Source organism: Setaria viridis, chromosome 3, assembly GCF_005286985.2.
Source record: "Setaria viridis chromosome 3, Setaria_viridis_v4.0, whole genome shotgun sequence".
Lineage (NCBI taxonomy): Eukaryota > Viridiplantae > Streptophyta > Magnoliopsida > Poales > Poaceae > Setaria > Setaria viridis.
The window spans coordinates 48,925,672-48,985,366 of record NC_048265.2 but is presented as its reverse complement, the minus strand read 5'-3'; the positions used below and the strand labels follow the sequence as shown (position 1 = coordinate 48,985,366).

Here is a 59,695-nt window from a genome sequence, read left to right as displayed (position 1 = left end):
GAACCTGTAGCCTCCTCTCGGTCTCCCATTTCTCCTTCACCTCCAGAAATTGAAATCCCATCAGTTGAGGCAAGAATTGGGGAATACATGGCATCCGGATACTTTGATCAGTATGGCAGCATGCTCTTTCCGGATATGAGAGGCTCATCCTCGGTTCCTCCACCCTCACAGCCACCCGTTGGAGGTTTTGATGCCTTCGTGTCAGATGTTGGACCAAGAATTCATGGTGGTGCATATCCCTTCTATCCAGGATTAGCTTTTATGCCCTTCACATGTGCTTCTTCTTTAGCAGGAGCTAGTGGCATGCCCCCAGCACATCCTCATGCAACAGCTCCTACACGTTCTTCGGATATAGCTGATGTTGCAGCACTAGCTATCTTTGGTGCTCCTCCATTTCCTCCTCCACCTTCTTCCACCATGGTATGTCTTATAGCACTCTTGCCCCTCTTGAGGATATTACAATGCCAAATTCCATTTATCTTATGTCTCCTATGCCTTGGTTGGATGATTGAAGGACTTCATTGGTCGGAGGACTCACCTGAGGATTAGTGATCAGCTACACCTTCTCCAGGCCCCTTTTATGGATGATTGATGACAAAGGGGGAGAAAAATTGGATTAAAGCTTCATCTTCAGGATGTAGTGTAGCTAGGCTGTTGTGACCGGTCTAACCAGTCAGAGGGACCGGTCTGAGTACGGTAGTGATCCAAGTCTATAATAAATGTTTAAATTCTATGGTTTGAGAGAGACAGAGTCAAAGTCTGTAAAACTTGATCTCATTTCCTATTTATGGACTTGATACCTTGTAATGTGTGCTACTTTATGTAGAACCTTATTTATGCACTTAAGTAACTTTGTGTTAGTTTGTTTTGCATGATATGATTGGTGATTGTCCTATGTGTGTGCTGACTGGGCAGACCGATCTGACCCCTGACAGCACACACACTTGTTTTCCTTGTCCCATATCATATGCATCACGTGTTATTTGTTCACACACTTTTTGCACTGCACGGATGCAAAGATTTAGGGGGAGCTCCAAGTTTATCTTGAAAATGTGCAAGTTGGCATTTTAGGGTAAAGTTGATAAAAATGAAACCTATGCACATGCTAAGGGGGAGCTCTATCTAAATTTCAGCATTCAAAAGCTTTATTGATATATCTTATGTAAGTTTTAATCGGATTGTCATCAATCACCAAAAAGGGGGAGATTGAAAGTGCATCTAGACCCTTAAGTGGGTTTTGGTGAATTGAATGACAAAACGATTAAAGGATTAACTTGTTTGTCTAAGACTATGAGCAGATTTTTATTCTTATACTCATGTTGTAATATTGACTGATGTTGTGAATGAGTATCATATGGCTCACAATGAAGGTAGCAAGCAAGTGTGTGATCCCATGATACAAATAAAAGAACAATAACAAGCAAGAGTAGAGTGAAGATTGGGGATGTGCTCTTTGATGATTGATCTATAATTCTCCAAGTCATATGATAGCTTGTTTGACAAAGAGAAAAGGGGTCATTAAGAAAAGAATGGAAATATTCATAAGAAGGTAGTTGCAAGACTTCATGTGCATATAGTAAAAGGGACATGTGTTTTTGAAGTTATCTATTGTATTGTTATTGAAAGCTTGCAACTCATAAGAAATTCTTCATCAATCAAGAAAAAGCATTTGAAGCGGATTTCAAATGGGATCTTATTGTTGATGTCAAAAGCAAAGCTAAACTCATAATGGCTTGAATGGTTGAAGTGATCAAGCAAGGGATTTGCAACGAGGTACTAAGTAAGGTTTGGTCAAGTGGTGACTTGAGCCATGAACGATGCTAAGGTGAAGTGGCTATCTCTTGGGAATTTCGAGGTATCAAGTCAAGCCTTATGGAGAGAAGCAATGCAATGCATCTAATCCATTTTGGTTGCTAAGATGGAGTGGCTTAAGGATTCAAGTATGTCTTTCATAAACAAAGGAGAATCCTAACTCACTAGCTCAAGATGGATGCGCTCAAGATGATGGCTATGTTAAAAGCCCTCAAAATAACTATTGATCAAAGTATGGCATGGATGAAGACTTTCAAGCTCAAGCGGATGATATAGTGTTCATATTTATTCTTGAGTATAGGTTTGCCGTACTATCAAGAGGGATGCAACTAGCTAATTGACAACACCAAAAGTGCTTTTAGTTGACCCATGAGAGTTTTGTCTTGAGAGGAACCCCTGAGTGAGCTAATTGTTCCATATCAGCTAACAATGGTTGGCTCATCTTTTGGGCCGAACAAGGGTGAGTGTTAAAAGCTTTGGGGCTGACACAGCCAGGCCGGTCTGGGAGACCGGTCTGACCAGTCCAGGTGTCCTGGTGATGCTAACTGAGAGATCCAGATTATTCAGAAGTTTCGGAGTTTTTCGAAGAAACTTGCGGAAATTTTCGGATTGGTGACCCAACGGTTAGTTTTCAAACTAGACCGGTCTAGCCAGTGTGTATAACGGCTAGTTTTTAGGCTATGGGGTATTTATACCCCACGACCTCCTCTTTTGGAGGTTGCTATTCCTGTGGTTGAAATAGGGTCCCTTATTCATTCTAAGGCAAGCCAAAGCCAAGAAAAGCTCTCCCCAACCCCTCGCTTTTCTCACCAACCCCTCTTTGTGAGGTTGTGTGATTCTTGTGACATCTAGTGAGTTGGGTGGTAGAGAGAAGTCAATTGAGAGCTTGTGTGAGCTGAGAAGAGCAATCCATAGCTTGAGCACTTGTGGTTGACGTCAAGAAATCATTGAAGCATTTGTTACTCTTGGAGGAGTGCCTCCTAGACGGCCGTCGCCGGCTAGCCCCCAAGGTGTGGTGAGCAGCGGCAAGTTTGTGAGGGCTGCGATCTTGCCTCCGCAAGGAAAAAGATCAACTAGTGGAAACGAGGGAAGTGATCCAAAGGGACCCAGCTTGTTGGAAGAGAGTTGAAATAGACATTATTTCAATAGGCATCTCAACGGAGACGTAGGATTCACAGGGGTGAATCTGAACTTTGAAGAAACAAATCCTCGTGTCTCCCTTTGGTTTGCCTCACTCGTTCAATTCTAGCATAATATTTGTGCTTCTGCTTCGATCTACTTGGGTGTTCTTTTCATGTGTGCAGGAACTGTTATCCTGCAGGAAATTACCCACAAGCTACACTCCAAGTCTTGTTGGTGCTACAAGTTGAAGAGGGGATTGAGCTGCACATTGGTGTGTATCACTGCACCTGACCGGTCTGACCGGTCAGCCCAGGCAGCAGGATTTAATTGGGTTGAAATTTGTATAAGTTGTCATTCGCTATTCACCCGCCCTCTATGTGACATCAAGATCCTTTCATCCCCTCCTGGCAGTATGAAAAGGGCCATGTTGACACTGATGTTGTCGCCCAAGATCTCCTATTCATTCTGCTCTGTTGGCTGCTGATCTTATGCAGGATTAACTAACATCATGACTTGATCTTCTTCAGGCTCCTGAACTGGAAGCTCCTGGACGTGGAGGTCCAGTTCATCTTGTTGAACTTCTTCTTTCTGGTTCTTCTCCTGAACTGCTACGTCATCAACTTCTAGCCATGGGTGTGCTTCAAGCATGGCCTCATCGAGATTTGCATTCAGGTCAGGCAATGCTAAATTGATGTTGAATTTTAGGGGCCCAGGAGGGTGAAAAGGAGGCAACAGTTCATTGGGGCCTAGGAAGCTAGGGACTATAAAGTCATCCACAAAACCTCTAGAGGGAATGTCTTCATCCATCAAAAGGCCACCCATCATGCTGTGTTGAATGACCTCACACTGAACTGTCAGGGATACTCCCTCGAGGTCATCTCCTTCAGACATTATTAGATAATATGGAATATCCACCAAATCAGTAGTTCTTACTTTGATAATGACTCTAGAAAGTACATTATCCCTCTGCCACAAGATGAGCCTTCCAAAGGACTTGATGGTGTCCTCAATCTCTGTTATTGAGCGATTATCCACTGGATATCCTATCAACATGAGCCAGCATTCTCTATTGAAAAACACCCTTCTAGCACTGGCCCCCCTGTTGTGATCGACAAACTCGAAATCTAGCCCTTCATGAAAGTACGAACTATGGTGAACCAAAGCATCCCTGTCCGAGGGTCGGTCTAGACGCACAAATGCCTGGCCTCTACCAAATGGGCATCGCTGAACTTCCCAGACCACCAGACCATATTCATCTACCAGAAATTCCAAAATGCGGTGACGGAGTTCACCGAAGGGAATCCTCACCCGGGGGGGAGGGGGGGATTGGAGACCGTGACGATGGCAAGGTCCTCATTATGCAAACTGTTGTCGTCCCTGGATCAGGACCCTCTTGAACCCCGCAGCATCATTCCTCGCTTTCTGGGTCTGTCCAGGTCTTGTTGTTGAATCCTAGGTCCTTCATTCCTCGCTTTCCGGATGAACCAAAGGGTGGTGAAGACCCTTTGTTATGCACAGCTGTGATTATACACCCAGTCAAGATGATCATGCCATAAATTTTGCGCATCTGAACTATACACTCAGTAGGTTTACATTGCGACACACAGAATTTACAAACTCATTAACACAAATCCTAAATACACAATCCATCTGGGCAAGAGAACCTTCGGTTACTAGGATGTGTCTCTTTTGGAGCTAGAAGAAGGCAGCATGTGGATGACAGCATTGCCCCATTGTCATTGTTTTCTCCATAGAGTAAAACACTGATTATTCTTAAACAACAATAAGAATAAAATCATTATCACAACCATGTCAAAGCCAGCCTTAACTGAAAAAAAGGAAAGGTGAACACACTATGATACTCCACTGAGAGCCTGAAACAAAAAAACGTGGACAAGATCTGCAAAATTGAATCACATTCATAGCTAATCCTGTAAATGTAAAGCGTACGTAGTATCTACCAATAGCATTTCTGTACCAATTTAAAAGTAGTCAAGCCTGGGAATGCTTTTAGCTGATCGATCCTAGCTAAATAATACAAAATAGTTGATCAGACTGTACCCAGGTGCTATTAACAAAAGCAAAAGGCCTCTAAAAAGTCCAACAGTTTAAATAGATTTGCTGCTGCCAAAACAATATAGTATAACAGAAGCTCAAGAACAAGGAGGAATGGTATTCGATAAAGGATACTAACTTTTGGATGTTAATTATATAGGCAAACGTAAAAGTAACTGGAACTAAGCATTGGGTTTCCAGGAGAAAATTAGAAGCCTAGTTTCAGACATGAAGTTACTTTATGCTGAATTTTTTTGGTTCAGGTCATTACTGGAGATGCATTTCTAGGGAAATATGGAGATCACAGCGATACAATAACAGTAAATTATCAAAAAAGATCACACCCTGCGACTTCAACTGCGAGCTGACACGCTCAATAAGCAAAGCAACTTATTCAGTACAAACCATGGATTGTCAATTTTGCATCAGAACTCCCTAACTCCCTCCTGGACTGCACGTAGCTCCTGAGCGTAACGCCAGGGTGTTCAACAGGTCGCCGGCCAAGCTATATGGACAGTTGATCCAAGAGATTTCTGAGCAAGCTCAATTGTGGTGCACTGCGTGCGCCAAGCATCTGTCCCTCCTTGGGTGGCCGGCGGCAGTAGGCCTACTAGGCGCTTAATTTCTCTCCTCTCCTTGCTTGCTGTTGGTTGTCGTGTGTTTGCCCCTAAGTACAACCTTTACATAAGATGATCCATATGCATGCGTCCGGTTGACTCGCGTTGTAATTTAACGTTCTATCGTTATTCCTTCTTAATACAAAGATACGCAGCTCTCCTGCGTATTCTCGTAAAAATAAACCTCAGTTAATCAAAATTAACTTCATTGACTAAAAATTTAGCTAGATTGCCACTGGAATTGACTACAGTTAAAAGGATGGTGGGTCAGTCAGATCTCCCAAGCGCATAAACAAAACAGATGTGACTGCTATGGCCCACATTATAGCATCCACCTGCGTAAGGGGCCTAGGGCAAGGGGGAAAGAAGGGCAGCCGTGCTCGTGCAGGGAGGTGGTGAGTGGCGGGCGGCCGATGAGAGGCCCGCACGGAACCCACCTCCAATCCTGAAGATGCACTCGCACCGCAGCGGAAAGGATAAGTTGAAGAGCAGGATTAGAGGTAGATATTGCAACTATGCAAGTTTAATTTGTTATATATTTCGTATTTACCTCAAACTTATTTGTGATCCGTTTCTTAGTTTCCTTGCAATGGGAGAGGTCCCCCACCTGTATTTGTTTTGTTAAGACTTGTATATGTATTCTTTTAGAAATTGGTGGATCTAGCCGTCTATGTGAGGTAAAATGTTTTAGGAATTTGACTGAGATGGAGATAGGAAGAAAAAAAAGGAATTTTGCATAACCAATCCCATTTCTTTTTACATATAGTATAAAGCAACCAAATTAATGGAACAAACATTTACATGTTCTTTTTACAAGTAAGGTACAATACCATAGTTTACATGCTCGGCATAATAGGCATAATATTTACAGGTTTCAGTGGTACAACAAGCACAACAAACAGCAGCAGAAGCTGAGGCAGTAGAAGAGAGCAAGCAGTCGAGACGCAATGTGTCGGTATCAGAACAGAAGTTGAAATGGGCCATGGGCATGAAGCAGTCCGTGGTTGAGCTGTCACAAGCATATAATGCTCCATCTTCTCCAATACCTTAGCGGAGGAAAATATTGAATCGCAAAGCAAACGGATCAATGGAGCAAATGATGTATGATTGTCAAAAAAAAAGAATCCTCAAGTTGTATACCAGTAGAAGCTTCACCTTGTTTGTTTCTCCTCAGGGATCCAAAGAGCAATTCAATTGATGTCCCTCCAAGGGATATGGGCGATCTTTGGCCAGCTTATTCCGTCAGGTTCTCGGCAGTTCTTTGACAAGAGTTTGCAATTGTATATGGTTATTTGCTTGAGGGAACTTGGCAGATCTGGTAAGGATAATATGTTTGGGCACCCCAAAATTTCAAGCTTCTCCATACAGGAGAGGTCCTTCATATTTTTTGGCAGTGCCTGAATTCTGCATTCAAAAATTACCAGCTCCTTGACAGACGTAAAATTTGCAGATGCCTCAAAGAAAATAGATGTCTCGTTGCAACTTTGGATTTGGACCTGCTCTAGACCTGTACAGCCTTCAGCTGAGAGCAAGTGGTTGAAGATATCAGATCTGCTAACACAGAGTGATTTCTGGACACAGCACTGCGAGATGGATCCCGCAGACAGCTTCGGGACATCTACCAACCCTACATCCTGAAGTTGCAGCGAAGACAATCCTTCAAGCATGCATAAATCCGGAACATTATGTAACTGCAATGATTCGAGGGAGGTTATATGGCCAATTGACAAGGATGCAGAGCTTCTACACCCATACATGTACAGATGTTTCAGATGTGTCAATCCATTGCTTAAGAAATCAGCTGCAAGCACACAGCCATCTATGCTAAGCGTCTCAAGAGACAACGGCATAGATTCTGCTCCGCATGTCAGCTCTAAGGAAGGGCAGCAATCAATAGAAACTTTGGTAACAAAGGTAGCCGCTCGCAATCCCCCTAATGATCTGAGACACCAGCAAGAATCAATCCGCAAGAAGTCAAGTGCTGTCAAATGTTGGAAGACCTCTTCTGATGGAAGTGCAGTTAAAGACATTATCCTTGTTAGTGACAGTTCTCTTAGTAAAGTGAGGCTGCCTAGGCAAACTCCTAAAGCGCCATTTGTAATACTGCATGAAGAAAGACTAAGGTCATCCAGAGTTGATGGCAGAAGCAACTGTTGCCCAATATTAGTCCCATACAAGAGTTTTATTCTCTGCTCGTGGCAACATAACCATGCCTTGATGATTGTTTCTTTATCATATAATTCATCTTTTTCTTGTTCAAGGGTCCCGCTGATGGTCTGAAGATGTTGGGATATATCAGCATCCACCAATGGCGTCAGTTGCTTCAAAGATGAATGTTCTTTATGAAGGTTCCTCTTAATCACTGGATATGATCCTGAATCCAACTCCCAGATTAAAAAAACCTGAGACACCAATTGCTCTGGAATCACAATATTTTCTCTCTTATCATGTTCTCTCATCTCGTTGCTGGAGATAAACATAAGCAGCGGGCATCCTTCAATTGATACAAATGCCATGCCTTCTGGCAGACAAGGTAATGTCTTCAGGTTTGGTACGTCCGAGATCACCAGTCTGGAGCAATGCCTAAAGACCTCGGTGTTGAGTGGTAGACCTTCTAACGCAGTGCAATCATGAAGTCGAAAGAAGTCCAAATTGTCAAAATATGAACCCTCTAGTAACCAGCTTGGGTATCTGTCAGATTCGTAACCCTCGATTGCAAGGCCCTCCAATTGAGCCGGTGGCCTTAGACCTTCTAGAATGTCCAGATGTAAACTATCCTCAGCATGCGAGTCACTCTCATTGCTCCAGATAAGTTCCAAATGTTCAAGATATCTTTTCTTATGCAGCATCATCTCTGCAGCTTCATCCTTTCTAGTGACATTCTCGAGATGTGTAATAGATAACCTGCCACCAAGCCCATTCATGTCCCTCAGCTGTCGCGGCTCATATCCTTTCTGCTTTTGCACACGGAATTCATCAAGATTTTGCAGCGAAGTTAGCTTGCCTATGTAAGGAATTTGAGGCAGCTCTGCATAAGGTCTCTTCCCGTAGAATGCTTCACCATATGGTTCAAAACTTAGTAACTTACTTAAATTGCATAGTTTCTTAGGCAAACTCTGAACTCTGTAACTGAACAGAAGGATCTGCAAGTGGTAAAGAGTGCACAAAGATGCAGGAAATTCTGATATTGTGGTTTGAATGACGTTCAAATACCGAAGGTGCTTCAACTCACCAACAGATTCAGGTAATTTTTCTTTGTTGTAAAAGCACATATAGAGAACACGTAGCCTCTTCAGATTCTGCAGTACCTGATGGAAAACATCATCTGCATCATCCACCAGACGACCAATATAGATAACAGTGCGCAGATGGCGTAGCTTGCAGATACTTTGCTTATGCTGCTTCATGCTCTTAACATGGACTGAGAGATGCCGAACGGTGCAGGGTATTTCTGCCATATCATCATCTTCTAATCTGAAGCAATCATCTCTGGAGAGTTTTTCTGCCAAATCATGTAAGAGGTCATGCATGATATAACATCCAAAACCAAATCTATCAGAACCTGGTTGCAAGAATGAACAAGCGATCAACTCATTCAGGTAATTGCTGCCAATATCTTCCATTCTTCTGCACTGGCTACTCAAATCGATAAAACCCTCTGCTGTCCAGAGGTGAACCAACTCCTGATCATTATACTTGTGCCCTTTTGGAAATAAGCTGCAATACAGGAAGCACCGCTGCAGACGAGGATCTAACTTCTCGTAACTCCATAGCAGAGCTGTCATAGGCTCACTTAAGTTGTCACTCCTTAGAGCAGCTGTCCATGTAGTAACATCCTTTTTCCTACTCAACTGTGAACCCACAGTTTTTGCTGCCAAGGGAGATTGTCCAAGCCTTCTAGCTATCTTCTTTGCAATCTCTTCGAGGTTCATACGCAACTGCGCATCTCTGATTTCAGCACCAGAGAAGGCATGTTCTCTGAGGAGTGTCAAGAATGCAGAATCTTCCATGTCTTGTAAATCTAACACCTCTTGGCAGCAAAGAGCAGCTGGAAATACATTGCGCCGAGAAGTCACCAGAATTTTGCTTCCCCTCTGCTTAGAAGCTAGGGGAGCTAGAAGTTGCTCCCAGTCCCTTTCCACGTTGGATTCATCAAACCACACATCATCCAATACAAGCAGGAATCTCTCTGATTTCTGCAGAATGTCCCTTAACTTGTACTGGAGAGTATCAAGGTTATCCACAATTGGGCACTCCCCCTTTTCTGCGGACTCGATAATCTCCCGTGTATGGCGACGGACATCGAGTTTGCGTGAGATGCAAATCCACATCCTTTTACCAAAGTATTCCTCTACCCTCTTGTCATTGTAAACATATTGTGCCAAGGTGGATACACTACCTGTTGCCTTCTTCGTTACCGCATCGGCTGTCCTGTCTTCTCTTGACGCTGACTCCGACATGTGTTAAAAACCGGCGTCAACAGACCTATAGCACATGATTTCATGGTCGAAAACACGTCTGAACGCCATTTTCACGTCTTCGGTCCATCCCCCATGATTTCGAACCCGATGGCTGGTGTGGCCGTTTTTGAGCTCCCATGACCTATAGCACACGATTCCATGGCTGAAAACGCGTCCACATGCCGCTTTCACATCTTTGGTCCATCCCCACGTTTTCGACCACGGTGGCATGTATCGCTGTTTTCGGGCTAACCGTGACCTATAGCACACGATTTCATGGTTCAAAACGCGTCTGGAGGATATTTTTCACATTTTCGGTTCATCCCCCACGTTTTCTGTCACAGTGGCTGGTATTGCTGTTTTCGCGCTAACCGTGACCTATAGCACATGATTTTATGGCCGAAAACGCGTCCGGAGGCCATTTTCACGTGTTCGGACCATCCCCCAAGTTTTCGACACCCGTGTCCGATGTGGCCCTTTTTGGGCTACTATGACCTATAGCACACGATTTCATTGCCGAAAACGCGTCTGGAGGCCATTTTCACGTCTTCGGTCCATCCCCCACATTTTCGGCTCCGGTGGACGGTGTGGCCGTTTTCGGGCTCCCATGACCTATAACACACGTTTTCATGGCCGAAAACACGTTCGGAGGCCATTTTCACGTTTCCAACCCCGGAGGTAGGTGTGGCCATTTTCGAGCTCCCGTGACCAATAGCACATGTTTTCATGACCGAAAATGGGTCCGGAGGTCTTTTTCATGTCTTCGGTCCATCCCCCACGTTTTCGACCCCGGTGGCCGACATCGCTGTTTTCAGGCTAACCGTGACCTATATATCACAAGCTTTCATGGCTGAAAACGGATCCAGATGTTATTTTCACGTCTTCGGTCTATCCCCCAACTTTTTGAACCCCATGTCCGGTGTGGCCGTTTTCGGGCTACCATGACCTATAGCACACGATTGCATGGCCGAAAACGTGTCCGGACGCCATTTTGACGTCTTCGGTCCATCCGCCACGATTTCGACCATGGTGGCCGGTATAGTTGTTTTTGGGCTAACCGGCACACGATTTCATGGCCGAAAATGCGTTCGGAGACCATTTTCACGTCTTCGGTCCGTCCCCCACATTTTTGACCCCCGTGTCCGATGTGGCCGTTTTCAAGCTACCATGACCAATAGCACACGATTTCATGGCCGAAAACAAGTCCGGAGGCCATTTTCATATCTTAGGTCCATCCCCCTTGTTTTCGTCCCCCGTATCCGATATGGCCTTTTTCAGGCTCCCGTGACCTATAGCACACGTTTTCATGACCAAAAACGGGTTCGGAGGTTATTTTCACGTCTTCGGTCCATCCCCAGGTTTTCGACCCCTGTGGCCGGTATCACCGTTTTTGGGCTAACTGTGATCTATAGCACACGATTTCATGGCTCAAAACGCGTCCAGAGACCATTTTCACGTGTTCGGTCCATCCCCACAATTTTGACCACAGTGGCCGGTATTGCTGTCTTCGGGCTAACCGTAACCTATTGCACATGATTTCATGGCCGAAAATGCGTCAGGAGGACATTTTCACGTCTTCGGTCCATCCCCCATGTTTTCGACCCCCGTGTCCGGTGTGGCCGTTTTTGAGCTCCCGTGACCTATTGCACATGTTTTCATGGCCAAAACGGATCCGGAGGTTATTTTCACGTCTTCGGTCCATCCCCCACGTTTTCGACCCCGGTGGAAGGTGTGGCCGTTTTGGGCTCCCGTGACCTATAGCACACGTTTTCATGACCAAAAACGCGTCCGGAGGTGTTTTTCACGTTTTCGGTCCATCCCCCACGTTTTTGACCCCGATGGCCGGTGTGGCCGTTTTCGTGCTCCCGTGACCTATAGCGCACGTTTTCATGACTGAAAATGTATTTGGAGGTTATTTTCACGTCTTCGGTCCAGTCCCACGTTTTCAACCCCGGTGGCCGGTGTTGCAGTTTTCGCGCTCCCGTGACTTATAGCACACGTTATCATTGCCGAAAATGCGTCCGTGGGCCATTTTCACGTCTTGGGCTCCATCCCCCACTTTTTTGACCCCGGTGGCCGGTATCGTTGTTTTCGGGCTAACCGTGGCCTACAGCTCACGTTTCCAAGAGCGAAAATGAGTCCGAAGGTTATTTTCATGTTATCAGTCCATCCACCACGTTTTTGACCCCCTTGTCCGGTGTGGCCGTTTTCAGGCTCCCGTGACCTCTAGCACAAGATTTCATGGCCGAAAACGCATCCGGAGGCCATTTTCACGTCTTCGGTCCATCCCCCGGATTTTCGACCCTGGTGGCCGGTATCGCTGTTTTTAGGCTAACCGTGACCTATAGCACACGATTTCATGGCTGAAAACGTGTTCAGAGGCCATTTTTATGTCTTCGGTCCATTGCCCACGTTTTTTACCATGGTGGCCAGTATCGCCGTTTTCGGGCTAACCGTGACTTATAGCACACGATTTCATGGCCGAAAACGCGTCCGGAGGACATTTTCACATCTTCGATCCTTCCCCCACGTTTTCGACCATGATGGCCGGTGTTACCATTTTCTTGCTAAACGTGACCTATAGCACATGATTTCATGGCCGAAAACACATCCGGAGGGTATTTTCACAACTTCGGTCCATCCCCTATTTTTTCATGTCTTCGGTCCGTCCCCCACGTTTTTTACCACGGTGGCTGATATAACTTTTTTTGGGCTAACCGTGACCTATAACACACGTTTTCATGGACCAAAACGGGTCTGGAGGGTATTTTCACGTCTTCGGTCCGTCCCCCATGTTTTCGAGCCCGGCGGCCGGTCTCGTTATTTTTGGGCTCCCGTGACCTATAGCACACGTTTTCATGGCTGAAAACGGGTCCAGAGGTTATCTTCACATCTTCGGTCCATCTTGGACCCCAGTGTCCGGTGTGGACGTCTTCGGGCTCCCGTGACCTATAGCACAGGATTTCATGCCAAAAAATGCGTCCGGAGGCCATTTTCACGTCTTCGGTCCATCCCTAACGTTTTCAACCATGGTGGGCGGTATCGCTATTTTCGGGCTAACCGTGACCTATAGCACACATTTTCATGGACCAAAACGGGTCTGGAGGGTATTTTCACGTCTTCGGTCTGTCCCTCATGTTTCGACCCCAGTGGCCGGTTTCGTTATTTTCGGGCTCCCGTGACCTATAGCACACGTTTTCATGGCTGAAAACGGGTCCGGAGGTTATTTTCACGTCTTCGGTCCATCCTGGACCCCGGTGACCAGTGTGGCCATTTTCGGGCTCCCCTGACCTATAGCACACGATTTCATGGACAAAAACGCGTCCGGAGGCCATTTTCACGTCTTCAGTCCATCCCTACGTTTTCAACCACGGTGGCCGGTATCGCCAATTTTGGGCTAACTATGACCTATAGCCCACGATTTCATGGCCAAAAATGCGTCGAAAGGCCATTTTCACGTCTTCGATCCATCCCCCATGATTTCGACCCTGGTGGCCGGTGTTGCCATTTTTGGGCTCCCGTGACATTGCACACGATTTCATGGCTGAAAACGCGTCCGGAGGCCATTTTCACGTCTTCCGTCCATCCCTACATCTTCAACCACAGTGCTAGTATCGCTGTTTTCGGGCTAACCGTGACCTATAGCACACGATTTCATGGCTGAAAATGTGTCTGGAGGACATTTTCACGTCTTCGGTCCATCCCCCACGTTTCGGCTACGGTGGTCAGTATCGCTGTTTTTGGGCTAACCGTGACCTATAGCACATGATTTCATAGCCAAAAACATGTCTGGAGGCCATTTTCACGTCTTCGGACTATCCCCAGGTTTTCAGGCTAATGTGACCTATAGCACACGATTTCATGGCTGAAAACGTGTCCGGAGGCCATTTTCACATCTTCAATCCATACCCCACATTTTCGACCTCGGTAGTCGTTGTGGCCCTTTTCGGTCTCCCGTGACCTATAGCACAAGTTTTCATTGCCGAGGACGCGTCCGGAGGCCATTTTCACGTTTTTTGACCCTGGTGGTCGGTGTGGCCGTTTTCGAGCTCCCGTGACCTATAGCACACGTTTTCATGACCAAAAATGGGTCCAGAGGCCTTTTTCACGTCTTCGATCCATCCCCACGTTTTCAACCCCGGTGGCCGGTATCGCTGTTTTCGGGCTAACCGTGACCTATAACACACGTTTTCATGGCCGAAAACGGGTTTGGATGTTATTTTCACCTCTTCGGTCCATTCCCCACGTTTTTTACCCCCGTGTCCGGTGTGACCGTTTTCGGGCTACCGTGACCTATAGCACATGATTTCATGGCTGAAAACGTGTTCGGAGGCTTTTTCATGTCTTTGATCCATCTTCGACCCCGGTGTCCGGTGTGGCCGTTTTTGGGCTCCTGTAACCTATAGCACACGTTTTCATTACTGAAAACATGTCTGGAGGCCATTTTTCACGGCTTCGGTCCAACCCCACGTTTTTGACCCCGGTAGGCGGTATCACTGTTTTCAGGCTAACCGAGACCTTTAACACACATTTTCATGACCAAAACGGGTCCGGAGGGTATTTTCTTGTCTTCGGTCCATCCCCCACGTTTTCAAGCCTGGTGGGTGGTCTCATTATTTTCAGGCTCCCGTGACCTATAGCACACGTTTTCATGGCTGAAAACGGGTCCGGAGGTTACTTTCACGTCTTCGGTCCATCCTGGACCCCAAAGTCCGATGTGGCCATTTTCGAGCTCCCGTGAACTATGGCACACGATTTCATGGCAACGTGTCCGGAGGCCATTTTCACATCTTTTGTCCATCCCCCACGTTTTCGACCACGGTGGTCGGTATTGCTGATTTCGGGCTAACCGCGACCTATAGCACACGTTTTCATGGCCGAAAATAGGTCCGGAGGTTATTTTCACGTCTTCGGTCCATCCCCCATGTTTTCGACCCCCATGTCCGGTGTGGTCGTTTTCAGGCTCCCGTGACCTATAGCACACGATTTCATGGCCGAAAACTCATCCGGAGGCTATTTTCATGTCTTCGGTCCATCCCCCACATTTTCGACCACGGTGGCTGGTATCGCCGTTTTTCGGCTAACCTTGACCTATAGCACACGATTTCATGGTCGAAAACACGTTCGGAGGCCATTTTCACGTCTTCGATCTATCCCCTGCATTTTCGACCCCGGTGGCCGGTATTGCTATTTTTCAGGCTAACCATGACTTATAGCACACGATGTCATGGCCGCAAACGCATTCGGAGGCCATTTTCATGTCTTTGGTCCATCGCCCACGTATTTGACCACGGTGGCCAGTATCGCTGCTTTCGAGCTAACCGTGACCTATAGCACACGATTTCATGGCTGAAAACGCGTCCGGAGGACATTTTCACATCTTCGATCCTTCCCCCACGTTTTCGACCACGGTGGCCGGTGTCGCCATTTTCTTGCTAACCAAAACCTATAGCACACGATTTCATGGCTGAAAACGCGTCCGAAGTCATTTTCACTTCTTCGGCCGGTGTCCGGTGTGGCCATTTTTGGGCTCCCGTGACCTATAACACACATTTTCGTACGCGACCGTAGGCCATTTTCACAGCTTCAGTCCAACCCCACATTTTCAACCCTGGTGGCCGGTATAACTTTTTTCGGGCTAACCGCGACCTATAACACACGTTTTCATGGACCACAACGGGTCCGGAGGGTATTTTCACATCTTCAGTCCGTCCCCCACATTTTTTAGCCTGGTGGCCGGTCTCGTTATTTTCGGGCTCCCGTGACCTATAGCACACGATTTCATGGCCAAAAACGCGTCCGGAGGTTATTTTCACGTCTTCGATCCATCCCCCACGTTTTCAACCACGGTGGTCGGTATCGCTTTTTTCGAGCTAACCGTGACCTATAGCACATGTTTTCATGGTCGACAATGGGTCCGGAGGTTATTTTCACGTCTTCCGTCCGTCCCCCATGTTTTCGACCCCCGTGTCCGGTGTGGCCGTTTTCGAGCTCCCGTGACCTATAGCACACGATTTCATGGCCAAAAACGCGTCCGGAGGCCATTTTCACGTCTTTGGTCCATCCCCCACGTTTTTTACTCTGGTGGCCAGTATCGCTATTTTTGAGCTAACCGTGACCTATAGCACACGTTTTCATGGCCGAAAACGGGTTCGGATGTTATTTTCACATCTTCGGTCTATCCCCCACGTTTTCGACCCCGGTGGCCGGTGTGGCCGTTTTTCGGCTCCCGTGACCTATAACTCACGGGTCCGGATGTTATTTTCATGTCTTGGATCCTTCTCCACGTTTTTTACCCCGATGGCCGGTGTGGCTGTTTTCGGGCTCTCATGACAGCACATGTTTTCATGGTCGAAAACGTGTCTGGAGGCCATTTTCACGTCTTCGGTCCATCCCCCACGTTTGTGACCATGGTGGCTGGCGTCGCTGTTTTCAAACTCCTATGACCTATAGAACACATTTTTAGGGCTTAATACGCGTCCGGAGGTTATTTTCAGGTCTTGGATCCATCCCCCACGTTTTCAACCCTGGTGGCCAGTGTAGCCGTTTTCAGGCTCCCGTGACCTTTAGCACACATTTTCATGCCCAAAAACGTGTCCGGAGGCCATTTTCACATCTTCAAACCATTCCCTATGTTTTCCACCCCGGTGGCCAGTGTGGACGTTTTCAAGCTCCCGTGACCTATAGAACACGTTTTCGTGGCCAAATACGCGTCCGGAGGCATTTTTTCACATCTTCGGTCCATCCCTCACGTTTTCGACCCCGATGGCCGGTATCGCTATTTTCGTGCTCCCACGACCTATAGCACACGTTTTCATGGGCGAAAATAGGTCTGGAGGTTATTTTCACGTATTCGGTCCATCCCCCACGTTTTCGACTCGGTTGCTGGTGTGGCCGTTTTCGGGCTCCCGTGACCTATAGCACACGTTTTCATGGCCAAAAATGTGTATGGAGGCCATTTTCACATCTTCGGTCCATCCCACATGTTTTCGACCCTGGTGCCTGGTGTGGCCATTTTCGGGCTCCTGTGACCTATAACACACGTTTTCATGGCCGGAAACGGGTTTGGAGGTTGTTTTCACGTCTTCAACCCAACCCTCACGTTTTTGACCTCGGTGGCCGGTGTGGCCATTTTCGAGCTCACATGACCAATAGCACATGTTTTCATGGCCAAAAACGTGTTCGGAGACCATTTTCACGTCTTCAGTCCATCCCCCACGTTTGAGACCCTAGTGGCCGGTGTCGCTATTTTCGGGCACATGTTTTCATTGCTGAAAATGCATCCGGAGGTTATTTTCTTGTCTTGGATCCATCCCCCACGTTTCTTACCCCGGTGGCCGGTGTGGCTATTTTCGGGCTCTCGTGACCTATAGCACACGTTTTCATGATCAAAAATGTGTCTAGAGGTCATTTTCATATCTTCAGTCCATCCCCCACGTTTGTGACCCCGGTGGCTGGTGTCGCTGTTTTTGAACTCCCATGACCTATAGCACACATTTTCATGGCTTAATATGTGTCCGGAGGTTATTTTCACATCTTGGATCCATCCCCCACGTTTTCGACCCTGGTGGCCCGTGTGGCCGTTTTTGGGCTCCCGTGACCTATAGCACACATTTTGAGGACCAATGGTGGTCACCCTTGGATGATGAGTGGTTGACAACATTGTATTGGTTTGATGTGCTCTTTGTTTGTGATACGGAGGTGTTTGAGCTCGGAAGCGGTGATCAATGGCGAGGTGAAGGTCAAGTAGAGACGGGCTGTGCCGATGGACCGGGAACGGTGAAGGACGGACGTGAGGCTTGGACTAAGGGACTAGAGCGCCGGAGGATCACCCGCGGTGGCTGACACCTTGGGACATCGACAAGTGCAAGTGTACATGAAGGAGTGACCGTGTTGACCAAGTCAAGACGGAGGACGTGCAAGTCGAGCGAAGGCGCTAGAAGACTTGGCGGTCGGGCAGTCGAGTGGTCGAGGACGGCGGTGACACATGTCGAGGAGCGGGTTTAGTGGTTTGGACTGCAAAACCACTAGCGGATGGTTTCCGGGTTTGAGCCGCAAAACCCGCGCGGAGGTTCCGATGAGGAATAAGGAGGCACATGGCAGCATCACAGACGTTGCATCGAGGCGAAGCAAGTCTGTGCAGGAAGTGTGGCCGTCTGATCGACCGAACACATAGATGGACCAAAATACCCCTACGCGGGTAGTTATCTTAGTCTTAAGTTGTAGGGGTAGTTTAGTAACTAGGTTAGGCCTATAAATAGAGAGGGGGGCTGGTTGTTTTCAACACCTCTTTCATTATCTCTTGAGCACTTCTCTAAGCACCATCTATCTCTAGGTTAGCACTAGTTTAAGGTCTAACCACTTGAGAGGTCCTCAGATGTTTTGAGCACCGAATCTTTGTATTGAACCGCGTCTTGTTGTGGGAATGGAGTCCCTAACCTCCTCGTGTCCTCGTTGCATTGGAGGATGACGGTTTTTTGCAAATCTCTTATGTTCTTCGCGTTCTTGTTTTCACTCGCTTTTCCCTTCTCATGTTTTTGTTCAATTCGTGATTTTTGGGGAGTCTTGACTCAAACCGATTATTTGGAAATGAACTAGGACGTGAGTGAAGCCTTTCCACCAAATGAATTCATCTAACTCCTCACGAGTTCATAGATCGAGGCGAATCAAGTTGTAGGGTTGAAAAAGCGGCGTTCTTCACAAGATATTTAATTCTCTTTGATTGGCTGATCGTTTTGAGGAGATCTTTTGGGAATATATTTGTTATGTTATTAGGAAGCTATGAATAAAATTTTGTAATTTTGGAAGGTCGTTTGATCGACTTTCGGATTTTTCTTCTCTCCTTATGAAGGTTGATTTCTATGTTGTCGGAAGGTCCAACGGAAACTTCCGAAGGGTGGGAAGTTTCGATACTGTGTCGGAAGTTCTGATGGGTTAATTGCTGAAACGGGCGAAAACCTCTGTCGGGAGTTCCCCGGTACCTCCGATAGGTATCGGAAGTTCCGATAGAGTATCGGAAGTTCCGACAAAGGTGTTTGAGCTCTGTTTTATCTCAAATCTTTAAAGTTTGCTTCCAGTTGTTTCTCAAGAGTCCCGCTATGTCTTTTGGTTCCTATCAAAGACACCCAGCCACCCAGTTGGCTTGTGGATCTCTCATCTTCCACTTGCTTGGACATGGGGTTTAAATTTGGGACAAAGGCCTAAGATTTTGAAAGATATATTTGAGGCTCCCATTCACCCCCCCCCCAACCTATGGTCGCCCGTTTCGGTCCTTCAATTGGTATCAGAGCCAATTAAGGTTTCTCAATACCCTAATCGGTTTCAAAATCCAAGATGGCGACCTCTAAGCGTTCTTCCTCGACCGATGCACGTTACTTTGATGGGACTGACTATAGATACTGGAAAACTCACATGAAAGCCCACCTTAATAGTAAGGGAGTAGGGGTTTGGAAAATCACTCAGGATGTGAATTATCTAATTCCTGCTGCTCGTGTTTCTCAAGATGATAGGGATAAGTATCACGCCAACAACAAGGCAGTTGATATTTTGTTTGCGAGTCTTTGCCGTGCTGAGTTTGACCGAGTCGAGGATCTCATTCTTGCTCATGAGATTTGGTCCCGATTTCAGAGTTTCCATGAGGGAAACAGTAAGGTAAAGGCTAGGCTCTTTGAGACCTACAAGCATGAGTACGAGAACTTTGTTCATCTTCTTGGAGAGTCTGCCGATGCTTTGTTTCAGCATTTCTTGGCTATTGTGAACAAGATGAAAGCAAATATCACCGTCCTACCCTACACTAATCATGATAGAGCTTTAAAGCTCCTGCATGCTTTGGATCATGATGTGTGGGGCACGAAGGTTGATGCTACCATCGAGTCACCAAATTATGCGACAGTTTCTACCGATGAGCTCTTTGCTAAGTTGAAATCCACAGAGGTTGACAAGAGGCTCCAAGCTAAATAAGGGAGCCCTACTGATCCAAATAGTATGGCTCTCATGTCAGGCTCTAGACAGCATAAGTCTTTGGGTAGCTCTTCTTCTATGTCATTTGCCTTGTCTTCTTTGGTTTCAGTGTCCGAGGAGCAGCTGAAGATTCTTGATGATGATGAGCTCGCCTTGATCACTCGGCGATTCATGCGCTTCAACGACAACCGCAAGAGCAGGCGAGGGAACAACAACACCTGCTTCGACTGTGGGAAGCCAAGACACTTCACGCCAACTGCCCTGACAAGAACAAGTCCAAGAACGGGTACGACTACAACAAGCACAAGAACAAGGACGGCACAAGAAGAAGAAGAAGAAGTACACCGATCACGAGAAGAAGGAGAATTGCAAGAAGGCCAAAGCCCACTCCTTCATCGCCTCCCTCAGCAACGTCGACTCCGACACCGATGACCACTCCAACTCAACCTCAAGTAAGGAGGACGATGACTGCAAGGCGAAGAAGAAGGACGGCAAGAACTTCAACGGCCTCTGCTTCTACTCCAGCAAGAACCGCGATGGGTACTACGTCATGGCCCTCAACGCCAACAACAAGAAGGATGACAGGGAGAGCGACTCTAACATGGAAACTGAGGTCGGAGGCCTGGAGAACACGTGGCTCATTGATTCCAGTTGCTCTCGACACATGACCGGTGATCATAGATGGTTCTCCAACCTCATCCCGGTGATGACCTAGGAGTACATCACTTTCGGGTCTAGAAGTTATTTTCACGCATTCGGTCCATCCCCCACATTTTCGAGCCGTTTGCCAGTGTGGCCGTTTTTGGGCTCCCATCACCTATAGCACACGTTTTAATGGGCGAAAATGGGTCTGGAGGTTATTTTCACGTCTTCAGTCCATCCCCCATGTTTTTTACCGTGGTGGCCGTTGTGGCTGTTTTCAGGCTCCCGTGACCTATAGCACACGTTTTCATGGCCGAAAACATGTACGCAGGCCATTTTCACGTATTCAGTCCATCCCCCATGTTTTCGACCCTGGTGCCTGGTGTGGCCATTTTCGGGCTGCCGTGACCTATAGCACACATTTTCATGGCCAGAAATGAGTTCAGAGGTTATTTTCACGTCTTCGGTCCAACCCCCACGTTTTCGACCCCCAGTGGCCGTTGTGGCCGTTTTCGGGCTCCCATGACCTATAGCACACGTTTTCATCGCTGAAAATGTATCCGGAGGCTATTTTCACGTCTCCAGTCCACCCCCCACATTTTTTACCCCGGTGGCCGATTTGGCCGTTTTCGGGCTCTTGTGACCTATAGCACATGTTTTCATGGCTGAAAACGTGTCCGAAGGCCATTTTCACTTGTTCGGTCCAGCCCCTACATTTTAGTCCTCGGTGGCCGATGTGGCTATTTTCATGCTCCCGTGGCCTATAGCACACATTTTCATGGCTGAAAATGCGTCCGAAAGCCATTTTCACTTGTTCGGTCTACCCCCTACATTTTCATCCTGGTTGCCCGGTGCAGCCGGTGTCGGGATCCCATGTCCTACATAGCACACGTTTTCATGGCTGAAAACGTGTCCGGAGGTTATTTTCACGTCTTCAGTCCATCCCCAAAGTTTCTAACCCCGGTGGCCGATGTCGCTGTTTTCGGGCTCCCGTGACCTATAGCACATGTTTTCATGGCCGAAAACGCGTCTGGAGGCCTTTTTCATATCTTCGATCCATTCCCCACGTTTTCGACCCCGGTGGCCGGTGTGGCCATTTTCGAGCTCCAGTGACCTATAGGTGTGTCACGGGAAACCAAAAATAGTCACACTGGCTACCAAGGATGATAATGTAGGGGCTAGACCGAACAAGTGAAAATGGCCTCCGGACGCGTTTTCGGTCATGAAAATGTGTGCTATGTCATGGGAGCCTGAAAACGGCCACACCGGACACCAAGGATTAAAATGTAGGGGCTGGACCGAACAAGTGAAAATTGCCTCCGATTGTGTGTTCGGCTAAGAAAACGTGTGTTATAGGTCATGATAGCCCGAAAATTGTGACACCGGCCACCGGGGTTGAAAACGTGGGGGATGGACCGAATATGTGAAAATGGCCTCCACACACATTTTTGGCCATGAAAACGTGTGCTATAGGTCATGGGAGCCCGAAAACGGCCACACTGGCCACCAAGGACGAAAATTTAGGGGCTAGACCAAACAAGTGAAAATGGCCTTCAGACGCGTGTTCGGCCATGAAAACGTGTTTTATAGGTCGCGGGAGCCCGAAAACAATGACTCGGCCACCGAGGTTGAAAACATGGGGGATGGACCGAAGACGTGAAAGTGGCCACCTAACGCATTTTCGACCATGAAAACGTGTGTTTGTCACAGGAGACCAAAAACGGCCACACCGGCCACTAAGGACTAAAATGTAGGGGCTAGACCGAACAAGTGAAAATAGCCTCCGAATGTGTTTTCGGCCATGAAAACGTGTGCTATAGGTCACGCGAACGCGAAAACAGCCACACCGGCCACGAAGGACTAAAATGTAGTGGTTGGACCAAACAAGTGAAAATTGCCTCCGAACACATGTTCGACCAGGAAAATGTGTGTTATAGGTCACGGGAGCCTGAAAATAGCAACACGAGCCACTGGGGTCGAAAACGTGGGGGATGGACCAAAAATGTGAAAATGGCCTCCAGACGCATTTTCAGCCATGAAAACATGTGCTATATGTCACAGGAACCCGAAAACGGCCACACCGACCACCAAGGATGAAAATGTAGGGGCTAGACCGAACAAGTGAAAGTGGCCTTCGGACGCGTGTTTGGCCATGAAAACGTGTGTTATAGGTCACGGGAGCCCGAAAACAGTGACACTGGCCACCGGGGTCGAAAACGTGGGGGATGGACCGAAGATGTGAAAATGGCGTCCGGACGTGTTTTCGGCCATGAAAACATGTGCTATCATGGGAGCCCGAAAACGGCCACACCGGCCACCGAGGATGAAAATGTAGGGGCTAGACCTAATAAGTGAAAATGGCCTCCAGACGCGTTTTCGACTATGAAAATGTGTGCTATAGGTCACGAGAGCCCGAAAAGGGCCATACCAGACACCGAGGACGAAAATGTAGGGGCTTGACCGAACAAGTGAAAATGGCTTACGGACATGTGTTTGGCCATTAAAACGTGTTTTATAGGTCGCGGGAGATTGAAAACAGTGACACCAGTCACCAGGATGAAAATGTGGGGGTGGACCGAAGTCGTGAAAATGGCCTCCGGACTCATGTTCGGCCATGAAAACATGTGATATAGGTCATGGAAGGCCCAAAATGGCTATATCGGCAACCGGGGACGAAATCGTGGGTGTCAGACCAAAAAATTGAACATAGCCTCCGGATGCGTGTTTGGCTATGAAAACGTGTGTTATAGGTTACGGGAGCTCCAAAACGGCCACACCGGGGACCGGGGATGAAAACGTAGGTGTTGGACGAACAAGTGAAAATGGCCTTCGGAGGCGTGTTCAGCCATGAGAATGTGTGTTATAGGTCACGGGACCCCAAAATAGCCACACCGGCCACCGTGGATGAAAATGTGGGGATAGATCGAAGACGTGAAAATGGTCTGCGGATGCGTGTTTGGCCATGAAAACGAGTGCTATAGGTCATGGAAGGCCAAAAAATAGCTACACAGGCAACCAGGGATGAAATTGTGGGTTTCACACCGAATACTTGAAAATAGCCTCTGGATGCATGTTCGGCTATGAAAACATGTTCCAGAGGTCGTGGGATTCCGAAATCGGCAACACCGGTCACGTGGGATGAAAACATGGAGATGGATCGAAGATGTGAAAATGGCCTCTGAACACGTGTTTGACTATGAAAACATGTGCTATAGGTCATGGAAGGCAAAAACAGGAAGGCAAAAACAGCTACACCGGTCACCGGGGACAAAAACGTGCTCTGTCAACATATTTGCGCTTGTTTAACTTATATTTCTTTTTCAAATATGACGAAGAGCATTTAAAGCTTGTATTATCTATATTTTGTTATTCTTTGTATAGGAATCCCATGTGTTCTATCTCGAGTTCTTGCTGTCTTCTTCCACAAATTCCTCTAGATTCTGCTATCTTTTCCTTCCCGGCTATCCAGGCCCATAAATATAAACGTTTGTCGACAGGGTATACTGAACCCGAATCAAGTAATGGTCGGGAATCATGTCAAGTAAGAAGATTGTGAGATTCAACACGGTAGTAATCGTTTCTACACACAATCTGCTATATATACTAGATAAGTATAGATTCTAACTGGACGGATTCTGCCGACTTTTTTATTTTTTTTTTTACTTTTTGGAAAGATTACCACAAATAGGTCTCTGGCGGAACCATTTCAAAATCTAGACCCTTAGCTTAGCGCCATCCATGCTAGCACCAAGTTTACACGTCTCGGCACCAGCCTTGGCGCCGGTCCATGCGCAGCTGCTGACGGGGCTTGGCGCCAGCCATCGTGGTGCCAAGCTTGGCGCAAGTTTGGCGTCGTGGATCTTAGCGTCAAGCTTGGCGCCACGATACCTATTCCCGTTCAAAATGAAACAAGTATAATTATTCCAAGAAACATGCAACAAACTATATTGCAGTTCAGCTGGTTAATACATGAGCTTCTTAACCCAAAGACCTAGGTTTGAACCCCAGCTATGAATCTTTTTTTTACTACATTTTATTTTTTTCTCCCTCCGCGTCCAGCAGCTCGACGTCCGCCCTCCGGCTACCTCTCCCTCGACGTCCGTCACCGTCGTCGCCTCCGTGCAGTACCGCACCCTGGCCGACAGGGCCTACGACGCCTTCTACCGCCTCAGCAACGCCCGGGAGCAGATCCAGTCCTACGTCTTCGACGGTCAGTAATCGATCAATTGATTGAGCAAAGATTTCTTTCCATTCTGCATGCGTGTGTTCTTGTGATGGATGATGTGTACCGAGAGCAACTAAATGATCTCTGGGCGAGCGTGCCGAACATGAACCTGGACCAGGTGTTCGAGCAGAAGAACGACGTGGCGCGGGCGGTGGAGGAGGAGCTGGCCAAGGCCATGGACACGTACGGCTACGAGATCGGGCAGACGCTCGTCGTGGAGGGAGGGAGAAAAAAATTAATGTAGTAAAAAAGAATATTAGAGCTAGGGTTCAAACTCAAGTCTTTGGGATAAGAAGCTCACATCCTAACCAATTGAACCATAGTGTAGTTTATTGCATGCTCCTCGGAATAATTATACTTGTTTCATTTCGAACGCGAACAGGTATACGGTAACAGCTCGGCACCAAGATCTACAGTGCCAAGCTTGGCACCAAGATCCACGGCGCCAAGCTTGGCGCCACGATGGCTGGCGCTAAGCCCCCGCCATGTCGGCATCTGCGTCAGCAACTGCGCATGGACCTTGGCGTCAAGACGTGTAAGCTTGGTGTCAACGTGGATGGCGCCAAGCTAAGGATCCAGATTTTGAAATGGTTCCGGTAGGAGCGTATTTGTGAGAATCTTTCATAAAAAGGGTAAAAAAACGAAAAAGGCAGATGGATTCTGACTGTGGTACATATATAGATACTACATAAAGAAGAAGCTAAGAAAACAAGGCCTCTATCTAATCTGTAGACAGACCAGCCTTGCTCCTCAGTGTTCCATGATATCGCCTTCCCACCCGGTCACCGCCTGGTTCTCACACACCCAGATCTCACGAGCGACCTGGTTCATCAGCCTCAAGTCATGGCTAGTCTTGGTCATCAGTGTGGACGATGATAATTGATACACTCTTATCAGCTATTGATGATCTTGGCCCCAAATTAGTGCATCATAACGAATTTTTCAATCAGAGTACCTTTCACTCACAATCGCAAAGACTTTGACTGGGTCGTTAATCCTTTTCCCATTCTTCGCACGCCAAAAGCCCACTGGCCACATCTTATAAAAGTCCACATGTTGAGGAACCACACCATATCCGAGCCTGAAGCTCACACACACTAACACTAGCACAGACAGAAATGGTTCACTCCTATCTCCTCCTTCTAGTCTTCCTCTCTTTCATCTCCAGCTCGCCATCCATGGCGCAGATCAACTCCGGCGACTACGAGACACTCCTAACTGTCAAGAAAGCCTGGGGCAGCCCTTCTGCTCTCAGCTCATGGACTTCCAAGAACTCTTCCTACTGCAGCTGGGCAGGGGTAAGCTGCAACAATGGCCGAGTGACCAAGCTCTCCTTTCCAAATTCCAACATAACCAATCCGATCCCAGCTTTCATTTGTAGCCTCAAGAACCTGTCCTACCTAGACATTCCTACAACAACCTCACCGACCAGTTCCCGACGGTGCTCTATGGCTGCTCGGCTCTGAGCTACCTCGACCTGTCCAACAATCTCTTCTCCTGTGCCCTCCCGGCCGACATCGACAAATTGTCGTCGGAGAGGAGCACCTCAACCTGTCGACCAATGGCTTCACAGGAAGCGTGCCATCAGAAATTGTTGTCTTCCCCAAGCTCAAGTCCCTTGTTCTTGACACTAATAGCTTCAACGGGACATACCCGGCCTCGGCCATTGCAGAGCTCAACGAGCTCGGGACGCTAACTCTAGCATATAATCCCTTCGCGCAAGGCCTGATCCCTGATGAGTTCAGCAAACTTACCAATCTGAAGACGCTATGGCTGTCAGGGATGAACCTTACTGGTGGCATCCCCGACAAACTCTCGTCGCTCACTGAGCTGACCACGTTGGCTCTGTACAGCAACAAGCTTCACGGTGAAATCCCGGCGTGGGTTTGGAAGCTTCCGAAGCTTGAGATCCTGTACCTTTACTCGAACAGCTTCACCGGTGGGATTGGGCCCGAGGTCACGTGCTTCAACTTGCAGGAGCTCGACCTGTCGGCGAACTTGCTCACCGGAACGATACCGGAGGCGATCGGCAAGATGAAGAACTTGACACTACTCTTTTTATACCAAAACAACCTCACCGGGTCGATTCCTCCGAGCATCGGGCTGCTCCCCAACCTCTTTGAGATCCGGCTATTCAATAACATGCTCTCCGGACCCCTCCCGCCGGAGCTCGGGAAGCACTCGCCACTCGTCATCCTGGAAGTGCACAACAACCTGCTCTCCGGCAAGCTCCCAGACACCCTCTGCTACAACAAGAAGCTGTACTTCCTCGCGGTGTTCAACAATAGCTTCTCCGGCGTGTTGCTGGCGAACATTGGGGATTGCCACACACTGTACAACATCATGGCGTACGACAACAACTTTACCGGGGAGTTCCCAGAGAAGGTATGGTGGGCGATCCCTAAGCTGACCATTGTCATGATACAGAACAACGGCTTCACCGGCACTCTGCCCTGTGTGATATCCCCCAAAATGACACGGATTCAGATCCGGAACAATCTGTTCTCCGGTGCCCTGTGTTAGAGATATAATGTTTTGTAATCTGTTCTCGTAGACCACAAGATATGCTTTGGCCAGTGTTGTAGTCTATCTAGGAGATAGAGTTTGTTGTAACCAGAATTGAAGAGATTTTGTATAGTTTGCTTAGAGGTCAACGCATATCTCTAGGTGTCTATAATTGCACATCTTCAATCAACACGCAACTGTCGCATCCAAGGACCAGGGACGACATTCTCCCATGCTTAGCACCTATAAAACTTTACGTGGTAATCAGAGCTTAAGGTTGATTCCATGGCATCCAGTTCAAGCGCCTCCAACCCATTGCTAGGCGTCCAGATCACCGAGAAGCTCGCCAAGACCAAACAGGCGCTTTGGAAGGTGCAGGTGCTCACCGCTATATGCAGTATGCACATGGAGGGCCATGTCACCGGCAAGGTCATCGCTCCAGTTGTTGAGAAGAACAAGAAGAAGGCTGACAACACTGTCGTTGCTATGCCAAATCCGGCGTATGAGTGGTATGCCCGGGACCAACAGGTCCTAGGGATGATCTTCTCATCGTTGGGGAAGGACGTCCTCGCCCAGATTGTTGCTGCAAAGACAGCGATGTAGGCATGGGATGAGGTGGAGCCTATGTTCTCTGCCCAGACCCATGCCAGGACAATGAATGTGCGATTTGCACTTACAACTACCAAGAAAGGTAACTTGTTCATTGTTGATTATTTCGTCAAGATGAAAGGATATGCAGATGAGATGCTTGTTGCTGGGAAGCCTATGGATAATGAAGAACTTGCCTCCCACATCTACAACAGCCTTAACTCTGAGTACAACCCGGCAGTCACCGCAAGAGTTGAGGCAATCTCGATCCCTGAGCTCTACTCTCAACTGCTCAGCTTCGAGACCCGTCTTGATCTCCAAGATGCATCCGGCTCCTCTGCTCATGTCGCCAACAGAGGGGGTCGGAGCATACCCAACAACCGTGGCTCCTCTGCTCATGCCCCTGCTATAAACTAGGACGATACGGTGGTACATGCACACTTATATCGCTACTAGCTTCGCAATTGCACAGGGCACTCCTCTAGTTATGCACAGACACCGGCAGGTGGGACTGAGATACTCCTATAGAAGTCCTATAAAATCAGCTTATCCGCGTGGGTTCCTCTGTTTTTCCTGAGATACTCCTATAGAAATCCTGGTGAAATTTCAAACGGGGTCTAAAGTAATTTGACAATCTGGTACCAAGGCTTGCTCTAGGCTTTAGCTGAACTTGTCTGTTAATAAACAGTTTACAATCCTAGCCAAACAAGTTAAATGAGAATACGAATTGCAGTCATTTATGGTTCAGTTTTTCAGCCTTTTCCTACTGTCTAGAGAGCAGCGACTGATTTCAGTTTTGCACCACTGTAGAATCTCGCCTAGCAAAATTCTTCCACTGCCAGCTCAACCGTTCACTCATGACTACGGCTTGGCCATTTAACAGTTCACTCAAGATGTTTTCGATCCCGGTGGCCGGTGTGGCCGTTTTTGGGCTCCTATAACCTATAGCACACGTTTTTATACCAAACACGCGCCCGGAGGCAATTTTTACGTCTTCGGTCTCTCATAACCTATAGCACACGTTTTCATGGCCAAAAACATGTCCGGAGGCCATTTTCACGTCTTCGGTCCATCCCCCACATTTTCGACCCTGGTGGCCGGTGTCGCTGTTTTCGGGCTCCCGTGACCTATAGCGCATGTCTCTTGGTCGAAAACGCGTCCGGAGGTTATTTTCTCATCTTCGGTCCATCCCCCACGTCTTCGACCTCGGTGGCTGGTGTCGCCGTTTTCGAGCTCCCGTGACCTATAGCACACGTTTTTATGGCCGAAAACGTGTCTGGAGGTTATTTTATCATCTTCGGTCCATTCCCACATTTTCGACCCCGGTGGCCATTTCCGGGCTCCCGTGACCTATACCACATGTTTTTATGGCCGAAAACACGTTCGGAGGTTATTTTCACGTCTTCGATCCGCCCCCCACGTTTTCGACCCCGGCGGCCGTTGTGGCCATTTTCCGGCTCCCGTGACATATAGAACACGTTTTCATGGCCAAAAACACGTCCGGAGGCCATTTTCACGTCTTCGGTCCATCCCCCACATTTTCGACCCCGGTGGCTGGTGTCGCTGTTTTCAGGCTCCCGTGACCTATAGCACATGTTCTCTTTGGTCGAAAACGTGTCCGGAGGTTATTTTCTCATCTTCGATCCATCCCCACATCTTCGACACCGGTGGCAGGTGTCGCTATTTTCGGGCTCCCGTGACCTATAGCACACGTTTTTATGGCCGAAAACGTGTCTGGAGGTTATTTTATCATCTTCGGTCCATCCCCACGTTTTCGACCCGGTGGCCGGTGTGGCCGTTTCCGGGCTCCCGTGACCTGTAGCACATGTTTTTATGGCTGAAAACACGTCCGGAGGTTATTTTCACGTCTTCGGTCCAGCCCCCGCGTTTTCGACCCCGGCGGCCATTGTGGCTGTTTTCCGGCTCTCGTGACCTATAGCACACATTTTCATGACCAAAAATAGGTCTGGAGGCCATTTTCACGTCTTCGGTCCATCCCCCACATTTTCGACCCCGGTGGCCGGTGTCGATGTTTTCGGGCTCCCGTGACCTATAGCACACATTTTCATGGCCGAAAACACGTCCGAAGGTTATTTTCACGTCTTTGTCCATCAACCACGTTTTCGACCCCGGTGACCTATGTGGCTATTTCCAGGCTCCTGTGACCTATAGCACATGTTTTCATGGCGGAAACACGTCCGGAGGTTATTTTCACGTCTTCGATCCATCCCGCACGTTTTCGACCCCGGTGGCCAGTGTGGTCGTTTCCGGGCTCCCGTGACCTATAGCACACGTTTTTATAGCCGAAAACGTGTCCGGAGGTTATTTTCACGTCTTCGGTCCATCCCGCACGTTTTCGACCCCGGCAGCCGGTATGGCCGTTTCAGGCTCCCGTGACCTATAGCACACGTTTTCATGGCCCAAAACGTGTCCGAAGGCCATTTTCACGTCGACGGTCCATTCCCCACGTTTTCGACCCTGGTGACCGGTGTCGCTGTTTTCGGGCTCCTGTGACCTATAGCACATGTTCTCTTGGCCGAAAACACGTCCGAAGGTTATTTTCTCGTTTTCGGTCCATCCCCCATGTTTTCGACCCCGGTGGCCGGTGTCGCTGCTTTCGTGTTCCCGTGACCTATAGCACACGTTTTCATTGCCGAACACGCGTTCGGAGGTAATTTTCACATCTTCGGTCCATCCCCGACGTTTTCGACCTCGGTGGCCGGTGTGGCCCTTTTCGGGCTCCCGTGACCTGTAGCACACGTTTTTATGGCCGAACACGCATCCGGAGGCAATTTTCATGTCTTCGGTCTGTCCATGACATTTTTTACCCCGGTAGCCTGTATGGCCGTTTTCGAGCTCTCGTGACCTATAGTATAGCACATATTTTCATGACTGAAAACGCGTCCGGATGTTATTTTCACGTCTTCGGTCCACCCCCCTCGTCTTCTACCCCGATGGCCGGTGTGGCCATTTTCGGGCTCCCGTGACCTATAGCACATGTTTTTATGGCCGAAAACGCGTCAGGAGGTTATTTTCACATCTTCGGCCCACCCCACCCCCCCCCCCCCCCCCATGTTATAGGCCCCAGCGGCCGGTGTGGCCATTTTCGAGCTCTCGTGACCTATAGTATAGCACATATTTTCATGACTGAAAACGCGTCCGGATGTTATTTTCACGTCTTCGGTCCACCCCCCTCGTCTTCTACCCCGATGGCCGGTGTGGCCATTTTCGGGCTCCCGTGACCTATAGCACATGTTTTTATGGCCGAAAACGCGTCAGGAGGTTATTTTCACATCTTCGGCCCACCCCACCCCCCCCATGTTATAGGCCCCAGCGGCCGGTGTGGCCATTTTCGGGCTCCCGTGACCTATGGCACACGTTTTCATAGCCGAAAACGCGTCTGGAGGCCATTTTCATATTTTCAGTCCATCCTCCACGTTTTCGACCCCGGTGGATGGTGTCGTTATTTTCGGACTCCCGTGACCTATAGCACACGTTTTCTTGACCGAAAACGCGTTCGAAGGTTATTTTCTCGTCTTCGGTTACATCCCCACATTATTTTCTCCCGTGACCTATAGCTACTTCTACCTAGACATTACTACTCTTCTACCTCCCCTTTTGAGATAAGCCAGCGTTTGTTGTTGAGATGTGAGGGGGGCGGAGCTCTCACATCATCTAGTGTGTTTGGATACTGGATTATTAGGTGAAGGATCTGGTGATTTGTGATGACTTCACACCTCGAAGAGTAGTAATGTCTAGGTAGAAGCCAGCTGCCTTTGAGCTGCAGCCTGCAGCTAGTAGGTTGGCATCGATCCTGGCTCGGGAAACAAACAAAGTTGTTATATATCCACCTGACCTGGTTCCCGACTTCCCGTACGTACGTGTAGCTGCTGATATGATGCTCTCCCTGGCGATCTCTCGACGACCTCGTCACCAGGCTCTCTCTGCTCACGTGCATGCGCCCCCGATATATATGATGTGCGTGCCGCCGGCCGGGGCCGTGTGTCCGAACCGGATCAGCCGATCGTCCGATCCCAGCAGGCATCGCGCGCGTCGATCGTGCCGTGTACGCGCGTCACGCCGCAAAGTCCGGGAGCGCCAGCGGTGGCCCGCACCGGACCCACCCGTCATCGCACCATGAGTTCCGCGCTGATCGTGTAGGCGCTGCCCCGCGCGCGCGGCCGGAGGCCAGTCCGCCGCGCCGACCTTCTCTTGCGCCACCGATGGATAGATGCCTCGTGGCCGGGCTCAGCTAGCGCCGTCGGCATCCCAACTGGGGGTGGCGCGACCACGTCCCTATAGATCTCCAAATGGGCCAGGTCCACTGGGCAGCCCAAGATCCAGCACTAAAAAGCACGGCACGAGCATGGGTCCGGCACGAGGTGAATAGTGCCTAGGCCGGTCCGGCACGAGGTGAATAGTGCCTAGGCCGGTCCGGCACGATGATAGTGTCGGGCCTGGGCCGCATCCTCGACATGTTGGGCCAGCACGAGCTCGTCACGATTTTTGGCGAACCCGATAAGGCAAGTATATATATGGAAAAACCTTAATTCATTGCCCTCCTCCCCTCCCCCAACACCCAGGCGAGCAGTCGGCGGCCTCCCACCCTCTCTCGGTCTCTACCGTGACCCTTCCACCACCACCCCTCATTCCCGTGAGCCGCGCCCGCAGCCGGAGGCACTGCGGGGGGCTGCCTGGAGCCCAGAGCCGCCGGCCGTCGCCGGGGAATGCCTGGAGCCGCTCGCAACCGCCAGGGCCCGCCACGCTCGCCGTCGGGGGCACCGCGGGGTGCTGCCTGGAGCGGCCGGAGGCCGCCGCAGAGGCCGCCTGGAGCCGCTCGCCCTAGCCGCCTCCTCCTCCTCCGATCCACCAGCAGCGTCGACGCCATGGACGCATCTACCGCCTCCGCCATGCGCCTCCTCCTCCTGGAGCCCGCCATGGGGTTCGGCTCAGCGCGCCTCGTCATGGCGCCCGCGACCGCCGCCGGGGCTCGCCTCCCCGCGGGAGTCCGCGCCCTCGAGGTCGTCGCCGTGCCCGCGCCGTTCGCCGGCTTCGCCTCTCCGCGCTCCACCTCATCCGCTTCGCGTCGCGGGTCTCTCATCGTTGGTGCGCTGCCCAGAGCGTTCGCCGACGCGCGCATCGGCTTCGCATCTCCGGGCTGTTCCTCTTCCTCCAGGCGCCGCGCGTCGTCCTTCGTTGTGGGCGCGCTGCCCACGGGCGGCCGCGCCACCAACTTCTTCGGAGAGGCCGTGGGCGGAGCGGGGAACGCGCTCGATTGCGCCATCGCGGCCGCAGTCGCCGGAGCGGGGTGGTCGTTGTCAAAGGGCCGCTGCGGCGTGGTGGCGAGAGGAGGAGCTCTCACCAACATGTCCCCGTCCGACGACAACAGGCGCGCTGCTGAGCAGCTGGTGCTCTCGTACGATAACATGCGGTCGGCGAAGCACATCGCCGCGTGGGTTGAGCTCGCCCGCCTCAAGACCACCTTTGAGGTCTCCTTTGATGCCGTAAGCACCTCGCGTCCTCGCCTTCTTTCCCATCTACTCCTTTCTTCGCTGAGTTTTTTTTGATTCTAACGCCAGATCGTTTCCGCAACCGCATCACGCGTGTTCTGTGCTGCAGGGTGTTCTTGAGTCGGGCCGCGATCTGAGGAAGTCGCTGGAGGAGATAGGCGAGCTCGATCCCAGTGCCAGGATCTACCCGTGGACTACGGAAGCATGCCTCGGCAGACTCCGCGCAGTGATCGGGAGAGAGAAGCTGGACATGCTGATGTTGGCTACTACACCTAAAGACGACGAGCAATTCTTGTGGAGTGCAGAGAAAGCGGAGGCTCTGATTCAGGCCATCGAAAAGTTAATGGTAACCATACATCGCCTCGGTGTTCTCTCTTCTCCAATCTTCTTGGCTCTTATTTCTGTTTGGTCTGCGTTAACAGTATCATCAGTAGGTCTGCTGTCTGCAACTCTGCATACATCGGGCAGTAAGGTCCAGTAGTAGCAGTAGCATTTCCCTAGACCACCGTTGCTAACTGAGCAGGGGATCTCGTGGGTTAGAATTGGTGTTTTTTGGTTGCCATCCATTGTTTGAATCAGATGCATAGGGATCTTTTGATTTTTTGGAATGCCTAAACCAAATCAGTAAATATCTGCTACCTTATGATACTCTACAAGCGTTGTTGAATGCTGATTGCTGAACCAGCAGAGTAAGATTTTTGATGTTGCGATTTGTGTGCTGTATTTAACATTCCTCTAGTGCATCCTTTTTCATGGACAGTATGAAGTGCAAATAGCTCCCCCATTTTCAGTTGTGTCAGAACTAGCATCACGACTGCTGATCAATTATAGTTTCTGTTTGGTCGGCTTGCAATAGCAGACCATGAAAAAAAGATGATCTCAGTAATTTGAATGGCTTGTTTGAATCAGATGATTACGGATCCTTTAATTATTTGGAATGCCCAAACCGAATCAGCAAGGATTTGATGCATCTGATTCGAACAAGCCATTCAAATTACTGATATCATCTTTTTTTCATGCTCTGCTAGTTTCTTCCGATACGATATGCCTCCTACAATGGTATGCGCTGGTTGAATTTCTTTGTTGTTGTTCTTCTACTTGTGGAAGCGCCTACTTAATCATGAACTTATTTGCACAATGTGGGAGTTACCGGGTGAAAATCTTGCTGTTTCGTTTCTTCTTGTCATAACAACTATACTCACACATTTTATTTCATAGGCAACACTACACTCAGTTGTAATTCTCAATGAAGGTTGGATGAGGCCATCTCCCCGCTCTTTACTATATGAATCTTGTCCTCTGCTCCTCAAGAGGGTATGTGTGTGCGTATTCATTATAGAGAACATAAGTCAACAATCTAGTGAGAGTATATAGCTGACATATGTTGATACTTTCTTGCTTGCTGGCAGCTATTGCAGTGCCTGCAAGAGTTCAGTGCAATTGTGGAATCCACTAAATTTAGAAGGTATTTATCTACGCATAATCAAATTAGTTACAGTCATCGAGTCGTTCCAAAGCCTAACTACTATTTAATCCTTCTTCTTGTACTGCAGGACTCAAAACAGTATCCGTTACAGAATGCTTGAAGAGCATGCTCTTGCACTGGAGCATGTGTATGCTGTAGCTCTGGACATATTCCAGGAGGTGTCACCCCCCACTGGGCCTCAAGAGGAATCACAGGACGTCGGGAAGGGCTTGAGAGACAGGAGAATCGCCCTGTTCGAGCAAGACGTGGGATTAACTGACTGCATGTCCGCCATCGGCGAGAGGGACTCAAAATTGGTGATCCAGTGCCTTGAGCACACCATCTGGGAGGTCAGGGACAGGGTTTTAGGGCCTGATTCGCAGCTCTTGGAAGGTTAGGGAGTGGGTCCTAAGATCTATCAGACTACTTTGGGGACTTAGGGAGGGTGCCAGGGTGAGAAAAACAGTCGCATTTGTTGACGTCTCATGTACTACTTTGCTACTCTACTACATTACATTTTCAGCATTTAGATTGCTTTGACAAACATGGTATTTTGGTGGTCATGAAAAATGAAACTGCTGTAATTACCCACGAGAGAGTGCACCGCAATGTTTGCACAAGTTGCAGTAACAGTGGCAGTAAGAATTACTAGGTACTTATTACTTATAAATCAGGTCATCCATCTAGAATACAGCGAGAATATCTCTTCCTCCCTCTCATAGCAGTTCGGCACCTTGACAATACAATTAAACTTGAATCCACGCACTACTACTCTGACCCAAGTTTGCAGAACTTCAATGGTTTTTCCCTCATTTGATGTTCCCCCAGCCAATCGATCAATCTCTTCACTGTGTCATCACTGCGAGATCTGAACTCTTTAATCACCATGGCATAATCTTCCTTCTTTTCACTTTGATCCGGGTCTCTACCCTGCTTTGATAGAAAAAAGAAGTCATTAAAAGCTCCCATACTAAAGTGACTCATATTTTAATAAATGGTTGCAATAATCTGTATCTGTTCATTTATGCCTTGTTATTTAATATTGTAAGTGGTCACTCTAAATTCAATTTTCCTAATATTAAAAATAACTATAAATTCACAAATGTCTCCCCCAAATAAATTTTAAATACAAATTCTACCAAAATTTATAAAATAATACATCAGAAAAATTAATAATGCAACAGGTTCTGTTAAAAAAATAATGATGCTGCATGTAAAAACATATCTGTTTGCACATAGCTCAAATGCCCGATCAATTTTTAAAAATAATACAGAAAAAATTAATACTTTCCAAGAAAGTATCAATATACTCCAGAAATTGATATTAGTGTGACAATGTCAAGGCATGCAATGAACAGAAGGCAATACACCTAAATTATGAATCCTGCATGCGAAATTAAAAGTTTACCTTGACAGTATGGAAATCTGAAAACCTTGAAATCCTGACACAACAATTCGATGGCGAATTTTGAACCTTTTCATGGTTGAAAGATGCATTTTTTGCAAAATCTGTAGTTACTTTCAGTATTTGTTGAACAATTACATAGACAGCCACAAATCGTTGGAAAGGATCCTGCTCCAATAATAACAATCTCCATTAGGCGTAGACAGTAGAAGCTGACAATTTTTAAGGGACGTGATGCTTATGCTACTGTACCTGAATGTGAAAGGAAGTCAGGGAATTTTCTTTGGTGGCAGTATACTTATCAAGATCTGAAACATGCTTTCCCAGAAGTGAGACACTTTCCTTGACCCTATCATTTGATGTTAAGAATCGGAAACTACTCCAATAACTGATTCCTCTTTCGAGAGTAGCAAGATTGATGGCAATGTCACCAATAATGATATTCGCAAAATTTACAATAGCATTTTGTAGCAGATCTGAGCCCTCGTCAGACAACCTGCTGTAGTTCCAGATCAAATCAAATAATGTTAAACTAGACAAACACAGTAGCTCTCAGTTAAATTTATAAAACAGTTTCCAAGCTAACAAAGTACTTAGATGAAACATAAAGAATTGGTATAAACAAACAGTATCGTGGTTAGCTTAAAAAATTCTAGAAATAACGGATCAGTATCATGGAATGCACAATGACCAGTCCAAATTATACACTAAAACTTTGCCTAAAAAAATTACGCACTAAAACTGAGGTGAATAATGCAGAGCAGTACTAACATAATTACTTCTTTAATAAAGCATAAACTAGATGATATATACAGTGCATCCATAAAAAACAGAGTGTTTGAACTATTTTTTATAAGTGTGTATCAGCAGTCTGAATGTTCACGAATCCGAGAAAAGTAAAGTTCATTGGGTAGGGGATAAATTTCTGCAAGTAATTCATGGGTGGAAATCCACAAACTACTAGAAAGAATTCAAACAGAGATATGTTCAAATGTTGGTCAAAGTCCAGTTAAAACATGAGATACTCAGAACTTCGTTCAGAGTGCTCATTTGTTTCCTTGATGCACAACTGTATTCTCAACATATAATCTGCCGTACATATGCTTCTACAAGTCAAACTTGCATTTCGAGATTGAACTAAGTCTTATCCTGTGCTTTTGTGGTAAACATCAAACGAGCATGCTAATATGATGAAGGGCTAAAAGTCCGAATTAACATTCCAAGACAAACAAGAGATTTATAAAAATAACATAACCAAGATGACCTTGGAGGTGCAGTTTTCTTAGAGAAGTAACAAATAAAAATGTATGACCTACATTATAATTCAGAAGTAGACATACATTATAGAAGGTGAATGTCTGACCAATATATAACCATGTGTAAGCAGTCCAGCATGACAACTGTCTATGAATCATCAAGCGGCAAAATTTCCTCAAAATTAAATAAGAATCATGGGTGGACATCCACAAACATAAAGGGATCATAGATCATCCAAATGCTAACACTCACGTATCCTAATCTGCTAGCATATGTTTCTACATGTAAAACTTATACATTTTGAGGCCGAACTAATATTAATCATGTACTCTCGTGACAAACATGAACACTACGAAAATAAATAAGCATGCATAGAAGATGGATGGAGTAGGCTAAAAGCCCAACTGTGCATTCCAAACAATGTAATGAAGATGATCTAAAAAGTGCAATTTCCTTAGAAAAAGAGCAAATATGTGTAACATACATACACTGTACTAAACACATGAGATTAAACTATCAAAACTCAACTGTCATAGGGGAAAAAAAGTTCCAAGAAGGAAGAATTCGGAAGCAAATCAAACCTGTCTAGACATCCATCAATGCTGGACAAAGGGAAGGTAATGAGTAGTGTAGAACCAATCATATTTTTGCAGCTACGAAGTCGAGAAACATCACTTTCCAGCTGTTTAACATCAAATTATCACATCAGGATTTTCCTTGTGCATGGAAGACAACAAGATGGAATAAAGATTTATTGTTGACATAAACAATACATAAATCACAAGTATGGTAAACTTTTGAGTTGAATATATATTGTGGGAAAATGAGCCCATATACCTTAAATATGGTGTGAGTTTATTAGGCTCACATGTGTTTATGCCTTTACAGTTTATGAAACCTGAAAGGATGCCCACTACTGGAAAAGTACCTATTAGTACCAAAATGTATCTGGTGCATCAGGGCAGAGCAGGCACATTTTGGTATAAGTGGTTGCAGGTAAATGAAGTAAATGGATGCACAAAGTAAATGAACTATGGTTTAAGTGGTTACAGGTAATTTAGACTACTATTTGAGTTTGCATAAATTTAAACATATGTCAATATCATCAGGGCAGTATAGAAATATGATGCGAGCCTTCCATTCACTCCGACTAGTAAAACAACATTCAAAGTTTCTTTATACACGAGAATTACCAGCTCAACTTGAGACAATATAAATTCTCCAAGTAGAATCCAATCAGTACGGCGACAAATGAGAGGCACAACAAATTCCCAATTTCTTAGTGCTAGCAAAACCAGCTCAACCTATAATATTCACAGTGAACCAAAGTTGGATGTCATCATGCATAAAATTAGCACTAAACAGAAATTTCATATTCAGTTTCAGAACTTCAGAAGAAACTTAAATAAAAATTATTGTTCATGAGTTGTGGTATCAAATACAGTAGCATCCTTCAGTTTGTGACGACCCAATAATTCATCATAATGTCAACAATGGGACAATTTCTATTTTTGACGCCATATATTATTCTTATAGAACCATTACTGTCTAATGCATGTATATTTAACTTCTGTCTTCCATGCAGATTCAGGACATGGATATAATTGCACTTGTTTGTTTGTAACATGGCAAAAGGTTGCATTTGAGGACACTTGATAAGCCACCCAACTAGTCTATCCCTCTATAACTGCACAACATTTAATTCATAAAATTTGCATCCTATTAGACAAGGACTAACAACTAAGTAATTTCCACATTAAGCGTCAAAAAGAAGTTAAGAAGATTACTTAATTATTCATGCAGAGTGAGGAAATTATCTCATACAATCTGATGTCATAGTATTGCAATATTCTTCTTAGATAGTGTGAATAGTGATGAAGTTAGATAAACCAAATTCTAAAAGCTAGCAATCCAAATTGCTTTTAGGCCAAAAAACAAGGTGCTATTTCATATCACAGTACAGTAGGGCATGAAAAGTATATAGTTCAGCTATCCCTAGATGTAACAAGAAACTAATGGTAACGGTAATGGAATTATACGCAATGCAGGAAGCAGAAGTTCATAGAAACAAAGAAACAAGTTTACAAGAATAGCTGCATAGGTTAACCTGAAGCTGTTCTATTTGAGTAAGAATTGTATCTGTAGAGTTGTGGAACCATAATCGGAGGATTGTTAGCTTTTGAACATATTGACTTATTGTTACATCGAGCTTTCTTGCCGGTTCTCCAACTCTTTCAATGAGTGCTTCAACAATATTACTTCGTACATCTTTATTTTCTCTCCACTCAAACCTTCCTTTTGCAATATCATCTTCTATTCTTTCAAGACCGTTTAGAATGTCATCTCGGTTATTACAAGATATGAAACCCTGTAAAAATGTAGAATCATAGAAACAGTATGAGATTCTCAGGTAGTAGGGTCAGCACCAGCGCATGAAAGAAATTGGTTAAGTTGGCTTTTCTGGACCCCAAAAGACATGATTAATGCCTCAGTTTTAACAAATTGACAGGAAGTACTACAAGATGAAATTTCAGTACCAATAGAACACAAGATTTCAGAATATATATATATATAAGGCATGATTTTGGTATTGTACAGGATGTAAGTCTACTTTGTCAATTAGGACAACAAACTAATTAGCTTGTCCTGAACATTATTTATTTCTATAAAACGGAGGGACTACTATTAATGGAAGTAAACCTAATGAAACATTGAGCCATCACGGACAAAAGAAACTAAATCGAAACTAAATCACTCTTTCCTTGTACAAGCAATATGCACATAATATAGGGAAAAAAACGTAACTTTACAAGGTATCAACAAAAAGTATCAAGAGAATACCAGCTCCACGATCATATTGGTGTTTTCTTTGCAGGCAATTATAATAAACTTGTAGTATTCCTTCTCTGATGAAACAAACTGTATGATTCCATCCACAAAGTTTCTAGCACACTTCTGTAGAGCCTTTTCATACCGCTCGTCCTCTTCACGCATTAGTTTCTGCTGCAGTGACTAAAACATATCGTGCAGTTAAATTCGTGACACTACAAAAGGCATCTAAGCAGTTGAATTTGTGCCTTATTAGGCTAATGTTATCAGATTAACATACAAAAACTAAAACTCTCCTTGTTTCTACAGTATGGTTTGTTGCCTATTGTGCACAAATACGAATGCTTATAATTTACATTTTTTTCAAACATGTAAAGTTGACAATACATTGGTGCATATGAAAAATTCAAGTATTCTAGTAAAATTCAGCGTTAACCATTCATAGTTGTAGCACAATGCACGAAACAAAGGGCTACCATGATGGAAACAGCTAGCATACTTAATTGCCCAATTTAGTACAAAGATGAAGAGAGAGAGAGAGAGAGATCAAAATGGTACCGATGGATGGCGTAGCCTCAATTTGTTGAGGACATCGATGTAAGAAGTTGGTGTCCGAGGATCAACAAAATCTGCATCACTGAACAACTGTTTGCAACTTCGCGGCACCTGGTCCGGCTCCTATACTCGTACATGAAAAACAGTCTTATGTAAATATCTTATTGTCAGAATCTATGACAATAAAAAATTTAAAAAGTACATGGTAGTATATATAGCCTTTATCATAAATCACAATTAGAGGACTCAAAGGCCCCTATTCAACTGCTGGAACAATTGTAGATCAAGTCCTCCATCGTTTATCAACAATGATCTACTCTGACAATATGGGCAACAGAATATATGCAAATGATTTATGAAAGCAATCTTGTCAGTAATGCAGATACTCTAATCAACCATCATTTGTTAAAAAGCAATCTTGTCAGTCCTGCTATGTACATGTACCTGGGCTTTCAACCTCCTGCGCCGTCTGTCGTCGCCGCCTGCGCTCCAGGCTAGAGACGGGAAGACGCCGCCGCGCTGCTGCAGAGGATGGTTGCGCGGGAAGCGGACGAAGCTCCGCGGCTTCCTCGCGGAGAGGAAGGTCGTCGGGCAGCCAGCAGGCCCTTGCAGGGAAACATTCACCGGCGCCGCCGCCATCGTGTATCCGATCGATCCCCTCCCCGCCGGCGGAAGGGGAATAGCTCTGCTGAGTTACCAAATTAAAGGATGAAAAAAACGTTTTTAAAACGAGGGAGACGAGCAAATCGTTGACACCGGATCGCTGGATGCGACGTATTATCCACCCACACGGAGGCGGAGGAAGCAGCGCGCGCCTCACCTCCTAGCTAGCGCAGCTAGCGTGATTGATCAGACGCGACGAAGCGAGGAGAACCCCGGCGTGCGTGGGAGGAGGCAGGCGGCGCGGTGGGTGGAGGAGAAGCGGCGGAACCCGAGAACCTTTCCGTCCCTGTCTAAGTGAAAGTAGTTTTGGAGGTGCATAGCACGTACGTACGTGTGTGTGTGTATATATAGGCGAGGGTCCTAGCCTCGACCAATCTACAACCCTGGTGGCAGCCCCCTTGGAGTCCTAGCACCCCGCGCTTGGAGTCCTGGTGCGCCAGGTATCAGCCAGGGAGCCAGCCGTATGGGCCTAGCTGGGCTGCCGCCCAAGTACACATACACATTCTAACACACTCCCGCAGTCTAATCGTTGGGACCACGAACGTTTAGACTGGACCGAAACTCTGTGAATACAGAAGATGCATGGCAACCCCTTGGTGAAGACATCGGCGGACTACGTGGGAATGTGAAGGACCCGAACATCCCCAACAGCCACGCGCTCCCGAACGAAGTGAAGATCGATCTCAATGTGCTTAGTGCGCTGATGCTGAACCGGGTTGGAGGACATGTACACCGCGCTGACGTTGTCACAGTAGACCAGGGACGTGTGCTGAAGTGGTGTATGGAGCTCCTGAAGCAATTGGCGCAACCAGGTGGCCTCGGCTACTGCATTGGCCACGACGCGATACTCGGCTTCGGCTCTGGACCTGGAGACGGTTGGCTGTCGCTTGGAAGACCAAGAAATCAGATTGTCGCCAAGAAAGACCGCATATCTGGAAGTCGACTTCCGTGTGTCAGGACAGCCTGCCCAATCCGCATCAGAGTAAACCACCAGGGAATCCTGAGCTGAGCAGGGTCGCAGATGAAGGCCAAGGTGCAAAGTCCCACGAATGTACCGCAAGAATGCACTTCAGGGCAGCAAGGTGAGGCTCCCGTGGATCATGCATGTGGAGGCAAACCTGCTGAACGGCATAAGCAATATCTGGCCTTGTGAAGGTGACGTACTACAAGGCGCCGGTGAGATTGCAAAACTCCGAAGCATTGGTGACAGGAGCACCAGAAGTTGCCGACACCTTGGGATTGGTGTCGATGGGTGTGGAGCACGGCTTGCAATCGGCCATGCCTGCCCGCTCCAAGATGTCCAGCATGTACTGCCGCTATGTCAATAGAAATCCTCCACTGGCTACTAGCTGCACATGCATTCCCAAGAAGTGATGCAAAGATCCGAGGTCCTTCATGGAGAATTCTCGCTGTAGGGCCTGTATAATCTGCCACAACAATGTAGTCGACGAGGCCATGAGAAAAATGTCATCCACATAAAGCAGAAGATATGCAATCTTAGCACCACGATGATAGACAAACAGCGAAGTGTCTGACTTGGCCTCCACAAAACCAATAGACTGAATATAAGCCGCGAACCGACTGTACCAGAAGCGAGGAGCTTGCTTTAGGCCGTAAAGGGACTTGTTGAGGCGGTAGACGAAGTCAGGGCGAGCTGGATCCTCAAAACCAGCAGGCTGAGCACAGTAGATTGTCTCAGACAGGGTGCCATGGAGGAATGCATTCTAGACATCTAGCTGGTGCACAGGCTAGTGTCAAGAGAGAGCCAATGAGAGAACTGGCCGCATAGTAGCAGGCTTGACGACTGAAGGTCTCGTCGAAATCAACTCTAGGGCGCTAAGTGAAACTGTGAAGAACCCATCTGACCTAGTACCGCTCAAGAGACCCGTCTGAATGGAATTTGTGCTTGAATATCCATTTACCGGTGACGACATTGGCACAAGCGGGAGGCACAAGATCCCATGTGTTGTTCTGAAGAAGTGCGGCGTGCTTCTCTTCCATAGCTGCCCGCCAGTTTGGATCGACGAGGGCGCTGCGGAATGTCTTCGGAACTGGCGACAGCGGCGCGGTGTAGAACAGGGCAGGCTGTCGGAAGCCGAGCTTAGCACGGGTCGTCATGCCGTGCTGGTTGACGACGGGCTGGACTGGGATGGCTCCTTTGGGAAGAGGCTGTGCCGGAGGTGATGGCCCGACGTCACAGGCCGGCGACAGTGACAGCAGATGAGGGGCGACAGAGCAGCGAGTGTACACGAAGCACAAGGGCATCAAATTGAAGCCAGGCGGGCTCCGCGGCGCTGGGAGGAAGGCTGGAGGCCGTGCTCTAGGGGATCCGCCCAACTGTGTGGCGGAGGCGCCGATTGGTGTGCCTGCGGCACGGGAAGTAGGAGCACCCGATGGAGCACCAAGGGCTGCTGCAGAGGTGCCAAGCCCCCTAGCAGCGCCTGGGTGAGCGCCAGCAGCAGCGCCCCTGGTGGCGCCCAGCAGCAGCAGCCACGGGCCGCCGCCAGGTGGTGTCGAGGAGGTGCTGGGCGACGATGGCGCAGCGGCTGGAGCCGGCGGTACGGCGTCAGGGAGTGCAAGGAGGGGCACCGGAGCAGCGCCGATAACGTCGGGAGGACCTGCAGGCAAAGGAAGTTGTGCCGTTCGCATAGGAAACGACATGATGTCAGTGTCATCATCCAAGAACTCATAGGCCGCTGGTGGGGATGGTGGGAATAGCTCGGCGTAGGGAAACAATGACTCATCGAATGTGATGTGTCGAGAGATGATGATACGGTTAGAATCGAGATCAACGCAGCGGTACCCTTTGTGATGAGCTGAATAGCCTAAGAAGATGCACATGGCGGAGCGAGGCGAGAGCTTATGAGTAGTTGTGGCGGAAAGGTTTGGATAACAATGACAACCAAAGACCCGTAGGTGCTCATAGGATGGCGCGGCGCCGTATAGAGCCTCATGTGGCGTGCGGGAAGCTAGGGTCTTGGTGGGAAGCAAGTTAAGCAGGTAAGTCACGGCGTGTAGAGCTTCTACCCAATAGCCGGGGGAAGACTTGCCTGGAAAAGGAGTGACCGAAGAATGTTGTTCGCTATACGAATGATGCGCTCAGCTCAGCCGTTTTGCGGCGACGTGTACGGGCAGGACATGCGGAGGTGGACGCCACGAGAGAGGACGAACGTGCGGGCGCTGGAGTTATCGAACTCACGACCGTTGTCGCACTGGACGGCCTTAATGTGGTAAATGTGTTAGATTTCAGCCGCAGCGGAAATGTCCAGGAAAAATGTGAGCAATCATCGAGAATGATTAAATAGTACTTCAAGCTCGAGATGCTAGGAACAGGAGATGTCCACAAATCACAATGAATGAGATCAAAATTCCTAGACGCTCGAGAGGATGACACCCGAAAAGGAAGACAGGTGTGTCGACCAAGCTAACACGCATGACAAAGAGACGAGCTAACGTCTTTATTACATGAAGGTAAAGTGGGCGCTAGACGGGTGAAAGCGTCCTGCCCGAGATGCCCGAGATGAAGATGCCAGATCGTGGAGGAGACACCAGCAATGAGAGCAGCAGCCACAGTAGGAAGGTGCAGGGGGTACAGTGGTCCTGAACTATTGCACCTGACGATCACGTCCTGAACCGGAGATCCTTCACAGAACAACCAGATGGGTCAAATTCAACTGAGCAGTTGTTATCGGTGGTAAACTAGCAAACAGAAATAAGATTTTTAATAAGGTTTGGGGAAACAAAAACATTATTAAGATATAAAGGGCCAGGAAGGACAGTTGCGCCAGAGGAGGTGACCGGGAGTAAAGAACTGTCACCGACAACAATAGCTGAAGGAAAAGGGTACCGCTGGGAAAAATTATGTGAAAGAAATTGAGGATCGGATGTCATGTGTGAGGTAGCACCTGAATCGAAGAACCACTCATGCTGCTACGGCTGGTTCAGTGTCATAGTGCTGAAGGTGGAGGCAAGGGGTTGCTGATCCCATGACGGCATGCTGATGGCGGAGCTGGCGACGGACGACTGGTACTGCGCCTGCTGGAGAGCCATAGCCTGAGCGGCCTGGTACGCCTGAGCCTGAGCCTAAGCTGCCTGTGCTGCCTACACCTGAGCGGCCTGGAACTGGGCTGCCTAAAGGGCCTAGAGCTGCGCCTGCTGGGCTAGTGTGTGGAAATGGGCCAGCATGGCCTATGGCACCTCGGGCTGCAGAGTCTGTGAACTGGGCCACATCTGGATGGCCCCAGTCCACGGGTTGTGGAAGGACGGCCAGGGCGCGCAGTTGGAGGCCCCCTGAGGGGCGCCCTGCTTGGCGCTGTTAGGGGGGACGCTGGCTGGTGCTGCCGCCCTCGCTTCTGGTGCTGCCTTGATTGCCACCTTTGGAGCGGCTGCCGGAGCTCCGTTTGCGATGAGGCTTGGACGAGCCACCCCCGAAGGCTGAGCCACCTCCAGAACGAGGCTGCTGCGAGGCCTGGGGCGGCCGGGCTGACAAGGAGGCACCCGGCATGGCGGCGAGGAGGGCAGTGGAGGGCATCGAGGACGGCTGCGTGGAGGTGAGTTCCTCAAGTAGCAGGTCATTCCAAGTCTCCAGGAACGTTGGAGCAGTCGGCTGCGGCGAAGATGAAGGCTAATGGCGGCGTACTTGGGTTGAGGCCGCGGATGACGTTGATGACGAGGGAACGGTCGGTGACCGGCTCGCCAAGCTCGTCGAGAGCATCGGCCATGGCCTTCAGACGGCAGCAGTAGTCGGTGACGGAGAGGTCACCCTGGACGAAGGTGCGAAACTGCGCGTCGAGAAGGAGGGCGCGTGTCTCCCAGTTGCTAAGGACTCGACGGCGAGCCAGACGGAGCGGGCGGTGGCGCCGGGTGTCATGACGGTGTCAATGAGGTTGTTGGAGAGAGTGCCGTAGATCCAAGACCGGATGACATGATCCATCCAAGCCCAGTCAGGGTGACCAGGAAGCGGGCTGTCCTCCAGGACGTGGGCGTCGAGGGAGAACTTCCCGACGGTGAGCAGGAACTGCTCGTGCCAGCGGGCGTAGTTGGTGAAGGCGACGTCGAGGATGAACGGGACAAGGCTGCGTATGTTCTGGACCGCAACAGCTTGGGCGTGCAGGTTCAGAAGGGGCGGCAGCTTCGTGTAGCAGCATGCCGTCGTGGATGGGGGGGATGGCACGACTCTTGTGGTCGTCGTCGTTGTCGATGGTAGGGGCGCCGGGTGACGGGTCGGCAGCCTCGGCGGCGCCGTGTTCCCGGGCAGCAAGGGCTAGGGCGTCGTGGAGGCGGGCATCGGCGACATCGCGCTCCTGGACGCTTGACGACTGGACTGAAGGTCTCGTCGAAATCAACTCCAGGGCGTTAAGTGAAATCGCGAAGAACCCATCTAGCCTAGTACAGCTCAAGAGACCCGTCTGAATGGAATTTGTGCTTGAATATCCATTTACCGATGATGACATTGGCACGAGCGGGACGAGGCACAAGATCCCATGTGTTGTTCCGAAGGAGTGCGCTGTGCTCTTCTTCCATAGCTACCCGCCAGTTTGGATCGGCAAGGGCGCTACGGAATGTCTTTGGAATTGGTGACAGTGGCGCGGTGTGGAACAGGGCAAGCTGTCGGAAGCCGAGCTTAGCACGCCCGTCGACACCCAATCCCAAGATGTTGGCAACTTCTGGTGCTCCCGTCACCAATGATTCAAAGTTTCACAGTCTCACTGGCACCTTGCAGTACCTCACCTTCACAAGGCTAGATATTGCTTATGTCGTTCAATAGGTTTGCCTCCACATGCATAATCCACGGGAGCCTCACCTTGCTGCCCTGGAGCGCATTCTTCGGTACATCCGCGGGACATTGCACCTCGGCCTTCATCGGCGACCGTGCTCAGCTCAGGATTCCCTGGTGGTTAACTCTGATGCGAATTGGGCAGGCTGTCCCGACACACGGAAGTTGACTTCCGGATATACGGTCTTCCTTGGTGACAATCTGATTTCATGGTCTTCCAAGCGACAGCCAACCGTCTCCAGGTCCAGTGCCGAAGCTGAGTATCGCGTCGTGGCCAATGCAGCAGCCGAGGCCACCTGGTTGCGCCAGTTGCTTCAAGAGCTCCATACACCACTTCGCCGCGCGTCCCTGGTCTACTATGACAACGTCAGCACGGTGTACATGTCCTCCAGCCCGGTTCAGCATCAGCACACCAAGCACATTGAGATTGATCTTCACTTCGCTCGGGAGCGCGTGGCTGTTGGGGAGCCCCCTGGAGTCCTAGCGCTAGGTATCAGCTAGGGGAGCCAGCCGTATGGGCCGAGCTAGGTATCAGCTAGGGGAGCCAGCCGTATGGGCCGAGCTGGGCTGCAACCCAAGTACACATACACATTCTAACATAAAGTATAGGGTAATTTTGGTAAACGTGGTTAGCAAACTCGCATCCCACGATTTTATGTTATATAGGCGCTATAGGCATAACAGATTGCATAGATATAGAGTTTATAAAATATTTTAGCCGGATACAACTCAACCAATGTTTATCTCTACCTCTGGTCTATCTCTAACTGACCGAGACCTTCTTCCTGGTGCAATACTCTAGCCTGCGCCTAAGCTTCTAGAAGGAGCTTTCGTTCGGCCTCTTGATCTGATCCAAGACCAACACAAGTAGTTTATCTAACAGCCGCTCTTAATCTTAATCTTAACTCGCCGCTCTTAATCTTAGCTCGATTTCTTAACCATATTAAGATTGCTCCTGAACCTTAACATGGTTAAGAACCATCCCGGCGTGGTGGGTGGAGGAGAAACGGCGGAATCAGGGGCGAATCTATGGCCCAGGCTGCTCGGGCTGCAGTCAGAGCGAGCTCACGTAATCCCTTTAACATATGTGGTGTTTAGTCTAACAAAAGAAAGTTCAGGAGGTAAGATCAGACTGTTTTGAGTTTGAATCAGCAGCTTAGTCCGAGGTGCAGCCCTATTCGGATCCGCCCCTGGACGGAACCCCGAGAACCTTTCCGTCCCTGGTCGTGCTGCACGCCGGGACGGCGGGCGGCTCGGGTCGTCGCGCCGCCATTTATCAGTGGAGCAGAAAGCGGGCGGGTCCGTCACGGCCGTATTTTTGCCCCAAAGTCCCAAGTCACAAAGGCCTGACCCAAATTAATTCGCGGCCCAATTGAGCTTGACGAAGAAGGCCGGCACAAACTATGGAGCCCATTTGCACCCCAATGAGTCCGTCAGCATCCCCCGCAAAACCCTATACCTCGCGCCGTCTCCGTCGCCGTCTCTTCCGTGCCGCCGTCGCCGGCTCGCCGCCTCCTCAACGCGCGGGCCGACGCTGCGCTTGCTCCCCGTCGTTCCTCGCTTGGAGCAGCCCGCCGGTCCAGGGGCGCGCCGGCGCCGCCTCCAATCCTCCACTTGGCGCACTCAACTCCGGCGCCTGCTCACTCGATTGGCTCCGGTGGTCGGTGGTTCTAGGCGGGCAGGATGTTCTCGCTGAGCCTGATTGAGCACGACCTGCCGATGCCGCCGCACCTGCTGAGCCGTCCCCTCCCCGACGCCATCAAGGCCGAGTTCGAGAGGCTCTTCTTGGACAACGTTAAGCGGATTTTGTTTTTCTTTAGCCGTAGAATCAGCATTGTTGAGCAAAATTTGCTCGGAGTGTCAGAAATAATCGATTGAGCCCTTTTGCTCCAATGTTGGTGGTTCCTAAATGTGTGTTATCTGTTTGCGTTTGGTGCACGAGGCAGGTTATCGCGAACCTTGGGCTGTGCGTGTCTGTCTATGATATCCAGGAGAGGGCTGCTCGATCTATAAAGTAATGCGTGCCTTACTTTTGTTTATCTCTTAGAGTTCTTGATATATTGTGCTTGCCTTATAATGTTTTGTGGAAGGAAAATTCGGGAAATACTGCAATTCCCAGACACACTTTAATTGTGTGATTGATGTCAAGATGTGAAATCCAAGTTGTATTTAGCTTTTATCCTGTTTCGTTCTTGTTGGTGCTCACTAAATTACTCAAAACCATTTCTTAGTAGTCTTACTGTTTGGTTGCTGTGCTTGAATGACCATTCCTTAGTTTGCTTACCGTTTGGTTGCTGTGCTTGCATGAAAACAGTAGCTTTTGTGGTTGATCCTAGAAGCTGTGTTGTTATGGTGGTTACTTATCCTGTCAATAGCTTTTCTTCTGTTCACGTATGAGTATGATAGCTACTTGCCCATCACTTGAACTTGAAAGGGAAAATATGCCCAGTTTCCTGGCATTCCTCTCTTTCCGATAGCCTTGCCACAGAGGCACTTACAATTTTATTTCAAACCGTGATGATTCCCAATCGGTATTTTCTAATTGATCCTTTAGTTTTCATGCTAAGACCCAGTTCTGTTTGAGGGTGCTAGGCCTTGTATTTCGATACTGTTACAATCTGTGGCAAATGAAAGTAGCTTGTGGTGTCTAGCTGGTGCTTCAGCTGTCCATGAGCTAGTCATCACTCATCAGGCCGCTTATCCTTGACACTGGTCAGGTTGTGTATGGTCGAGGTCGAGGTTCTAGTGTACATGGCATGTTTGCGATTGGACATCTCTGGGAGTTGGCTGCCGGCCTCCCCTTGTTTTCTTTTGTTGTTAATAAAATGACACACAGCTCTCCAACATCTTTCGAGAAAAAAAATATATGCTAAGATCCATTTCTTCCCTTTGTCGAAAAACAATGTTGATTATTTCTTTGATGTGAATCTGTACTCTATTTGTTTTGAGTGTTGCTACTTGCTAATGACTTGATTTCAGCAAAGTTATGATAGACTCTTTATAACTAGAATTGCGCATCTTTTTAACAGCATGTCCCTTTCTTCCAGTATTGTATAATTATAAAATATCTGATCTCTGTGAAGTCATTGAGTTCAATCCCAAGGCTTCCTACACTTTGCAAATCATGCTTAACTGCTTACGTTTCCTTGTTCCTGTTCTGGATAGGTTTCATTTCGTCTGCTGATGTTCAAGCCATTTAATGGGGAGGTTCTTGTTGGGAGAATTAGTGGATACAATAATAAGGGGTTGCAGGGTGAGTTCACTTTGAAGAACTGCTTGGCAAGCAATCTCTTAATTCGTAATTGATTGAACTTGTCTAGCGTACTTTCTGATCATGCATTGTAGTTTTCTGTATGATTTTGCTCTGCAGGACCAAATCTAATCTCTAAGCAAAGGACCAAATGTCTTGGTTCATGTATAATCCTTGCCATGCATGAATATACTTTAAGCCTATTGGCCTAATACTTCCACTCTAGTATTTCTGCTTGGAGATATTAATATCTTTTTTATGAGCATTGTATATTTCCTGGTTGCTATGAAATTGGAATGCTCCATTTCTGTTCTGACAATTAAATGAGACATCAAATACATATGTTATCATCGTATAACTACATTGGTTTTAGCTAACAGACCTCCTTTTGCAGTTTCTCTTGAATTCTTCAATGACATATGCATCCCTGGACATTTGATGCAGTATGGCACAGTGAGGTTGGGCACAACCCTATTTGTTAATTTATTGTTGCAATACATAAATAACTACTGTTATTTAATACTGAGGTTATTATGTGCTTCAAGAGTTATATCATACATTTTAGTTTTAGTTGTCCGTATTAACATTTCATTTATTCTTCATTTACATCTCAAGTGTGACCTAAATCATGTAAGTTATCATGTCAGTGTACTGCATTCGGCCATGATTGTGTGGACTGTAATGCCATGACATTCTCATGAATCCCTGAGAAACTGAAATGAAAAATTACTGGAAAAGGAGAACTATGCTAGCTCTTTCCAGGAAGTAGATAGCACTTTCATAGAAGCTAAAAGAACCTTAGCTTAACTAATTGCATTGATGAAACACTGATCTTTTCCTCTGCTTCCGAAGAAAGTATTTCCAGTGTAAAGTTCAGTATATTTTCTTTACTTCTCATCTTTTGTTCAATGCCCATTGGATTTCCAGGGGACCAGATGGTAGGTGGATGCTGAAGACTGAAGATGGTGATGAGCTATATCTAGATCTAGATGATGAGGTTTTTTTTAGCTCTATTGTGTTTTTGTTTATTGCAAAGCAAATACTACTTCCTCAGATTACTGCACACACCAAACTCATGACCAATGCAATCGCTGTGCAGATAAGGTTCTTGGTATCTGGCACAAAGTACCCGCCTATCCCAATTGAGCAAAAGGCAGACGACCCACCATTTTCCCCAATGCAGATTGTTGTAAGAACTGTTTCCTGTATTCATATAGTACATATGCCCAGCTTAGCTCTGTTTATATTCATGAATAGTCATTTCTGTCTAATATCATGCTTTGGATAATGATTTCCATGGTTTCATCTACATTCAGGTCATTCTGTACGATAAATTCGTAAGCACCGCTTCAAGTTGTATTTACATAACATTTATTTGTTGTTATATCTTATAAGCTGTGCTTCTGATATGTTACATCCAATTTGGTGGCCTGATATGATATAGAACATATGTTGGAGTGAAGCCCATGTGGGCCTTATCCCTTGGCCCACTAAGTCTCATGTCTTTCAGTTTTCATGAGAAACATTAATCTCAATTCCCAAGTTGCCAACGCATAGCACTCTGTGTTTACATATAGGAAGTGGAGAGGTCACATAAAGCTTGTGATTGATGGCAAGGCAAAGGCTATTCATACAAACATGCTGGCATGCTTTTGTATTTTTGGGTGCATAATTCTTAACATGTGTCCGTATCTGCATCACTTCTTGTCATTGCCATGTGGAACGTCTCATCATGCCATGTCATCATGCATGGTGTCAAACCTAACATGCTTAACACATGATTACTTGCATATTCTATACACCGAAGTCACTGTTATTTGCTATGCATTCCATGTCATCATGCACGGTGTCAAATCTAGCATGCCTAGGACACAATTCCTTGCTTGCATACGCTATATAAATAGCATAATGCACAAGTTTTGTAATGGTGACAAAATCCCATAATCTGAATCGTGTTGTGCTTTGAATTTTGATTCCTTTGATCTGTCAAACATAGCATCTTTGTGTGCCTTTTGAGAGAGTTATTCTTTTATCATGCTGAAATTTGTCCTTTCATGCTTTGGTGAGTAACTGCGGTAGTAATGCTTTTGCAGGGAAGTATTAAAGGAGATGGTCTTGGTCTTCTTGCTTGGCGGGCAGCTGATGAAGAGGAGGGGGAGGAGGTGGCAGAGCAATAGCATCATGTTGCTTCAGGGATATCTCTGTGTAGTTTACAAGCTCAGCCTACTAGCATGTTAGGTAATTGTATCTAGTAGCAGAATACGGCATTTTAGAATCTATATGTTTTATTGCTTCGAGCCATTTCATGTAAAAACTGCATATGAAAAGTAGGTCAGATTCTTAGGGCAAAGCATGCATGTACTACCCAGAAGTTTTCTGAACAATTCTGTGTCAGATGTGTAATCTGATAACGGGGAACGCTCCGAGGAGCAGACCAGCACCAGGGAAGTTCAGTTTCAACCAGGGTACTTGGTGTTACCTCCAGCAAGCAGCCGGGTAAAGGATCTGAGAGTGATGAAAGCAACATTTGTTGTATAATTTCCTGTGAAGTGTAAACTGGTGGACAATGCAATTCCCCAGCTGCAGTTTGGCCTCTGGAAAATGGATGTTTGCGATATATTCAGAGCTTCTAGTTGGGTCAAATGTTTGGTGTACCTGGCCTCTTGTTGAACAGACCGTTGTTGTATTTGGATTCTACCGTAGGTGTCTCGTGGCCTGGCCTGCTTTGAAACAAATTTTTGTGGTGTCTGTGGCTGTGCCATTGCTGGATAACATCGCAAGTGCCAAGTCGTTAGAATCGTCTGTATAAAGACGTACAAAAGTCATTGCGGTCGTTAGAATCGTCTGTATGAAGAGATACAAAAGTCGCTGCATCGCTGTAAACTCGTTGCAAGAGAAACTGGAGAAGCAAGCTGATAGATCAAAGTTTCAGAGTAGCAGCTGTTAGCACTCCAAAATTGTACTATTAGTATAGAATAATACTGAGTAACATACACTTATGGTAATGGTGCCCAATAAACAGTCTAAACTGGATGTCGCCGTAATTTTACATGTTGTATCTTCAATTTTCAAACTGTTCTCCATTCATGTGTGTGTATTGTTGGTGCTGCTGAATGAGATTGAAGACTGGGGGGCCTGTTGGCTTGTTGGCTTCAGTAGGTGACCCTGACGCCGTTGTATCTGAGGATCTCGCCGACGAGCTCGCCCTTGCCGGAGCCGACGTAGCGGCCGACGATCTTGCCGTCCCTGATGAAGACAGGAACTGCAACTGCAACAACATCATTTCCCACTCCTCAAATAGACGACAGTTCTCTTAGTAAAGTGAGGCAGCCTAGGCAAACTCCTAAAGCGCCATTTGTAATACTGCATGAAGAAAGATAAAGGTTACCCAGAGTTGATGGCAGAAGCAACTGTTGCCCAATATTAGTCCCGTACAAGAGTTTTATTCTCTGCTCGTGGCAACATAACCATGCCTTGATGACTGTTTCTTTATCATATACTTCATCCTTTTCTTGTTCAAGGGCCCCGCTGATGGTCTGAAGATGTTGGGATATATCAGCATCCACCAATGGCGTCAGTTGCTTCAAAGATGAATGTTCTTCATGAAGGTTGCTCTTAATCACTGGATGTGATCCTGAATCCAACTCCCAGATCAAACAAAGCTGAGACACCAATTGCTCTGGCATCACAATATTTTCTCTCTTATCATGTTCTCTCATCTCGTTGCTGGAGATAAACATAAGCAGCGGGCATCCTTTAATTGATACATCTGCCATGCCTTCTGGCAGACAAAGTAATGTCTTCAGGTTTGGTACGTCCCAGATCACCAGTCTGGAGCAATGCCTAAAGACCTCGGTGTTGAGTGGTAGACCTTCTAACGCAGTGCAATCATGAAGTCCAAACAAGTCCAATTGTCAAAATATGAACCCTCTAGTAACCAGCTTGGGTATCTGTCAGATTTGTAACCCTCGATTGCAAGGCCCTGCAATTGAGCCGGTGGCCTCAGACCTTCTAGAATGTCCAGATGTAAACTATCCTCAGCATGCGAGTCACTCTCATTGCTCCAGATAAGTTCCAAATGTTCAAGATATCTTTTCTTATGCAGCATCATCTCTGCAGCTTCATCCTTTCTAGTGACATTCTCGAGATTTGTAATAGATAACCCACCAAGCCCATTCATGTCCCTCAGCTGTCGCGGCTCATATCCTTTCTGCTTTTGCACACGGAATTCTTCAAGATTTTGCAGCGAAGTTAGCTTGCCTATTTAAGGAATTTGAGGCAGCTCTGCATAAAGTCTTTTCCTGTAGGATCCTTCACGATATGGTTCAAAACTTAGTAACTTACTTAAATTGCATAGTTTCTTAGGCAAACTCTGAACTCTGTAACTGAACAGAAGGATCTGCAAGTGGTAAAGAGTGCACAAAGATGCAGGAAATTCTGATATTGTGGTTTGAATGACGTTCAAATACCGAAGGTGCTTCAACTCACCAACAGATTCAGGTAATTTTTCTTTGTTGTAAAAGCACATAGAGAGAACACGTAGCCTCTTCAGATTCTGCAGTACCTGATGGAAAACATCATCTGCATCATCCACCAGAGGACCAATACAGATAACAGTGCGCAGATGGTGTAGCTTGCAGATACTTTGCTTATGCTGCTTCATGCTCTTAACATGGACTTCCTCGACGGAGCGGCGCCGGACTTGCGCGCCAGGAACAGCTTCTTGAGCAGCCTCAGCATCATGAGCAGGCCCATCCTCCGCTGCCGGACGACGGCGTGCTTGCGCGTCTCCGCGGCGCCTTCGTAGCCGTCGCCAGCGAACCAGGACTCCTTCGTCGCCGCCCACGACGGCGTCCCCTTGGTCAGCGGGCACGGCTGCGCGGCCCGGGCGAGCTCCTCGTTGAAATCCTCCCACAGCATGTCCATCTTGTCCTCCACGGCGAACCTCGCCGAGCCGTGGTGGTGGCCGTCGTATCCTCCCAGGTGATGGTGGTGGTGGTCGCTGCCGGCGGCGTCTTGCTACTCCACGGCCGAGAAGCTCCTCCATTGATCGTACCCGTGTAGTTGGCCGCCTCCCGTGCTCGAATCGACGATGGCCTCTTGGGATCTGGCGGCAGCTAAGAGAGGGAGAGGAGAACAGAGGCGGTAGCCTCCTGGGCGTCGGGAGGATGACGACGGGGACACGGAGAATAGTGGGGCGCCTGTCGCGGCTGCGACCGATGGGTTCTTTCGTAATTAGATCATGCTGAATATTCAATGCGATACGGATTAAACTTTAGCTCAGGATCCAAACACCCCTAAATATCCCGTGGAAGACCGGAAATGATTTTTGCTGGTGCTCCCGTTCCAACTAGTGCACAATTGAAATTGAATTTTCAGGTAAATTCCACCCCACTCGTTGTTGGTTCGCAGCAACTTGGAAGAGAAGCTGGAGGCCCAACCGTAATAATGGGCCATGGATGGAGAGGAAGAGGAAGGAAGGGAGTTAGTGTGTGGGGCTAACCTTTTCTTCCTTCACATGTGGGCTGCTTTTTCTTCCTTCGCTCCCTTCTCTTGTGCCAAGGTGACGACCGTTTGTCATCGATTTTTTTTTCCTTTTGGAGCTTTTTTAATTTGCACACCTGCAATGCAAACAAAACTGGCGTGCAGGCAGCAGCAGCATCACGCTGAAATTTGTCCTTTCATGCTTTGGTGAGTAACTGCGGTAGTAATGCTTTTGCAGGGAAGTATTAAAGGAGATGGTCTTGGTCTTCTTGCTTGGCGGGCAGCTGATGAAGAGGAGGGGGAGGAGGTGGCAGAGCAATAGCATCATGTTGCTTCAGGGATATCTCTGTGTAGTTTACAAGCTCAGCCTACTAGCATGTTAGGTAATTGTATCTAGTAGCAGAATACGGCATTTTAGAATCTATATGTTTTATTGCTTCGAGCCATTTCATGTAAAAACTGCATATGAAAAGTAGGTCAGATTCTTAGGGCAAAGCATGCATGTACTACCCAGAAGTTTTCTGAACAATTCTGTGTCAGATGTGTAATCTGATAACGGGGAACGCTCCGAGGAGCAGACCAGCACCAGGGAAGTTCAGTTTCAACCAGGGTACTTGGTGTTACCTCCAGCAAGCAGCCGGGTAAAGGATCTGAGAGTGATGAAAGCAACATTTGTTGTATAATTTCCTGTGAAGTGTAAACTGGTGGACAATGCAATTCCCCAGCTGCAGTTTGGCCTCTGGAAAATGGATGTTTGCGATATATTCAGAGCTTCTAGTTGGGTCAAATGTTTGGTGTACCTGGCCTCTTGTTGAACAGACCGTTGTTGTATTTGGATTCTACCGTAGGTGTCTCGTGGCCTGGCCTGCTTTGAAACAAATTTTTGTGGTGTCTGTGGCTGTGCCATTGCTGGATAACATCGCAAGTGCCAAGTCGTTAGAATCGTCTGTATAAAGACGTACAAAAGTCATTGCGGTCGTTAGAATCGTCTGTATGAAGAGATACAAAAGTCGCTGCATCGCTGTAAACTCGTTGCAAGAGAAACTGGAGAAGCAAGCTGATAGATCAAAGTTTCAGAGTAGCAGCTGTTAGCACTCCAAAATTGTACTATTAGTATAGAATAATACTGAGTAACATACACTTATGGTAATGGTGCCCAATAAACAGTCTAAACTGGATGTCGCCGTAATTTTACATGTTGTATCTTCAATTTTCAAACTGTTCTCCATTCATGTGTGTGTATTGTTGGTGCTGCTGAATGAGATTGAAGACTGGGGGGCCTGTTGGCTTGTTGGCTTCAGTAGGTGACCCTGACGCCGTTGTATCTGAGGATCTCGCCGACGAGCTCGCCCTTGCCGGAGCCGACGTAGCGGCCGACGATCTTGCCGTCCCTGATGAAGACAGGAACTGCAACTGCAACAACATCATTTCCCACTCCTCAAATAGACGACAGTTCTCTTAGTAAAGTGAGGCAGCCTAGGCAAACTCCTAAAGCGCCATTTGTAATACTGCATGAAGAAAGATAAAGGTTACCCAGAGTTGATGGCAGAAGCAACTGTTGCCCAATATTAGTCCCGTACAAGAGTTTTATTCTCTGCTCGTGGCAACATAACCATGCCTTGATGACTGTTTCTTTATCATATACTTCATCCTTTTCTTGTTCAAGGGCCCCGCTGATGGTCTGAAGATGTTGGGATATATCAGCATCCACCAATGGCGTCAGTTGCTTCAAAGATGAATGTTCTTCATGAAGGTTGCTCTTAATCACTGGATGTGATCCTGAATCCAACTCCCAGATCAAACAAAGCTGAGACACCAATTGCTCTGGCATCACAATATTTTCTCTCTTATCATGTTCTCTCATCTCGTTGCTGGAGATAAACATAAGCAGCGGGCATCCTTTAATTGATACATCTGCCATGCCTTCTGGCAGACAAAGTAATGTCTTCAGGTTTGGTACGTCCCAGATCACCAGTCTGGAGCAATGCCTAAAGACCTCGGTGTTGAGTGGTAGACCTTCTAACGCAGTGCAATCATGAAGTCCAAACAAGTCCAATTGTCAAAATATGAACCCTCTAGTAACCAGCTTGGGTATCTGTCAGATTTGTAACCCTCGATTGCAAGGCCCTGCAATTGAGCCGGTGGCCTCAGACCTTCTAGAATGTCCAGATGTAAACTATCCTCAGCATGCGAGTCACTCTCATTGCTCCAGATAAGTTCCAAATGTTCAAGATATCTTTTCTTATGCAGCATCATCTCTGCAGCTTCATCCTTTCTAGTGACATTCTCGAGATTTGTAATAGATAACCCACCAAGCCCATTCATGTCCCTCAGCTGTCGCGGCTCATATCCTTTCTGCTTTTGCACACGGAATTCTTCAAGATTTTGCAGCGAAGTTAGCTTGCCTATTTAAGGAATTTGAGGCAGCTCTGCATAAAGTCTTTTCCTGTAGGATCCTTCACGATATGGTTCAAAACTTAGTAACTTACTTAAATTGCATAGTTTCTTAGGCAAACTCTGAACTCTGTAACTGAACAGAAGGATCTGCAAGTGGTAAAGAGTGCACAAAGATGCAGGAAATTCTGATATTGTGGTTTGAATGACGTTCAAATACCGAAGGTGCTTCAACTCACCAACAGATTCAGGTAATTTTTCTTTGTTGTAAAAGCACATAGAGAGAACACGTAGCCTCTTCAGATTCTGCAGTACCTGATGGAAAACATCATCTGCATCATCCACCAGAGGACCAATACAGATAACAGTGCGCAGATGGTGTAGCTTGCAGATACTTTGCTTATGCTGCTTCATGCTCTTAACATGGACTTCCTCGACGGAGCGGCGCCGGACTTGCGCGCCAGGAACAGCTTCTTGAGCAGCCTCAGCATCATGAGCAGGCCCATCCTCCGCTGCCGGACGACGGCGTGCTTGCGCGTCTCCGCGGCGCCTTCGTAGCCGTCGCCAGCGAACCAGGACTCCTTCGTCGCCGCCCACGACGGCGTCCCCTTGGTCAGCGGGCACGGCTGCGCGGCCCGGGCGAGCTCCTCGTTGAAATCCTCCCACAGCATGTCCATCTTGTCCTCCACGGCGAACCTCGCCGAGCCGTGGTGGTGGCCGTCGTATCCTCCCAGGTGATGGTGGTGGTGGTCGCTGCCGGCGGCGTCTTGCTACTCCACGGCCGAGAAGCTCCTCCATTGATCGTACCCGTGTAGTTGGCCGCCTCCCGTGCTCGAATCGACGATGGCCTCTTGGGATCTGGCGGCAGCTAAGAGAGGGAGAGGAGAACAGAGGCGGTAGCCTCCTGGGCGTCGGGAGGATGACGACGGGGACACGGAGAATAGTGGGGCGCCTGTCGCGGCTGCGACCGATGGGTTCTTTCGTAATTAGATCATGCTGAATATTCAATGCGATACGGATTAAACTTTAGCTCAGGATCCAAACACCCCTAAATATCCCGTGGAAGACCGGAAATGATTTTTGCTGGTGCTCCCGTTCCAACTAGTGCACAATTGAAATTG

The 59,695-nt window shown here is 47.7% G+C and overlaps 5 protein-coding genes, 1 long non-coding RNA gene and 3 pseudogenes across 6 annotated transcripts; 4 read left to right on the top strand and 5 right to left on the bottom strand.

The window, feature by feature from the left end:
* Window positions 1-6,765: 6,765 nt before the first annotated feature.
* On the bottom strand, window positions 6,766-9,997 carry LOC117849393 (putative disease resistance protein At3g14460). The gene has a single exon (XM_034730927.2). It carries the CDS (start codon window positions 9,935-9,937, stop codon window positions 6,797-6,799), a length of 3,141 nt encoding a protein of 1,046 aa, XP_034586818.2. The 5' UTR covers window positions 9,938-9,997; the 3' UTR covers window positions 6,766-6,796.
* Window positions 9,998-25,979: 15,982 nt separating this feature from the next.
* Window positions 25,980-27,631, top strand: LOC117850144 (uncharacterized; annotated as a pseudogene).
* A 529-nt stretch (window positions 27,632-28,160) lies between these two features.
* LOC117851070 (small nucleolar RNA Z247) lies at window positions 28,161-28,290 on the top strand (annotated as a pseudogene).
* Window positions 28,291-32,349: 4,059 nt separating this feature from the next.
* On the top strand, window positions 32,350-35,505 carry LOC117849392 (uncharacterized). The gene is made up of 5 exons (XM_034730926.2): window positions 32,350-33,490; window positions 33,606-33,842; window positions 34,715-34,810; window positions 34,906-34,961; window positions 35,050-35,505. The coding sequence occupies exons 1-5, from the start codon at window positions 32,714-32,716 to the stop codon at window positions 35,357-35,359; spliced, it is 1,476 nt and encodes a 491-aa protein (XP_034586817.2). The 5' UTR covers window positions 32,350-32,713; the 3' UTR covers window positions 35,360-35,505.
* On the bottom strand, window positions 35,464-36,941 carry LOC117850526 (uncharacterized). Its single transcript, XR_011897927.1, has 3 exons — window positions 36,619-36,941; window positions 36,370-36,534; window positions 35,464-35,891 (listed from the first exon to the last, which is right to left on the bottom strand). It is a non-coding gene; the product is annotated as an uncharacterized lncRNA (long non-coding RNA).
* Window positions 36,942-46,241: 9,300 nt separating this feature from the next.
* On the bottom strand, window positions 46,242-47,533 carry LOC140222308 (uncharacterized). The gene is made up of 3 exons (XM_072292473.1): window positions 47,474-47,533; window positions 46,514-46,756; window positions 46,242-46,451 (listed from the first exon to the last, which is right to left on the bottom strand). Exons 1-3 carry the CDS (start codon window positions 47,531-47,533, stop codon window positions 46,242-46,244), a joined length of 513 nt encoding a protein of 170 aa, XP_072148574.1.
* Window positions 47,534-48,698: 1,165 nt separating this feature from the next.
* On the top strand, window positions 48,699-53,324 carry LOC117849720 (DNA-directed RNA polymerase III subunit rpc8-like; annotated as a pseudogene).
* Window positions 53,325-53,639: 315 nt separating this feature from the next.
* On the bottom strand, window positions 53,640-55,625 carry LOC117849721 (uncharacterized). Its single transcript, XM_034731368.2, has 2 exons — window positions 54,085-55,625; window positions 53,640-53,964 (listed from the first exon to the last, which is right to left on the bottom strand). The coding sequence occupies exons 1-2, from the start codon at window positions 54,470-54,472 to the stop codon at window positions 53,849-53,851; spliced, it is 504 nt and encodes a 167-aa protein (XP_034587259.1). The 5' UTR covers window positions 54,473-55,625; the 3' UTR covers window positions 53,640-53,848.
* A 1,643-nt stretch (window positions 55,626-57,268) lies between these two features.
* LOC117849722 (uncharacterized) lies at window positions 57,269-59,261 on the bottom strand. Its single transcript, XM_034731370.2, has 2 exons — window positions 57,714-59,261; window positions 57,269-57,593 (listed from the first exon to the last, which is right to left on the bottom strand). The coding sequence occupies exons 1-2, from the start codon at window positions 58,099-58,101 to the stop codon at window positions 57,478-57,480; spliced, it is 504 nt and encodes a 167-aa protein (XP_034587261.1). The 5' UTR covers window positions 58,102-59,261; the 3' UTR covers window positions 57,269-57,477.
* Between the last annotated feature and the right edge of the window lie 434 nt (window positions 59,262-59,695).

Coding starts and splice junctions, on each gene's coding strand:
- LOC117849393 (XM_034730927.2), bottom strand. CDS start 9,937: ATGTGGATTTGCATCTCACGCAAACTCGATGTCCGTCGCCATACACGG.
- LOC117849392 (XM_034730926.2), top strand. CDS start 32,714: ATGCCTGGAGCCGCTCGCAACCGCCAGGGCCCGCCACGCTCGCCGTCG. Junction 33,491..33,605: donor TTGAGGTCTCCTTTGATGCC/GTAAGCACCTCG, acceptor TCTGTGCTGCAG/GGTGTTCTTGAGTCGGGCCG. Junction 34,962..35,049: donor GAATCCACTAAATTTAGAAG/GTATTTATCTAC, acceptor CTTGTACTGCAG/GACTCAAAACAGTATCCGTT.
- LOC140222308 (XM_072292473.1), bottom strand. CDS start 47,533: ATGAAGGCCGAGGTGCAATGTCCCGCGGATGTACCGAAGAATGCGCTC. Junction 46,757..47,473: donor ATGCGCTCCAGGGCAGCAAG/GTGAGGCTCCCG, acceptor GTTGCGGTCCAG/AACATACGCAGCCTTGTCCC. Junction 46,452..46,513: donor CCGGCGCCACCGCCCGCTCC/GTCTGGCTCGCC, acceptor CTCGACGCGCAG/TTTCGCACCTTCGTCCAGGG.
- LOC117849721 (XM_034731368.2), bottom strand. CDS start 54,472: ATGGCAGATGTATCAATTAAAGGATGCCCGCTGCTTATGTTTATCTCC. Junction 53,965..54,084: donor GCTTCTGCCATCAACTCTGG/GTAACCTTTATC, acceptor ATGTTGTTGCAG/TTGCAGTTCCTGTCTTCATC.
- LOC117849722 (XM_034731370.2), bottom strand. CDS start 58,101: ATGGCAGATGTATCAATTAAAGGATGCCCGCTGCTTATGTTTATCTCC. Junction 57,594..57,713: donor GCTTCTGCCATCAACTCTGG/GTAACCTTTATC, acceptor ATGTTGTTGCAG/TTGCAGTTCCTGTCTTCATC.